Source organism: Cygnus atratus, chromosome 5 (assembly GCF_013377495.2).
Source record: "Cygnus atratus isolate AKBS03 ecotype Queensland, Australia chromosome 5, CAtr_DNAZoo_HiC_assembly, whole genome shotgun sequence".
NCBI classification, from domain to species: domain Eukaryota; kingdom Metazoa; phylum Chordata; class Aves; order Anseriformes; family Anatidae; genus Cygnus; species Cygnus atratus.
The window spans coordinates 34,291,286-34,350,557 of NC_066366.1; the positions used below are offsets into that span (position 1 = coordinate 34,291,286).

The 59,272-nt window shown below is 46.1% G+C and overlaps 5 protein-coding genes across 7 annotated transcripts; all 5 read left to right on the forward strand.

Annotated features, from left to right (window-relative positions):
* The first annotated feature begins 230 nt into the window (after positions 1–230).
* LOC118244476 (ras-related and estrogen-regulated growth inhibitor-like) lies at positions 231–9,251 on the forward strand. The gene is made up of 4 exons (XM_035539497.2): positions 231–404; positions 6,147–6,203; positions 6,978–7,051; positions 7,528–9,251. The coding sequence occupies exons 1-4, from the start codon at positions 308–310 to the stop codon at positions 8,011–8,013; spliced, it is 714 nt and encodes a 237-aa protein (XP_035395390.1). The 5' UTR covers positions 231–307; the 3' UTR covers positions 8,014–9,251.
* A 7,055-nt stretch (positions 9,252–16,306) lies between these two features.
* LOC118244809 (SITS-binding protein-like) lies at positions 16,307–29,391 on the forward strand. The gene is made up of 10 exons (XM_035540049.1): positions 16,307–16,765; positions 18,899–19,070; positions 20,081–20,276; positions 20,481–20,631; positions 20,894–21,088; positions 21,521–21,789; positions 23,458–23,594; positions 25,182–25,303; positions 25,985–26,164; positions 29,218–29,391. The coding sequence occupies exons 1-10, from the start codon at positions 16,307–16,309 to the stop codon at positions 29,389–29,391; spliced, it is 2,055 nt and encodes a 684-aa protein (XP_035395942.1).
* Positions 29,392–32,601: 3,210 nt separating this feature from the next.
* On the forward strand, positions 32,602–38,294 carry LOC118244421 (olfactory receptor 5AS1-like). 2 transcript variants are annotated; one of them, XM_035539395.2, is made up of 2 exons: positions 32,602–32,628; positions 36,956–38,294. In XM_035539395.2, the coding sequence occupies exons 1-2, from the start codon at positions 32,602–32,604 to the stop codon at positions 37,868–37,870; spliced, it is 942 nt and encodes a 313-aa protein (XP_035395288.1). In that variant the 3' UTR covers positions 37,871–38,294. The 2 variants fall into 2 exon arrangements, with proteins under 2 accessions (XP_035395288.1, XP_035395286.1); XM_035539393.2 differs by lacking the exon at positions 32,602–32,628 and having other exon boundaries at positions 36,923–38,294.
* Positions 38,295–41,395: 3,101 nt separating this feature from the next.
* Positions 41,396–48,093, forward strand: LOC118244367 (olfactory receptor 1052-like). 2 transcript variants are annotated; one of them, XM_035539280.1, is made up of 3 exons: positions 41,396–41,989; positions 45,495–45,501; positions 47,165–48,093. In XM_035539280.1, exons 1-3 carry the CDS (start codon positions 41,396–41,398, stop codon positions 48,091–48,093), a joined length of 1,530 nt encoding a protein of 509 aa, XP_035395173.1. The 2 variants fall into 2 exon arrangements, with proteins under 2 accessions (XP_035395173.1, XP_050566757.1); XM_050710800.1 differs by lacking the exons at positions 41,396–41,989; positions 45,495–45,501 and having other exon boundaries at positions 47,152–48,093.
* A 5,146-nt stretch (positions 48,094–53,239) lies between these two features.
* Positions 53,240–54,193, forward strand: LOC118244279 (olfactory receptor 1052-like). Its single transcript, XM_035539164.1, has one exon. It carries the CDS (start codon positions 53,240–53,242, stop codon positions 54,191–54,193), a length of 954 nt encoding a protein of 317 aa, XP_035395057.1.
* The last annotated feature ends 5,079 nt before the right edge of the window (positions 54,194–59,272 follow it).

The following is a 59,272-nucleotide window of genomic DNA, read 5'->3' on the forward strand; positions in this document are numbered from 1 at the left end:
GACACCTCTTCCTGCAGAGCTCCCTGTCCCTGTCCCTGTCCCTTCCCCTAGGACCGCTCGAGGCTACGGGCGCCCACTGCCCGCTCCCCCCCTGCAAAACGGGGCGCGGGGCAAAGCCGAGCTGATGGAGAGGTGCCAGGGGGCGAGGAGGGGAGGAAGAGGAGGAGGAGGAGGAGGAGGTGAGCATCCCCTCGCCAGCCTCCCAGCCCTGCCCGGCCCCCGGGGCGGAGCCGCCGGTGCGCGGCCGGCAGAGCGGGGAGCCCTGGAGCTTGGGATCCTCGGAGCTTGGGAGCCCCGGAGCCCCGGCATGAGCTTCCCGAGGCCCCTGCGGCGCTCGGTGAGCCTGAGCCCTGCCCGCACCCTGCGGCTGGTTGTGCTGGGGCAGAGCGCGGTGGGCAAGACAGGTAGGAGAGGGGGGGTCCCGGCCGGGGCGGTGGGATGGGGAACGTGTCCCCAGGGGAACCCCTCGTTCCTCGTCTCCCTTCTTTGATTTTTCGGAAGAGGATCGCCGCTCGGCTTTGGGGTTTGCAGCTGGGCAGCTCTACAAGCGGGGCGCTGGGTCGGGGTGTCCTGCTGGAGCTGCGGGGGCCGCTCGCCCAGCTGAGGTCTGGGGGGTCGCTGGGATGTCTGTGGGGAAATAGTGGGGTCTGCAGGGCCCCTCGCAGCAGAGAGCTTTTCCTCCCGGCGAGCTCTCCCTCCCTGCACTCTCCACCTGTAGCTGACAGGTGGGGAATTTTGGGGTGCGGAGCTAGGGGCACCCAACTCTCCCCTTCACCCTCCTGCAGGGCTGGCAGCTGCCCCCGAGCCCTTCCTGCAGCACCCAAGGGTGCCAGTCGCCGGCTGGGGAAGGCAGGGGAAGTCCTGGCAGCGCCGGGGCTGGGGACAGGGCTGCCACGTCCTTGGGGACAGGGCGACGCTCGCCACCCCACCAGAGGCACAACCTTGAACAGGGGCTGTGGCGGTGGCACCTCCGCCAGGCTCGCTGCCAGCAGCTTTAGCTGTCGGTGCCGTCCAAGTCGCGTTTCCATATACAGTAACCGTCCAGCCTCTTGCCTTCCTCTTTCCCGGGGTTAGGGAAAAAAATAAATTTGCTGTTTCCCTGCTTGCTAGAAAGGAGGTGCCGCTGAGGTCCCGGTTAGAGAGCAGGAACTCACGCTCCAGAAATCAAAGTGAATATTGAGGCTAAATGCCTAAATAAGGACTCCCTAGGCCCGGTGCTCTTGGCGGAGAATTAAAAGCAGAAGTCTACTGTGATAAAAACTGAGCAAAACTCAGCAGCAGCACACCTGCCTTTCTCCAGGCAGGTAAATTCGAGCTGCGGAAATATTTTCTGCCGAATTCACCTGCAGGAGCAGCCGTGTAGCCCAGCTGGGAGCAGGAACAGGGGGGTTGTTCGGCCTTGGCCGAAATCCTTGCCAGCAGGAGGAGTAGAGGGTGCCCTGGGTGCTGGTTGCAGGGACCAGGGCGGAGGGAGGTGATCGATGCCTGGCTTGTTCCAGGCAGGGAGGGACCGGGAGCATCTGCGGGGACGTGATGGCAGCATCCTGCCCTCGCTGCCGCATTTCCGAAGGGGGGATGTCACGGCACCCCAACGCAGGGATCTCCCCACCTCTGTCCCCACGGGTGCTGTGCTGCATGTTGGGGACAGCGTGGCACCGTCACATTGATGCCCTGGTAATGGGCCGTGAGCCTGAAAAGACCCTCTGTCGGGATGGAGCCGGGAGAGGGAGGAGTGAGAAGGGCAGGGGTGCCCCGTTTTGGGAAAGGGGATGAGGGGAATCAAAGTGGACTTTCAGCTGGCATTTTGTCCCACTTGCAGCCCAGGCGTTTGCTCTGGACTGACTTCAAGGCCGGATCTGCTTGCGGAAGGTTTGGTCCGGGCAAGAGGGATTTGTTGCTCGCGTGGGGTTGAAGGCCAGGTCTCGGGAGCCCGTCCTGCAGCCATGAAGCTGCCGGTGCTGGACAGACAGGAGGCCCTGGGCTGCAGCACCACGCGGGTGAGCTGCTTGCATCCCCCCTGGCAGCGGGACAGGGGGCACCAAGGACTGCCAGGGCTTTGAAGAAGGAGCCTCGTGTTTGGATACAGAAACCAGGTTTGGGGGCTGAAGGGGCCATGGCCTGTGACTTGTTTCTAATCTAAAGGGCAATTAAAATCTGGACAGCTACAAAAGGGGAGGAAAAAGCTCGCTTTGACTCTCTGGGCAGTTTGGAAAACTTCAAATCCAGCTTCCCAGGGAGATATCTGAGCAGCCCCACGTAAGCGGGACAAAGCGACCCGAGGTCCCGAATCCTCTGAGCGGGGATGAGCTTGGGGACAGGCCTGTGGCTGATCCCCATCAGTAGCCGTGAGATCCAGGCTGTGTAAATCACCTGCAGGGGGCTGTAAATCCAGCTCTTCTCCGGCGTTATCTCCTGCCTTCTGCTGCTGATCCTAGCCAGTGTAAACTTTGCTGCACTTCAGAGGGAAGCTCTGCTTACGAAATACGGCCCAAAGATGAATTGATGTTGTAAGCTGCTCCGCTCGCAAGAGGGATGTGCTATGCAGCAGCATAAACAGCTCAGCACGTGGGCGCACAGGGCACTGGGCAGCCGCCGAGGTGACCAGCCGGTCCCTGCAACGTGGCTTAGCCACGCATCACAACATCCCCTTAACCATGTATAGAGACCTAATTAACCTTATCTGCACCAGGGTTCTCCAAAGAGAGCCCTCTCCGAGGTTATTTATGTTCAAGATTGGGGGAAAAAAAAACTCCATATATGGCTGCTTGGACGTGCTCGCGCCTTGCTGCCTTCATCCCCTTCTCCTGACTGGCAGCTTCGCCTGAATGCTTGCACCCGAGCCAATTTTTAATCAATTTAATTGGCTCCTCTTCTCATACAACACCATGCACACCAGCTTCGGATGGCTGCTGAACATACGACATAGGATTAGGTGCTTTCTAGAAATCAGAACTGACTTGCCTCCCTCTCCCCCTGACAATTTGGGTCCCTCTTTAAGGATGCTGCTGCATGCCTCCTGCGGGGTCCTTGGTTATCTCTGCAGAGCAGTTTTGCTAAATGACATGTTTATGTCATCAAATCCCTTCTCTGACAGGCAGGGTTTGAAACTCAGAGGCTGCTTGAAAGATGGAAGGACGTTGAATCCCCAAAACAGGAGCCAGGCACGTGCATAAGATGTGGGGCAACATTCAACACGACAAACAGCTGGGCCAAACTCTCCCTGGGCTTGTGTGCAGAAAGCAAATGTCTCCTTGGCGTAGGAGCACACCAGTCCTGCTGGCTAGGAGCTTTTTTTCAGCTTCTTGTAACCAGGAGGGTTTGGTGCCATGTCCTGGGTTCGGAGTGTTTTGTTCTCCCTTTGCGCTCACGGCTCTGTTTCCTCCTCCTGCTGTGCTGGCACCCTGTGCACAGCCTCCTCATTCTGCCTTTCCTGGGGCTCCAAGCTCCTGCCTTGTTCTGTTTTCCTTTTTTTTTTTTCTTTGCCCTGCCCTCTATTCCTACTCATTTTCCACCAATTTCACTTTCCGCTCCTATTGCCTCTCTTTCCAAGCCATCTCTCAGCCTCTCCGCTGCCTTTTGCTCCCGTCTGTAACCATTACCATCACAACCACCTCGAAAGGGCTTAAGCGTCACTTACATTAGCCGTGCTCCATCCAGCCTCCAGACCCTTTCTCCGTCTGCACCAAAAATCACACTGAGGCACCAACAGTGCATTTTCACAGCAGCTGCACTGAAAAGATTTTGCCTACAAGATGCTGCGCGGACCTTTTTTCTTTGAACATCTGTGGCCGTGGGCACATGGATCGGCTCCTAAGGACTGAAAAGATGTCCAGAGAGCGAGCGTGGAAAGGAAGCCAAGTGCAAAAATAACACTTTGGGTTTTTTTGTTTGTTTGTTTGTTTGTTTTGCCAGCCAAAGGGCTCTCAGGAGATGCAGGAGCTCACCCATGGCTGGCTCTGTTTGAGACTGTCCGATGCTCCTGCTGATGGGAAGGCACCTCCAGCGTTTCCCCTGGTCAGAGCTGGAGCTGGAATCAGCCCTGCAGGCTGCAAAGCCTCTTGTGCCCATCCCAGCTCCATGATGATTTCTGAGCAGGGCACTGAAACATTGGGAACTCCCCTTGCTGGTTCAGCCCCATAGCCTTGTCGTATTGCTGTTAAAGACGATGCTCCCTAATTGCCCCCATCAGCCTGTGGGGTTTCTCATCAGTCCTGGCACACACACAAGTCCCCGGCCACCACCTTTGCATCGGTCTCCACCAAACCACCTACAGCCCTTGACCCTGGGGCCCTGGCACTTATCCCATCCTGGATTAGAGGGGCCAGTTTAATGAGTTAATGCCCCCTGGTGACGCTTGCTCTCTGCACTCACAGGCTCTGTGCAAGGGCTTTCCCCTGCTGGAGGAAGAAACTTTCTAGCCCTAGGGGCAAGTTCTCAGCTCCTGCTAAATGGACGCCAGCTGAGCATTGGGGCTTGCATGTCCTGCTTGTCCTTGGGTCTCTAGTGTCTCCCTGAGCATCACGACCTCCTCACAGCTTTTTGTGGGGTGGTGGAGGCTGTGGGTAAGAAGTGAGCATGGAAAATCCCCCCCAGAAGCCAGAGGTTGTCCCTTCCATTGGAGCTCTGTTAGCAGCGACAAGTTCTGGCTGCCTACCTGCCCCTTGCAGGCCAGTGGGGTGTTTGGCACCTCCAGCTTGTGCATGTGCTCAAAGAGCTGTTGCTTTTTTCCTGTTTCCCATTCCTGGCTGTTCACCAGTACTATCTGCTGTCCCCGCTGCTGGAAACATCCCAGCTAGAGGCTCTGCATGAAGGGAAAGCTTTTGCCATACCTTATTTCCCTTTCAGGAGTCTCTTCATTGAGGTGTTTTTTTTTGTTTGTTTGTTTTGTTTGTTTTTTTGTTTTTTTTTCAGAGCTCACCCTGAACAAGCACTTGCTTGGGCTTGAGCACCTGTGGGTGCTCTGGAGCTGAGCTCTGTCTCACCCAACCTGGCTAGATGGAGAGAGGTGCCAAGAGGCACGACTTTTGCCTGAATTTTCCATCCCTTGCCGTGTTTGGATGGTCAAGCCTGTAGCACCAGCAGACCTCCACCCTGGCCAGCCACTAGAGGATAATTTGGGCTTTGCATCTCCCCGTCTGTGTTGCAGGGAGGTCTGGTAATTGGATAAGAGCAGTTTAATTGCACGCACTGCCTTTCCAGGGCTTGTTTTGCTGCAGCACGTTGGTGCCGTAAGGAAGACCCCGCTCAGAGTTGCTCCACACATCCCTCCCGTCTTGCCATGCCCTGCAATGCCCCGTTTGAGATGAATTTCATGAGATTTGGTGCCAATGGCTTTAATTCCTCCCTGCAACATGCCTGGGTCAGGTTAAACAAACAGGGCTGAGATTCATGAGACCCAACCAGGCAGTCAGACCGCCAACGGTGGTGATGTAGAGGAGGAGCCTGGCCCTGCGGTGGCTCGCCAACGCGCTGAGCTCACATTTGGAAAGCACTTGGCTGGAGGCCACCGAGGGCATCACTCACCTGGCATAAAACTCAGCACATGCATAAATCTCTGCGGGATTCGGGGCCAGAAGGAGCAGTTTATCAAACCTGACTGTAAGCTGCACGCACGAGGCAGGGGTTGTGGGGTTGGGTTTCCCTGGCTTGCGCTTTGCTCCCGGCCACCAGGCAGGAGCCACTTTTCGTCCACGTGCCCCGGGGGGACATTTCTGACACCAGCAGTGTGGGAGAGGCTGCTGAGCTCTGGCCAGGCAAGAGATTGGATTAGCAGAGTCCCAGGGGGCTGCTGCTGCTTTCCAAGGCTGTGATGCTGAGTTGCATTGACGTGGAGGGCATTTTCACTGCTGATGTCTGATCTGGGCACAGACCTCGTCCTCTGCCTGGAGCATCTCAGCAGTATCCCCTCTGCTGGGGAGGGCACCAAATGTCCTGGGTCACCCCCACCTGCTCTGCGTTGGCCCTTGTATAAGGCAGATCCCATCGGCATGGTGCTGGGTCCTCTGGAAGTATTTTAGCTGGGATATCGCCTCCTGGTCCCCACCAGGGCAGGTCTTTGCTCCATCCCTTCTGCCTCCATCAGCCAATATTTCTCCACAGTTTGCTCTGACAATCATAACTAGATTTGTTGGTTTTTTTATTAACAGCACTGACTGTAAGATTCATCACCAGGAGGTTCATTGGAGACTATGACCCAACGCTAGGTAGGTGAAGTCCTTTTCCTCACTGCTGGTGCTGCTGCTACCCACTCAGCAGCACCACCCTCAAACCCACCACCTTTGCTTGCTGCTCCTCAACCTGACCAGCAGTGGCGAGAACCACTGGCCCTAGTGGCACCTCTTGTGTCCCTCCTCTTTTTTTGGTGTTTTCTTAAGGCAAAACCTGCTGGGGCAGGATGTCATCATCGCACAAGCATGCAGTTTGCTGGGAGGAGGCATCTCCTGGATCAGTGGCTGGTGCTTTCCTGTCCTCTAGTTGTGTTTTGTTTTGTTTTGTTTTGTTTTGCATTGGATTTGAGTTTTGGGGGATACTTAAGTCAGATCCCAGCAGAAATGTTCCAGAAAGAGTGGATATGTGTTATCGTGAACAATATTTTTCTCCAAAAAAGGTGAAATTTGTTTTTCCTCTCCGGAACTCCTCTCTGCCTGCTGCTCAGTCCCACCGTGGGGCTCAATGCACTCAGCCATGCACTGAAATAAAATTGGCACCAATCTGGGCTTTGCCAGGCTCAAACGGCAGCAGTTCGAGGGGAACAACACGATGAGGAATGTGAAGCTTGGGGTGTTTCACGGCATGTTTTGTGCTGGAAGAGACGGGGCCAGGGCAATAGCTGTGTTAGAGCTGGAGGCCATGTAGTCTGTGGGTTACAGTGGGTTAAAATGGACTTCTCCAGCAGAGTTTGCATTGAGGCTACCTTGGTTGTCATTTACCACCTGAAGGCTTCTCACACCTGTGCTTTCCTATCTGTCCTCCTCCAGAAATGATTTACAGGCACATGGCTGTCATCGATGGGGAGATGGTGCACTTCGAGATCCTCGACACGGCGGGGCAGGTGAGCTTACACGGCTAGCTGACCCTGGCAAACATTAACGGGGCAACCTCACTTGCCATCGGAGGACATCCTGCTCTTCCGCTAGCTTTAATCTGTCGTGTCTGAAATATCAATTGAGTTGTTCGTCTCAGAAAAATGACATTTTGGAGAGTTTACCTCCAAAATGATTGCAGGGAATGGAGAGTCCTGTGCTGACTTCCCATCTAGCCCTGCAACCGTGGTGGCCCTCATCCTCCCCTTGTCCACATCAGATGTGTTTGGTCGCAGCCTCCACCCATCGCTTCGCCCAGTCCAACAAATTCCTCTTCTGGTCTTGCTTGCAAGTCCCCGCCATGTGCAAGCCCAGCTCCAAAAACCCTTCAGGAATAACGGTGGTGGGCCCTAATGGGAGGTTTTAGTGGTTGCAGTTGGTGATGCATGTATTTAGAAGATGTTGGGGTCTTCTCGTGCTAATGGGAGCTTGTTTGCCACACCAGGAGGAAGACTCCCTGCAGATAGAGGAGAAGATCAAGTGGGGAGATGGCTTTGCAGTGGTCTACTCGGTGACAGACCGGTGCAGCTTCGACGAGGTCGTGCGGCTCTGCTTCCTCATCAACCACATCCACGCCAGCCCCAAGCGGAGCGGCGGGAGTGAGCAGCCCCCCGTGGTCATCGTGGGCAACAAGAAGGACTTGCAGTTCGACCGGATGGTGTCCACAGAGGATGGCGAAAACCTCTCCAAAACCTTGAAGCTTCCTTTCTATGAGATCTCCACCCGGGACAGCTATGAAGAGACCGTGGTGGTGTTCAACACCCTCTACCAGGAGCTCATGAGGCAGGGGCACTTCTCCCCGGGCTCCCTTAAGAGGAGGACAGTGTCAAAGGTGATGGAGAAGATCCCCAAGATGCAAGCCAGCTCCACCTTGAACACGGCGGGCCGGAGCCTCAGCTTTAACTCCTTCAGGGATTACATCCCCGAGTGAGCACCCCCAGGGCAGAGGCAGGAGCGATGGACAAGCCGGGACCGGGGGACGGGTCCTCCTGCTGCTGGGGCACCTGCTGGGGAGTGAGGAGCCACCTTCTCCAGGGGCTGGAGGGCAGCTTGTGGGCCAGGGCTGAGCTCCCGGGAGGGGAAAGTTAAGAGGTGGGGAGGGTGGGATTGGTGCTGAGCAGCCTCTGAAAGCCCGTAGGTTTCCACAAACAGGCTTTGCATCGGCAGGGAGGATGCTCTTCCTCTGTCCCACCCCTTCGCTCCTCCTCCTCCTCCTCTTCCTTCTCCTCTTCCTCCTCCACAGCTGAAGTCAGCAACGAAGGTCATCCCTGTTGGCTTCAGCGGTGCTGGGTCAACACTCGCAGGCTCCGATTTGCTTTGTTGGGTACCAGACCCATCTCCGACACCTCCCTGTGGATTCCCTGCTCCCCACCCGAGGCTCGCTGGGTTTGTTTGTATCCCTGCTGCACGGCCCTGGGCTCTGCTGGAGCCCTTCTCCTCGCTCATGGGCTGGCAGCACAGGCATGTTCCAAAGGAAAGCAGAGATCTGTTTACAGCAGGGGGAAAAAAGCCTGCTAACCCCTGGCTTTTCTCAAAACCCGTGTTTTTCAACATCTGAAGCTCCTTATCACTCTCTCCTTTAACACCACTGTAAATAAAAGCCTGGGCAATGGGCTTCTGGCTGAGGCTGCCCCTTGCTCTATGTCTCCGTCTCACTCGGGGCTGCCGGCCTCCGAGGGGAGGCACAGCAGGCTGCACTGCTGATGTACGCTGCAACCTCGGGCTGAGATCATGCTTCTCCATCCCAGGGGGATATTATTCCTGACGCAACTTCTAGTGATGCCCTCACCCTGCGGCTCAGCTCGGCATTTGCAGTGTGTCTCAGAGGGTCCCCCGGGTGCAAGCCATGGGACGTGGGTGCAGCGGAGCAGAGAGCGGGAGGTGCAAATGGTTCTCGGTCCCTCACCTGCTTATTAGTTGCCCCATCCCAAACGGGAAATTGCTGTGGCCAGAGAATTTGGGTGTGCTGCTGCATCGTCAGCACCAGGGCACATCCTCCCGCTGAGCTGCTCCTGCCCAATTTCTCTCCCTCCTACCCTCCCAGTGCAGAGTGCTGCTTTGCCATCCGAAAAGTGCATTTTTTGGGAGACCTGCGGCATGCCGTGTGTGTGTCCTCCAAGAAGTAACTGTGTGCTGCTGCGTCCTGTGACAATAAAAGCCCATACAGTGATTTTGTGCGGTGCTCTCTCACTCGGATGTGCCAGACATTTCCCTGCCAGGGAGAAAACAGCCTTAAGGGTGGGCAACAAAGCCTTTAAATTCGGGTCTCCAGGCTCCCTCCAGCTCTGCCAGGGTGCTGCAAGAGGGAAGGAGCAGGTGGAGATGCTTGCCAGGGGCCCTGCAGGGCATCACACACTGCACAGACACCCCTCACCCCCTTAAAGCTCCCCGAGGTGCTTCCTCGGGCTGCTTGCGTTCAACCAAGAGCTTACTCACCCAGAATTTAACTAAATCCCACTAAATCAGCACTTCTGGTATACACCTGCGTCCCTCCTGTGGGGTGAGGATGAACCCCGTCGAGGGTCTGGGACAATTTGGGACTGTTTGTTCCCAGCATTTTAAGTAATCTCTGAAGTGGCAGCAGTGGGAAATGTCACTGGGAGCTGCTGGTTTGCTCACAGCCAGGCCTCTGTGTTCGGCGAGAGCAAAATCTGGGGCTTAAAACCCTGGGGAGCTGGCTAAGGGGAAGCAAATGTTGGGATTTTTTTATTTTTTGTTTAAATTTTAGAGTTTGTTTTTTATTTATTTTTTATGGCATTCCCAAGTGAGCTGGGCTTGAGGCTTTGCGGTCTGGCAGCCCGAGAGGTTGTTTGCTGTTTGGGGCTGGCTGGTTTTCGGGAGATATCCGTGTCAGCTGAAAGCCGCCCGACCATGAAGCTGCCAGGATGGGGAGGGGAGAAGGAACCCGGGGCTGTGAGGATGCAGCCTTTGGCCTCGCTCACCGACGCCAAGCACCGGGGGCTGCAAACCCAGGCTGCCCCGAAACCCCTTTGTGATGTGGGCACACACCTGACCCTCACCCCATGCCCCTGAGGGCACGGCCCTTTTCTTCGCCAGCTTGTGCTCCAGGTCTGTGCGGATCCGGGTGGAGCAGAAATCCACATTTTTCAGCATGAATTATCCAAAGCGAGGGAAGGGAGAGGGGCAGGCATCTGGTGGAAAGCAGGGGCCGGCACACGCTTCTGCTCCCCGGGGGTGGAGAGCAGTGGGGATCGCTGTCCCGAGCCAACCCCAGTGATTTTCTACACCATCAGGAATTCAGAAAGGGTTTTTTAGCCAAAACCCTGGTGCATTTGCTGCCTGTGTTTCAGCCCCCTCTCACTTGGCCCTGCTCGCCTGCTATAATTAGCAAGAAACCTCATTTGTTCAGCTGCTCTCTGGGAGGCCAGGGGGAGCTCATCAGGGCTGCTAATTGCTGGAAGCCTTTAGTGGCTCTCCACGAGCTTGAGGCATCCTTGTGTGCTCCTGACTGCTGTTGGAGGAGTTTCCTTTCTTGGGTACAGCATCCTGAGGGTGCCACGCCAAGCAGGAGTGGGAAAAGCATTGGTGCGGAGGGTTTGAAGATGCTCTTGGGGGTAATGCAATGGGGTAGCCCCCAAAATCCTAAATCCCTCTGCAGGGGCTCAGGCAAGGGGAGGGAGAGGAAGGTCTCTGCCTTCCTTGGAGCAGGTTCTGCAGCTCGGGGGGGCTCAGGGAGGAGGATTAAACCCATGAACCCAGACAGGAGGTGCCCAGACCTCCATGTTGCAGCCCCTTGGAGGTCCCTGGCTGTGTAGGGATGCCCAGCCTACAGCCCCCTCCTTGCAGTAATGGGCAGTGCCATTGCAATAACATATAAGGCAATTTTGGGGGTGTAATCCTGCAGTGTGGGGTGTGAAGATTGCTATTGGGTTTGCTTTGGAGTCCCCCCCAAAAAGGGGTGGGGGCAGGCTTCAGGGCTGCTTGATAACATGAGGGGCAACACAGCTTAATGGAGCAGGCGCGTCCCGTGCTGATGCTCTGGACAAATGTTCCCGTGCTTTGCTGCTCTGCTGGAAAATGCTAGCCCTCAGGAGACATGTGGGGGCCTGGAGGGCTGTCCTGCACCTGGGGGCTGTCAGTCCTTCCAGCCTGATGGCAGGGCTGTGATGGGAAGCCGATGGCTGGGCCCCGTAGAGAAGAGCTGGAGAGTTTTGGCCTAATCATCGAAAAGGCATCTCCAGGGCAGTGATTCAATTTTGCAAGCGTGTAGGCTGCAAATCTGCTTACCAGATTTCTGGGAAGCTTGGAAGAGGCGAATAACACAGAAACATCCTTCCCAAAAGCTCCTCGCGTGCTGGTAACTGAAAGCACCTCCCAGGCATGCTGAGCCCCTTCAACATCCCCTTAGCACCCTTTGCAAATCCTTCCACTGAAAAAATAATGTGTGTGTGTGTACCACCTGGGCAGAGACCCTAAAGTATATTTTTTCTCCCTATGTTGTGCTTGGGTTGAGCAAGATGAGTTTTTTTTGCATCGATGCTCCCAATCTTGTGGTACCTGCTCCTCCACCCTCACACCCCGCATGGTTTGGGGGAGCTTTCTGAAACACTAAGGAAACCGAAGGCTCCGAGGCTCAGCTCCAGCAGCCAAAGCCTATAAAAGTAGCTCAGAAGGGTAAAACCATGCTTACATGGGGATATGAAGTCTGATTTCAGCAGGAGGTATGATCACCCTTTAGCAAGAGGCACGGAGTAAGCCCATGGAGGGGGGAGCTCCTTTCAGTTCATTGCACACTCTTCAACATCATCAACCTTGTGCTTTAAAAGAAAAGTTGGGAATTATTTTTTGAAGTCTTTGAGAAATTATGTGTTTGGCCACGTGGCTTTGCCTGGAGAAGAGCTGTGTGCATCTGGCCTCACGGCATCCCCAAACTGCACATAATGATGAAAGGGGGGTGTGAAGCTGCTGGTGGCATCTTCTGAGCAGGTGCTGGCTTTAGGCACCTGAAATAAATGCAGACTCTCTAATTGGTCACTTTGATTTAAGCTCAGAGCAAAACGCAGGAGGCTGGGTCTTACAAAGTTCCCTGGCTTTAAGAGGTTCAGTCTGGTTGCTTGGGGGCTGTTGGGTGCTGGAGCCTGGGGAGCAGGAAGATGAGCCCCCATAAGGGTGGTTTCTCTCCCAGTTCAGGCAGACAGGATGGAAAGGGGTAAGTAAAGAAATAAAACTGAAACAATAGTCCAGAGCCGTTGTTTCCAAACTCTGCTGCTATTTATATGCCCGCATACTCACTGTGGGTTCTGCTGCTTGTTTTATTGCCATTACGAGCTGCTGCCAAGTTGCCTGGGAGTTCGGGGAAATTCAGGACTGGTCTCCAGGGGGGAAATCAGGGGTCAAAACTTAGGGTTTCCAGTCATCAGAGGAGCTATATTAGCCTTTATTTCTTTTGTTTCCTTTACTCCTTTTAAATTGTTTGATAGTTCCAAGTACTTTCTCCAGCCGAGCACAAGCCTCTGCAAGATGTGGAGACGCTCAGCACAGCCGAAAGCTTTTGCTGGCACTGAAAGGAAGTGCTGGGAACTGCAAGGGGGAAGAAAAGCCAAAGGAAAACACCCAGCACAGAGCATCGGCTCACGTGTACCTGCCTGTGGTTTTACAGCATTTCTCCCAGGTTAGGAAGAGCAGATAAACCAGGGAGAGGTAGTGAGGGGAGGGCAAGAGGATAGCTACAGACATACTGTCCAGGTTTGCCTCCTTGTGCTCATCCCTATGCCTCCTGGCTTATGTATAACTTTGGGGGAAAACAGGTGGGTTTTGGGATGTAGGATTTCAGTAGGATACATCCCTACGATGAGAGCAAGGTTGGAGCCTGGGGTATGCAGCTGCTCTCGCCTCGGGAAAATCACAGAGACACACCGAGTCCTGGAGGTGCTCCGCTGCTCCCACCCCTCTTTTGTCCTAGGTAAACCCACACATCTACTTTTATAGTTTTTCTTTTTAAAAAAAAAATAAATAAAAATCTCCGGTATAGACTGGGCGTGCTCCTGGGAAGCTTTGGCTGTGATCACTGGCGCTCTAAAGCTGCAGGAAAATATTGATAGTAAGGGCTGGTCCTCACAAAGGACAAGCCTGTGCTCCTTACCCCATGAGCAAAGTCCCCACAGCTCCTCACACTCTGTTTTCTGAGCCTGAAACATAACCATAGGACTTTAGATTGCATACAGCACCCTTTTCTATGGGACACACTGCAAGAAAGCACTCTCTTAAGGGCCACTAATACAAAATTTGTTCAGTAGGAATAAATCTTATTCCCTGTTTGTTTTTTTTGTTGTTGTTGTGTTTTTTTTTCCCCATTTGTTTTCACCAGAAAGCATTGATTTTTTTTTTTTTTTTGAGCTGTCCTTATTGGTGCTGCTGCTGGGTTAAATATATTTCCTACCCCAACCCTTTCCTGGGCATCAGCAGCTGGAGGAGCCATGTTCCCACCCTAAAGGGGTTGTCAGTCAAAGCTCTCGAGGTGGCATGTATTAATTGGAGCCTTTGGGAAGCCCTCCATTAAAATAGCAAATTGGTGGTTTCCCAATATTTAAGTATCTTTTTTTTTTTTTTAACCACCATACACCTCCAGGCCTGTGCAAATTTGGTTGAGAGCAATAAGCAGCAACATGATGAACTGGGCATGGCCTCAGGTGTTCAGTCTCCTTGCCAGCCCCTGTGGATGCAAAATGGGAAACGTAAAACCTTTTTAAAATCTACAAAGTTGGGAAAGGTGGGGAAAAATACCTCATTCTACAGAGGAGACATAAAGCTTTGTAAAACCATACATCCCCCTAACAGCATCCCACAGGCTCGCTGTGCCTGAGTTTCTCTAATCCTCTCTTAGAGTGATTTGCCGTCCTGCAGCTACCAGGATTTAATCGTGTGCCATGTGAGAGAGCTTTTCCTGGAGCTCGTCTCACTGCCAACAGCATCATGGGTCGCCCCCAGCCCTTCGAGCACTGGGAAGCTGGAAATGGCTGATACCTGCCACGATTTTCTGAAATTTTGGGGTTCCTACTGTGTCCCCATCCTATAGGCTGGGGGATTCAGAGGCAAGAGCATCAGGGTTCGTGGCCCCTTCCTAAAGATAATTTTTATCTTCTCTGTCCTGTTTCTGTAATTTTTTTTTAGCCAAACAGCGCTTTCATTAGGGCAGATGGATTTATAAAGACCAATTAAAAAAAAAAGTGACAAGTCCCATCCTAATAATTCAGCCAGCCCTGGTTTAGATTGTGACTGAACAGCTCTGAATTGCCATCAGATTTTATTGACTTCCATTTGTTGCCTTTTTTCCAGCTTGTGGGGCAGCATGAGCAGTATAAGTCCAGTGATAATGTCTTAATGTCTTTGGTGGAAAAAAGAACCACTTCATCCTTTTTTTTTTTAATGCTTTTCCCTTTATTTAAACTAGCTTGGTCCATAACCTTGATTTATTTTATTTTATTTTTATTTTTATAAATAAAGTCCTAATTCTCCCCATCTCCTTCCAGAAATCCCAACAAACTCGAGCTGGGAGAGCTGTGCCCTCTTCCCATAGTGCTTGATACCCAGCCCCACATCCATCACCCATCGCTTTGTTCCCACCCTCCTAATCTCAGGACCAGAGAGAGCAGATCCAGACTCCTGTCGGGATGGATGCTGCTGCCTCGGATCTTCAGGTGAGCCCCGCTCCACCCTTCCTCCTCATCCTGGATCTGAACCTCCTTCCACCCTCAGGAGCCCAAGCCAGCAGCAGGGAGATGCTCATCCTGGTGTCATCGACCCATTTTTCCCCACCTCCCACAGTGGCATTGCCCAAAAATAATTTTGGAGTCTGCGTGTTGGGAGATGCACCTCCAAAGGCTTTTTCTGGGTCACAATGAAGGATTTTCCCAGGGGATTTGGCCACCTTGAGACCCTCCGTAAGAGCAACATTTCCTGGGGTAAGTAGTGCTGTTGTCTTTGGACCCAGTGCTTGGTGCTGGGTTTTTGGTGGTTTTTCTTTTTTTCCTGGGAGACCTGAGAGGACCTAAAGGGACGCGAAGCACCTCATTTAGCACAAGAAATGGGGAGGAAACCCCAATAATAATAATAATAATAACAGTAAAACCTGAATCAGCAGAATGAGCAGCCTTAGCACTGGCATAGTTCATGTACGCATGGATTCGCAGGTGTGTACTAAGGGCTCATCCAGAGCCACCTCAATAACTGCTAAAAAGGAAAAAGAGGGGGAAAAAAGTTATTGCTGTATAAGTAAATGCTTGTTGAAAATACTTGTAAAACTTTCCCAGCTCCGTTTCTAATGTAAAAAACCTGCAGGGGCCCGGGGTGGGAAGCAGAGCGACATCTCGTCTTAGATAACATGCTGGCTTTGCTTGGATCAAGTTGCCGGGGCTATAAAGGTCTCTGACGTGGCTGCAGGGCTGGGAGGAAAATACCCCCTCGGGAAAGAGGAGCAAACCCTACAGAACCACAGAGAAATATCCAGGTGAAGCACTCGGTCAGAGGCGGTTGCCTCTGGGTACCGCCGGAGCATCCTTTAACCTGCCATTAGGTAAAATAAAAACCCGTGCTTTTCCGTGGGGGGGTTGGCAGGGGGATGCAGAGGGTGGGTGTGCAGAGCCAGGGGAGGCAGCATGTGGTCCCCTGATGGGGGCAGCAGCACCAAAATCTGCATTATTGGCCCTAAAACAGAGTGTAACAGACGGGAGAGGCAGACAATGGGGACAAGCTGGTGCCACCCCACCAGGTTGTCACTGCTGGTGTCCCCATGCCCGCTTTGAGCATCGGGTGCCAGGTCCCTGAGCAAGGGCTCAGCCAGCGCACCCAGACCGTGCCCCTTTAGGCTGTGCATTAACCAAATACTTTTCTAGAGGAGGGTGAAGGAGAATGGAAAACCGGTGTCCTGTTACGGGGTCACTTTTCCAGTCCTCCCCCCCGGCTCCAAGCACCCCTGCAATATTTTTTCAGCACCCCCTGGATATTTACAGCAGCTTTGTGAGACAAGGGGAGCTGCGTGGCAAGGCAGAACCCCGAGCCCTGCGGAGCCCCGTCCCCCTCCCCTCCGGCTGCTGAATTTCGGCGCTGCAGAGCACTGGAAGGCTGCAGGAGGGATTTCTCTTACCTTCGGGGTCACTGCAAAGCCTTGCAGCTTAATTTTAACTCTTCGCATTCGTTCGGAGCCATCCGAGAGGATTTTTCTTCTTACAAGGGAGAGGAAGAGGAGCAGCAGCATCCCTCGCACCATGCCCATCGCTCGCTCCACCGGCCGAATCCCCGACGCCGCCTGGACCTCGGGCTTGAGGGAGATGACGGAGCCCTGGAAAGGTGCCTTGGGCTGCCTTGGCGTGGCCGTCTTCTTCACCATGACCATCGGCATCATCTCCTGGCAGGCGCTGGAGCAGTCACCAGAGGAGTGGGTGCTGCGGGGCCAGGCGGGAGGGGTGCTGTGGGAGCGCCGTCGGGGTGCCCTGCTCCTACGGGCACTGCCCGAGGGGCAGCCGGTGGCCGTGATCACTGTGGGTGGCGTGCCCGCAGCTGAGCCACCCCCGCCACGGGACCGGTGCTGGCAGGACAGAGGCCAGTTCTGCTACGCATGGGAGGAGGCAGCTGAGCTCCGGCTCTCCCTCGAGCCCCCGCCGGCCCCCGGCACCGAGTGCTACGGCGTCCGCTGGACCCCGCTGCGCCCCGACGTGATGCTGAAGGTACTGGGGATCCCCTGCTCCGTGCCCTCTTTCTTCACTAAACTAGCCCAAACATCAAGGATTTGGCCCAAATGTAATATTTCCCCAGCGTGGTTTATTAGGGGGTCACCCCCGATCTTGCAAAGCATCCCATGGCTGGAGAGTGCCGGGTGGGAAAAAATCCCCCTCCAGAAACCTCGTGCCCCGATGCCGAGCACCCAAAATATCAAAGAGGCTGCCACCACCTCCTCTCAGTGCTGTGTTTGTATGGAGACCAGATAAATAACTGCTGGAGTGAGAAGTGGCGAGGGGACATGGGGAAAGCTCGGGAAGGTCCCTGCCAACCCCAGGAACAATGCGGCATCTCGCGACGCCCGTGCTCCTGCTGGAATGACAATTTATGGAGAGTTTTCATTCACATATTTTTTCCTCTTCGGCGCTAAATGGCCTTATTTCATGCTGGCAGAGGGTGCCTGAGCACAACCAATTGTCCTGTGCTAACATCAGCTTGTGTTCGTTTGGGAGGTCTCGAGGGGATGAGCAAGAATAGATTTTCTTCCCCCATTAAAAAATAAAAAAATAATAACAAACAACTATTGGAAAATATGATGTGGGGAAAGTTAAGTGTTAAGAACAGCTTTTTTTTTTTTTTTTTTTTTTTTTCCCCTCTCCCAGCTGGCGTAACTGGTTCAGCTGACACCCGTGCAGCTATTCTGGGCCTCCAGGTTTCCACTTTAATAATTTACATCTCCCCTACCTGCCCCTTGTCGAGACTTTAACCTCTCTCTGCCCCCGCAGCAGGAGCAAGCTCTGGGATCATCCTCGGTGGTGGGGTGGGAAGCGGCACCAGGGCCAGGTCGGGCATGGGGGCCATCTCTGCTCAGCCCAAACCCCTCCGGGTTTCGGGGGGGCCCATCCCCGCATGCGGAGTCACACGGGAAGCTAAGTCCTGCTGATCCCCTGCTCTGGCGGAGAAGGGAAACCCTCAGGGGCTTAGGAGCATTGGGCAGCACACAACAGCAAATGTGGGGGAAGTTTTCCTTCCCTCCCTCCACAAGCTTGAGAATCGGGCCCCTGTGAGCCTAACGAGGTTCAACAAGTCCAAGTGCAAGGTGCTGCACCTGGGTCGGGGCAATCCCAGGCAGGAGCACAGGCTGGGAGAAGACCTCACTGAGAGCAGCCCTGCAGAGAAGGACCTGGGGGTTCTGGTGGACAAAAAGCTCGGCAGGACCCAGCAGTGTGTGCCTGCAGCCCAGGCAGCCACCTGCATCCTGGGCTGCATCACCAGAGGGGTGGCAGCAGGGCAGGGAGGGGATTGTCCCCCTCTGCTCTGGCCACAAAGATGCTCAGGGGGCTGGAGCACCTCTCCTATGGAGAAAGGCTGAGAGAGCTGGGGATCTTCAGCCTGGAGAAGAGAGGGCTCCAGAGTGACCTCATTGCAGCTTTTCAATACTTAAAGGGAGCTTATAGAAAAGATGGAGAGCAATATTTTGCTCATACAAATAATGATAGGACAAAGGGGAATGGTCTTAAACTAAAAGAGGGGAGATTTATATTAGAGGTTAGGAGGAAGTTCTTCACTCAGAGGGTGGTGAGGCACTGGCACAGGCTGCCCAGAGAAGCTGTGGATGCCCCGTCCCTGGAGGTGTTAAAGGCAGGTTGGACGGGGCCCTGGGCAACCAGGGAAAGGAGGAAAACCCCACTACCTTTGGCTTTAAATGAGCAAGTTAAAACTTTTGTCGTCTACAAAGTAAATGAAATGCGTAACTTGTACTCTTGATTTTTGTTTTGTAATTTCTTTTCTCTTCCTGCTCTCACACTATTCAATAACTAATCAACCTGCAGGTTGCAAAAAAGTATTCATACAGAATTTCAGCATTTTTTTTTCATACCTAAAAGCCCAGCTCTTTTTCTTGTGGAGGAAAAGCTTAAAGCCAAATATCTTCTAGCAGGTCAGATGCAGAAAGCAAAAAAAAAAAACAAGCACCCACCGCTTTGTGCAGAAAACCCCTAAATCTCAGGGTTCGGGGATTTTTCTTCCTGGAAGAAGACACTGTGCCAATGCTGCAATAGCAGGCAGGGGTTTGCATCTTACAATGAAACATGGTCGTGTATTTGTCCCCAGCCTGAGACATCTCTCTCTCCCTGCTGCAGGATTGCTTCTCCATGGCCAATATCTCCTGGTACGGAGGGGCGAGCATCCGTGCCCAGCGCTGGCCATTCAACAGTGCTGACAGCCCAGCACAGCCCTTCGTCAGCGGAGATTTTGGCAAAAACCCCACTGGATACGGACCTGTGCTAGAAAGATACTTCTTAGGATCAACAGGTATCCGCCTCCTTTCCCATTTTTCCCAATCTCCTATGGCTTTAATCACTGCCTCTCCCTATCCCTCCCCTCATTTACAAGGCAATTAAAGAGCAGGGTAGATAGCTTGGAGATTAAAATATTTTATAAATGGGATAACAACTGGCATGAGTAGATGAGGGATGGATCCCAAACCACCCTATCTCTGTGGGAAAAGCCAGGGTGTTGAACCTAGGCTGCCTTTACAACTCAGTGCCTTCCTCTCTGGAAAATGGGGTTTTACCCAGGTTACCTCAGGGAAATCCTTTGCTCTTGGCATGCATTTTCTGGGCAAATTCATCTCCTCCTTCTAGCCAGGTGAGACAGAGCAGGATGGGCGCAGCTCCCTCACTGCCTGTTCCCCTGGCGGGCACCGTATAAAGCACGCAAAATCTTTGGCATCCAAATTTCCAGCCTAGAAGTAGGAAGCTGAGGGGTGGTGTAGTTCAGAATAATTTTGTCAATCACATCCCAAACTCAAGCAGGATTTTACACACCTGTCTGTCATGGATGTAAATTCCTCTTGGGTGGCTTCACACTGAGCTCACAGGTCCCCAGTACTGCTGTGGGATGCTGGAATGAATCAAGCTGCCATTGATTGCCACTCTTGGGTGGATATTTGGATTATTTTCCAGCATGCCAAACTCCGGATATTCCCCCCCAAATCATCAATCGTCCTGAAAATCCCCTGAGGCTATGTTTTTGGAAAGAAGCTGAAGCTGCTGCCTGAGCTGAATACAGAGCAAAAGGCAAGAAATGGTGCAAATCAGAAGGGCTTTTAAGGGCTGGAGGCTAAAAAGGAGTAGTGGAAGTGAAGAGTTGGATATTCTTGCATGGCCAGGGGCAATCCAGGGGGATTTTTCTTTCCAGGGAGTGGAAAAAAATCCAGGGAGTGGCTGGACTCTGCCTGCACGTCCTCGTGGCCACTAGCACGAGGACATGGAGGCATCAGGAGCCGGCCATTTGCTTTTTCCCTTCTTTTCACCGCAAAGGAGTGACAGTAACGGTGGCACCCGACGTGCCCTTCGTCCTCTCACTGGAGAGCAACCGGCATTTCTGCCTGGGTGGTGCCGGGGGCCCCCTGCACTACCTCCTCTGCATCAGCTCCGACGTGGCCACCGCACACCGGCACGTGGGCACCCAGCTGGTGGGGCCAGCACGGGTGCTGCCGGACACGGCCCTCCTGGGGTAAGCTGCTCCCTCCATTCCTGGTGCCAGATTGCTTTCCAAGCCCTAATTAGAAAAAAAAAAAATCTATCTTGCTGCTATATCTCACCTGCTGCCATAGGTAGGGCAGCAATGCTTTTTGCTTGTCCATCTCCATCCTCTTGTGCTGAGTATCTTGTGTCAGAGCGAGGTGCAACCCCATTCCCCATTTTCTCCATCACACAGGTCTCCCATCTGGCAGTATTATGGCCCGGTGGGCTCAGCTGCCAAAATTAAGCGAGGTTTGAGATCGTTCGCCAGGAGACTGAAGCGGCACCGGCTTCAGGAGGGGGTCCTGGCCCTGGGGGAGCACAGCACTGCCACTCTTGCTGCCGCGGTACGTCCCCTCTTGCCAGCCCCTGTGCTCAAAATGCAATCCAAGAGCACCCTTAAACCCCTCTAAAAGGGGGGTTAATTAGATCTCTCGAAAGTGCAAATGCACCTGTTTTGTGGGGTGGGGAGTTTATTGGTGCGCCGCGAGCATCCCTTCCCTGGGACAGGATGCTTGGTTTGGGGTTTTACCTGTGGATCTGGTGACACTGAGCTCAGAGGCTTTGCCACTCCCATTAAACACATTTTTCCACCTTCCTTCCTCGCAGGAATACATGTCCATGGAGCAGAGGAGGAGGCGCAGTTCGGCCCGTGCCTGGGACCCCGCGCTGATCAACCCCCTGCGGCTCTCCATCACGCTGTCCCCCTACACCAGCATCGCCTCCCCACTCTTCCTGCGCTCGCTGAGGGACAACGAGGCCGGCTACTGGCTGAGCCTGCAGCCCCGCTTCGGGGGCTGCTTGGTATGGGACATGGCCCCCCATCTGCATGTTAACCCTGTTTGTGAAATTAAGGCTGAATAAATACTCCCCACCCTCAGCTCGGGACAGTCCCATCCCATGCTTGGGGCAAACCCCGCGGCTGCAGGGCAAAGTGTAGGGGAGCAGCTTTCCTCCTGCTTCGCAAAGAAGCAGCTTTTGAATTTCCACTGCTGAAAGACATTTCAAAAAGTCACCAGCATACAGAAAGTAGCTCAATGTTTTATGTTTCCCTCCCCCTTTTTTTTTTTTTATAGTCATTTGATGATCCACCAGTTTGCCACCCACTGGGGGTATTGGGGAGCAGAGTGTTTTCGCCTTTACGCATTGCAAACTGCGGCGCCATCCACCCCCCAGCCTAGGGGGTCAGCAGGATATTTTAAGGGTCTGACCCATGTTTTCCACCCTTTGCTGCAGGTCCCGCTGCTGACCACGTGGAAGGGACGGCTCTGCGCCCGCCTGAATGTCACCAGCGAGGCAGCGCTGAGCTGGTACCTGGCCCGCGCCCGGGCTCTGCGGCGGGCACTGGGGGCTGCGTACGTGGTCTTTGAGGGTGCAGAGGGCAATGCCTTCCTGGAGCAAGCCATGTCCCCTCCTGCTGAGCTGGCCGGTGACCAATATGCTGGGGCACTGGCAGCAGCGCTGGCCACACTGGGGAACGCCACGGTCATCAGCGCCGGTGCCAGGTGGGTCACGGTGAGAAGATGCTCGGGATGATGCTTTAAATGTGCCCTCGGGATGCTGCATGCGTGTGGAGAGGCTGCTCTCGTGTCTCCTCTTCTGGCATGTTATTTTTTTTTAATGTTCTAGAGCATAAAAATGCTGAAATGAAATAATGTTTAACTGTATTAATGCCAGATGCAATAAAAATGCATCTCGTGGTTTGTGGGCATTCAAGCTTCAGGTTGCTACCTCTCCTGCAGGATGGAAGTGAGCCCTGCAGTTATGACCAAATCCCCATGTTGGCAGTGGCTTATGGTGCCAAATGGCTGCAAAATTTCTGACTTTTCATGCTTGCATAGCCCATAGCAGGGTTAACTTATTAATAGTTGAAATTATGCCTTGAGACTTTTTTTTTCCCCCCACTATTGTGATGGTTATCAGATGGGAAGGCTAATTTTGCAAAAGACTTTTTGCAAAATGGAAAGGAAGGCTAATAGGAAATGGCTAATTCCATGTTTTGTGCAAGGAATTGATGGTGAACTGCATGAGAAAGCAACTTCAAGCTAGTTAATTTCAAAGAGAAAGAGGGGTTTCACCTGCCCAGGCGCTGACAGGCCAGCAGCTGCTGGGGATGTGGATGGCTCCTGCTCAACCATCTGTGACTCAGTGGTGCAAAGAGCCACTTCTCTAAGCATTTTTAGCCCATCTGGGAACCGTACCTTTCCTGGTGGGCAGTTTTCATACCAGAAGTGTTTCATAAACCCTCGTGTCAGCCTTACTGTCTCCTAAGATGAAAGCGGAGACTTTTGGGGAGTCAGCAAATGGGCGTGAGGTCAATGAAGAATCCAAGCTGTGGGAGTGGATGGACTCAGGGCTAAACTCTTCCTGGCTAGACGAGCTCCAGACCATTTTTAAGCCAAGGCGTGTCATGAAAGTTTGGACGTGACCCTTTTTGGCTGCCAGAAATGCAGTGGTGGGGGGTTGCTTCCAATACTGGGCTGCTCAGGGGCATGACCCACCGCACCTCCAAGGAAACCCTAGGCATAGAAATGCTATTGGGAAAAAAAATAATAAAATAATAATAAAAAAAATTGAGGGAAAAAAAATGAGGAAAATAATGTTTTCCTATGGCAGATGGACAAAAGCGGTCAGAAATGACAGCCGCTCAATGCAAAACAGATGAGCACGAGTGAAAGCCAAGAGGAGAAATCCTCCCTGCAGGATGCATCTCAGTGGGGTTCATGCCTTGGATTTGGGGCCCCACATGGGCCAAGGCTGAGGGTGCTGTTGGGATACCTTGGTTGATGTCTCAGGTATGTTTTTGGGGAGTGTTTTCCCATCACGATTGGCATAGCCACATGTAGAGTAGGAAGAGAAAGCTTACAGCCCATGGCTGCGAGGTGGGCCACCAAAAATGGACTGCATGGGTCAAGCCAGGAGAAGGAAATCTTTGAATCTGGGGATCTGGGGAAAGGTTCCAGAGGAAGGAGGTGGACTGGGGTGGCCAAATGAGACAGGGCAGGCTCAGTGGGTGGGAGTCTCAGTGGGGAGCACTGACCTCCCTTCCACGGAGGTCCCCAGTGGCCGAGGAACCCACATCTGACCACAGCAACTGCCAAGACAGCCAGAAATCTTAACATTTCCACTCCGATCCTTCTATAAACACCAGTTTTGTGCTTGTTTCCCTGCAGATCTAGTCATCTACCGCTCTTTGTCCAGATGAGCCCACGGCACTCAGACTGGAGCCACGCGGGCCTGAAGGGGGTTATCCCCTCTGCGCTGCACTACAGCCTGCTGGGCTACAACTTCTTCATCCCCGACGCAGTGGGTGAGGACTTCTTTCCTTCTTTGCTACCTGTTGCTGTCTTTTCTGTTTTTTTTTGTTTGTTTTGTTTTGTTTTTTTTGTTTTGTTTTTGTTTTGTTTTGTTTTGTTTTCCAGCACTTTTTCAGGCAAGAGGAGCACAGGCCTTAGGGTGCTATAGGGAGGCTTCAAGCGTTTTGTTCCCAGGACCCGGTTTTGATTGGATTGAGGGTTACTAGGGGAATCGACCGAGGAACTGAAAACAAAAAACCACGTTGTAAATCTTAACAGGCAGCCAGCTCTCTGGGGATCCCCTTCGTGGAGCTCCTTGACCACGTGCAGAGGGCAGCCCGCTGCCTCTTGCAGCTTTTCTTGGACTAAAAGTGTGACAAAAGCAAGGAGGGAGCCAACCACTGGCAAACAGCTTGCCTGGGCTCTCAGATGGGGACATAAATATTCCTAAAATGCCAGCAGCCACGGTCAAAGTTTGTATTTCTGCTCCAGAGTATGATGGCATGAGACATCCTTCAACAACAACAACAGGAAAAATAATTATAAAAATTGAGAAACACTCATGTAATGAGGGCTGATGAGCGGCTCGTTTCACCTCTCTTCTTGGAGGTGGCCATGTTATTTGTTTGAACCTTGCCACAAGCACACGAGTCATCGCGGAGGCTGCACATGGAGATGATCAGAGCCAGCAGAGCTGCAAACAGCCCTGAAAAAAAAAAAAAAGTGGTGTTGAGCAATTATCAATTTGTCTGCTATTTTTAGCTGGTTTTCCTTAGAAAACAAGGCTTGGGCAATCACGGCATGTCACTGCTGCTCTGAGGAGATGTTGAGTCTGTTGGCTTTTGTCAATGGGACAAAGGATGAGAGAGCAGGGCTCCATCCCTGCAAGGGATGTCTTTGGGCCTTGTTTCATGGGGTACGAACAGCATCGTCTCTTTCTTCCCATTTGGGGACAAATCCACTTTGTGCCTTTCTGAGGACTGTTGGATTTTTCAAACATGCCCTTCCCTGTTGGTACTGGCTGTGTTCTGGTGAAGCAAATTTTTAGGGTTTCTTACTGTCTCCCCTCTACCTGTCTCGTTCATTTAGGTGATCCTATCAAGTCTTACCTGACTAGCATCCTTTGCTTGGATATAATGGCATCACCTATGCTTTAGTGATCCCAATTTAATCCTAGCACAGGATCTGGGTGCAATATTGTACCGTCTGCTTTTCCCCTTGAATATCATATTGTGACAGCCTTGAGAGACTGGAGTATTTTTCCATGATGCTTCCACTCTGCACATCAAAGTGGCAGGAAAATCCATTATTTTCCCAACACTTTCCTTTGCAGGAGGAGAAATCCCTTTTTATGATGTTCTGCTAAAATTTAGAAACTGTCTCCTGGCAGCTCATTCCCAGCATGAGCCTCATCAGACATCCATCTCTAGCTATTTTAGGATGTTTGATGGGGGACAAAGGAAGAAAAAACACGTGGGTGGGGATCCAGCTTCTCTTGCAGTGGGGTTGTGTGTCCTGCTTGCATCAAGAGCAGATGGCTTTGAGCCATCCTGTGATGGGATGTCCCCAAGAGGCTTTTCTCTGCTCCTTGTCCCTGGCAGGAGGCAGCCTGGCTGGTGATGCCCCGGGGGACCAGGAGCTGTATGTGAGGTGGCTGCAGATCGTGACCTTCCTCCCCGTGATGGCCTTCAGCACCCCGCCCTGGCTCTGCTGCGACACCTGGGTACGTAAACCTCTGTCCTGCGGAGGAGGGCACATCCATTCTTTAAGGGATAACCACCCTCCCAAAGCCATTAAAAGTTTCCAGCGACCTGATTGCTGCCCACTCTCGACATTATTTTTGCTACAAAATTCTTGTGAGTTGACGCAGCTTTGTGCTTGGGCTATGTACAATGGCATGGGTGGTACCTACAGCGCCTCTGGGTATGACAGTGATCGTCACGTGCCCCTCCTTCCCTTTTGCTGATGGAATTGCTTAATTATAGTTTGATCAAATAGTTTATATTATACAAGAATGAAGCCTGTAGATTTGCCATAAAGACCTATTTCAATGGTTGAAAGCATTTTCCTGGGGATGTCTCCTTTAGGGCATTAAAGCAAGAAGGCAATTCCTTAAAAAATCACGAGGGAGGATGTGGGGAATGCCATCATATCTCTTTACTAGCAGCAAAAGAGTTGTTTGCTTTGGTTAAGGACATCAGCACCCTGGAGGATATTGCCCACCAGCCGATGTCCTCAGCTTTTATATCGAACTGAGTAAAAATCCATCATATCAACCATCATATCAACCATCTTTGGCTGCCGTCAGGATCTTGCAGTTCAGCAATTTCTCTGCCTAAGGAAATGCATGTATTGTTTTTCCTTATTTTTTGGGTGAAGGGCTTGCCACGTGTCTCTCATGCAGGTCCTGAACCTTACCCGGCAGTGCATACAGAGGCACCGGGACTTGGTGGTGCCACTCATCATAAAATACAGCGAGGAGTGGCTGCGTTTGGGGTACCCCATCTTCCGCCCGGCGTGGTGGCTCAGCCCAACGGACCCAACCGCTTTCACCATCGAGGATGAATTTCTCATTGGAGATGAGGTGGGGAATGTGGAAACAATTCCCTCAAAGGAATGCTCCTAAGGGTGGCATAATCCTCTGTGAATTGCAGCAACACTTTGTGCTGCCTTTGTATAGGGATGCGGCCAAGGAGGGGACACAGTCTCCCTAAAAAATATCCAAGACTCAAAAGCAAAGTTCATCAGCAGTGAGTTTGTAGTTTTAACATCAGGGCAGCTTGTGTTGCAGAGTTATCTTCTCAGGTCCTGCTTGCAACCTCTGGCAGATACTGTGATATAGGATTTCCAAGCTTGAGTTTCTTACCACAGATTCTTCAGGTTCATTGTATAGGTTGTTTTGTGGATTGTTTTTTTTTAAGGAAACTTTCCCTCACTGCAGGAAATTGCTAAAATATCTTCCTGCTTCTCTTTAAAGTAAAAATCAAAAAATCAGGTAGGATGTTTTAAAACATATAAATCCTTAGCACAAATGAATTTGAGTGGCATTGTGCAGGAGAAGAGACACTTCTGTCCTGATGCCCTGTAGGGTGCATATCCAGGTTATAACTGCAAGCAAGCTAAAGCTTAGCTCCTTCCCCCGAAATCACTCAAACTGAAGAATCCCTGATGTAATCAAAATGGCCTGGTCTGTGTTAGCAGGGTGAGATTTCCAGTAAAATACTGCAAAATCATCTCTCCCTGGAGATGTGAAACTATGGTTTGGCTGAGAGCTCCCGAAATACGGTAAAACATCAGGTCTGCTCCATCAGTATTGCAGGGCCAAGCACTTCTGATAAAGTGTCGTGTGAGGCCAGCAAAATCTTGTCTGATTTCACTTCAAAAGGAGCCTGAGCTGGCAGGGGAAGAATCCAGATGGGGATGTTTTGACTTTCAGGATGACTTGGGAAGCTGGAAGAATAGAAATGTGCTCAAAAACCCGCCTGGTGCCATTTGGAGTGCCACTAATAACTAATTACTGGAAGATACATAAAGTGGTTCTCTCCTGGCGTGGTTTGAGGCAAGGCTAAGCATTAGGATGCTGGAATAAACATTTTGAGCATTGCTCTGGATGTAAGCATCCACTGCAGGGTGCTCATGAACATGACTTTGTGCTACCACCACCATCTTCTGGTGTCTGAGCTGTCTCCCACGCCTTTTTGGGGAGTAACTCTGGGCTGTGAGGATAGCCCTGCTTTGAAATCCACTTGTGTTGTTTTTTTCAGGTGGATTTGTACATTTATTATGGCCAGATCGCTGTAGTCCACATGTCTTGGCAGCACACTTACAACCTGTTGAATGCTTCCAGCACAGCATGTTGAAATGTAATGGCAAAGAGACAAGTGGCACTTGGTCAGCAAAAAATTATCAGCACATGCAGCATCACTTCCCATCAGTGCTGTCTGCCTGGCAAAATTGGATGCTGCAAGAGGCTGGGAAGCCAGGTCATGCTCCAAACACATCTATAAATGCCACCAGGGTCCAAAAGTGTCCCCCAAAGGGAGCCAAACACCACATTGCCTCCTTTTGGATAATGCTGCCCAAGGAGCATTGATGTAGAGTGCGGGGATTGACCAAGACCTCAAAAAGTGGATTTAAGAATGAATGATGCATAAATTTCCTACACTATTTCTGCTTTTTATCCTTTATTTTTTCCTTTACTGGCTTTCTTGGAGTTTTATTTTTATCCTTTCATCCTCTCTTTCTTCACCATGTGCATTCAGTACGGCACCAATGCAAATCAAAGCCTCCATGTTTAAACAGCTTTAAATTTAAGCCAAAGTGGTTGATTTTTTTCCTTTTTTTTTTTTTGTTCATTTTTCCTTTTCAGAAAGCCTGTGCTTTCCTTGAAAAAGGCTTAATTTAGGGCTCTGAAACCTCTTTCGGTTTCTGAAGTGAAATAATTTGTCAAGTATAAATATCCTCAGAATACTGAGAACTGTTTTGTTTTGTTTTGTTTTTTCTCTTTCAATAAAGGGTGAAAAAGCCCTCAGGAACCCCTTCCTCCTATATAGAGAACTCCAGCAATGGAACAGTCTTTCCCATAATTCGAAGAAAAAAAAATAACCTGTAAAGTTCATTGGGGACTGTATTACCCTGACTAAGCCACTGGAGAGGAGCAAGCAGAACACATTTCTCCTTATGCCACATCTCCAAATGGGACTCACTGATTTGTGACACAAAAGGACATTTTAAATGCTTTTACTTTTTTTTAAAATGCTTTTTATGCAATTACCCATGTACCAAGGCCACCAGCCAGGATTTTCATGAGCATTTGAGGGCACTGAGCAGCTACATCTCTTGCATCTCCAAAGGAGCCTCGAGTCCACAGAATGATGACTCAAAAGTGAACATGTTGCTTGAGAATCAATAACTTGTGTTATGTATATTGAGCACAAGTTGTTCCTAGAGTTTATCTAACCTGGATCCAGACCAGGTCTCCTGGAGAGGAGCCCTGGGCAGAGGGCTTTTGAAGCCCACCTTTATGGCAGCCCACATCTAAAGCTCCCGTAGTGTGATCATTTCTAATTAAAATACAAGTTTCTGCTTGGCTCGCTGCCAGGTAATGTTTGACTTCATTGATTAACTCACAATGAAGGGTTTCTTCAAACCAGATTCCTCCAAGCAAAGGGTGACAGGAGAAAAGAGAAATTCATGCCTCGGTCACAAATCTATGTGGCATGGGGATGTCTCTCCCCTGACTCTGTGCCACCAATTCCCACCACAGCTCCATAAAACCTCTTCAAAAGCTGCTTCATGTGAGCCTGAGCCCACACGCAGCCTCCCTGCATCCATCCTGTCCTGCTCAACCTGGAAGCAGGAGCTTTGTTTTAAGCAAACACCCTATTTCTGATGTGTTTGGGTTTTTTTTGTTCGTTTGTTTGTTTTTTTCAGTTCGGGTCTTTTAAAAAATATGAGCTGGGTGGATCCTGGAGGTTTTTCTTGCAAAATATGCATTAGATGGACTCCAGAGGTGCTTTTTCTCACAAAATACAGGTTGGACGGACTCTCAAGGACAGTCCAATGAAGGCCATTGCAATGACCCAGCTAACCCTCCATCTGCAAAATTATTTTTTCTTTTTCTCTTTTTCACCACAGGTCTTGGTGGCCCCAATAACAGAAAAAGGGCAAACGTGGCGAGATATCTACCTGCCCGGAGAAGGGCACCAGTGGATGGATACCAACACTGCCCGTGTGTTTGATGGAGGCACCATCCTCAGGAATTACTCTGCCAGCCTTGAAGAGGTGCCAGTTTTTGTAAAGACTTCCTAAATATGGATTGTTGTGGCTTTTAGGCAGTTGCCCTCCTTCAGAGCAGCATTGGCCAAATGTGGTCACTTTTCCTTAAGATAATTTCTTGCACTTTTCTAAGAATATGTTTTTTTATTATTATTATTTCAGCAGAAATTGTTTAAATCTTCTATTATTTGCTGCTATTCTAAAATAGCGACAGTACAGCTTGGGCACAAACACATATCCACACCACGTTGACCTCCATCTTTTTGGGGTTTCTCGGGGAGGTGTTTGCGTGCCCATGTTGGGTTTTGGTGGGCACATCCGACACTCCCAGGTCCCTGCCACCCTGGTCAAAGATGCTGCCTTGGCCGGAGAGTGGATTTTCCAGAATCTGATATAAACAAACATCACCTGTCAGGATTGGATTTATGCATTTAAAGAATAAGATGAATATACAGGGAAATGTAAATACAATAGCTCTATACATGTGCCTGGACATCACGTGCTAAATGCTACATGCTTCTCTCATCTGATGCTGCGTCTGGTCCACCAGGAGAGAGGACTCGGGGAAAATGAAGCACAGGTCTCTGTACAGAGATTAAATCACTGCATAGCCCAGATGGTGCCAGCATCTTCCTCCAGATCTTGCCCAAAGTCAAACTGAAGATAGTATCAGTTTTTGCTATTCTTCACCTATCGGAAAGTCACCAACTTTTTAGTTAGGTTTAGTGCCTGGCTGAAGAAAAAAGTAATAATAACCACCATGTTCATGCATGGTGCATCTCTAAAAAAATAAAATAACACCATGTGCTGTAAAAGTTCTCAAGCAGCCAATTTCTTTGTGTCTGTTAATAGGATATGCCTCATTTCTACAGTGAATTTGCTTTAAATTGAGTTTCCTGCTCTTTGTTGCTGCTGTGTCAGGGTTTGTGCTGGTGTCACTGGGCAGTTTCTGGATTATAAAGGGTAACGTCGCATCACTGCCAGTTAAAAGAATATTGCTAATGCAGTTTCTATCTTGTGAGCATTTGGATATTAAAGACTGCATTTGGAGTCACCGTAATGTTAATGAAGTGTTTGTTAATGTAAACTGGATTTAAAGAATTGGCCGTCCTTGTCATTTGTGTCTCTGGGTGCTGGCTGATCCGTTCTCTGCCTTGTGTCTTCCTCTTGGCAATCCATGTGGAAGAGGCACAAATGTTTCCCTTATTCTTTTTCTATCTTAAAATCTTTCTATATTTCTATCTATCTTATTCTTTTCACTATCTTAAGCTAATGCTCATGTTTTTCTGAAAGGAAGACTTAGGCATGTTTGAGATGTATGGACGTGGACTGGACTTCAATGGATGCTTAAGAGATTTCCTGAAATGGGGGCTCTGTGACTATAAACTGGTAAATGCTTGCAATTTTAACTAATTGCAATAACGTAGTAAAAACAAAAATACAATAAGCACAAGCTCTTCTTTTAACATTTTTTTTTTGCTTTAAGCACTTTATTTTACTCCACTCTGTGTTTTTTTTCTTTTACCTATGTAGCAGATGTGCATGCCTGCCTATTTTCTGGATGTATTTCTAAATCTTCCTGATTGGTAGGGCAGGAACGAGTGGTTTGGGTAGATTTTCTTATAAGGAAGTGATTTTGACAATGTTTATGGATGATGCACTCTTATCAACACTTGGATTAACAGTTCTTTTTTTTCCTCTGCCAGAGACTTTTAAAACCTTTTGCATACCTGAGAGCTGGGCTCATCAACCTTTTGGCTTTTTCACTATATTTTTGCTGCTGCGTTGTTCTGTGCGAAAACTTTGTCCTTTGTTAACAGTTTTGAGGGTTAACATCCAAGATGTGGTGCTGAATTAGTTAAAGCACTGCTGAGGTGGTGTTACAGGCAGCATATCTGCATAGGGATCACCAAAATGCCCAACAAGTACAGAGAGGATAGTTGAGGAAAGACATCAGGCCACAGGCTGTCCTGGAAAGGCAGAGACTTCTTTGTACATTTTGTGTGTTACCTATAAATATGTATAACTGTGTATAAATGTATAGTGTTCTTAAAGTTGACTTTAAGACTACCTTTGGAGTCTCATGCAGACCTTCCTAACTCATATTCAAGACTTTCCTAAAGCCAACTTGATGCATTCCTTGAAGTCTCTAGCAGACTTAAGGATTTTCCTAAAGTCAACTTTAAGACTTAGTCCCCAGCAGACATAGGCACATCTCTGGAGATACTCAAAACCAGCCTGGATGTAGGTGACCCTGCTTGAACAGGGGGCTTGGACTAGATGATCTCCAGAGGTCCCTTCCAACTTCAACCATTCTGTGATTCTGGGATTTCTGAAAGCCATCTTTCTTAGTCTCCAGCCTACTTCCGCATTTCCAAAAGTAATCTTTCCAAATATAGTAGTCTCCAGCAGACTTCAAGAGTTTCTTAAAGTTATCTTTAAAACTTTAAACTCTTAAAAGTCACTCAGAGATTCTCTTTCACTACAACAGTGCACAATGGGCAATCCCAAACCAACCATGCCCCTTGGCCTGAGTTGTGTGGGGACAGAAATGCCCTGCAGCATTTCTACCCCATCCAGTGGTTTGAGCTGAAACAACTGCTGGCAGCAAAAGCTCAGGCATCAACCTGCAACTCTGCAGACCCTGAAACCCAAATCCCCCCAGAGGGACAGTGCAGCTTTAACTGCTGGGCAAGGACATGGTGAAACCTGGGACTAAATTAAGGAGCAAGTTTCAGCCCACCACCAGTGTCGATGGGCTTGGGTGCACCTGGCATCCAGAGACCAAAGTCAGCAGCCAGCACCTTGTTTGTGCTGAGAAGTGGGGTTCAGTGGGGTACCTGCTTCTCCAAGCAAATTCTCCCTGAAAATAACTGCAGAGAAAGCAAAGCAAAGGGAATAACATGGTTTGGGCTGAGGAGTACTGAGAGGTCAAGAGCTGAGGTCGGGATCTGAGAAGCACTTCCAGTCCTTGCCTGGTCCAGAGGTGCACAATGGGATCTGAGGGCACTCAGAGGAACACCCAGGGTTCTAATACAAACCACCAATGAAGGTTTCTGAGACACCTCCAAACGCATGCGGAGAGGCCTGGGGCAGCACCAAGGGCTCCCCAAGGGACCTGTACAGCATGTGATGATTCACAGATGAACTCAGGGAGCAGAAGAAGGGACATGGAGCTGAGGAACACAGAAGGCTCTGCAGAGGCTCCTGGGGACCTCTGAAAGGCTCATGGAGGACTCTGGGATGCTCATGGAGGACTCTGGGACGACCGTTTGCAGGTAGTTTTCCTTGTAGGTCAACTCTGGTGAGGGTAATTTCTGCAGCCCCAAAAGGGGCTGTTTTTAGTTTGTTGCTTTAATGTTTTTGGCCTTGTCAAATCCAGCTTCACAGTAAATCAATAAATACAGAGTGGAAAAACTCATACTTGAAAGAACAGCCTAGAAAAAACATGTGTTTTTGTTGATTATTGGACTTTCATTAGGAACAAGGGGAGGTTGTATGACATCTATCAATTATGGTTCACTTGACTTTTATGGGTTTTCGTGTCTTTCAGCTCCATCAATATCTTGTTCTCTTACTTCAGAAGAGATGGTATCACATCTCATCAGGTGTGTTTCATTTCTCTGTTTACAAAAGGGAAATGCTACACGTAGTATCCTCAGAAAGATTTCTCTTTCTCTTGCAGATCAGCACTCTGCCCTCCTTTCCTGAGATGGTGAGTAACCACCCTTTTTTCATTTTTTTTCCCTTCCAATATCAGTATTTCACATGTACATGCTCTTCCAGCAGTTGCTTCTTTCCTAAATGTGTCCACATTAATGTTACCATTCCCCCTTTCTGTCTCACATTCAAGATCCGCTTCAAATGTCTATCTTCATTCTGTTCTCTTCCATCTGTAACAAGGACACTTTTTGGTCATTACAAGGCAGGGCTCAATTTGCCCAGCTTCAGGTTTTTCCATTAGTTGCAACAAGTGATTTCTGAGGGTGGATTGCTCTCACTTGAATTCAGGGGGCTATGGTTTGGTATCCTGGCTGCCTTTTAAGTCAGTAAGCAGAAACGAGTACCTTTCAAAATCAGAAACAAGCATCTTCGGAGAGCCTTCTCCCACGTGGACAGAATAAATATCCCACTAATCATGCCCCATGGACTACAGAAAGTGTGTAAACAGCTACATAAGACTTAGACAAGTGACTTGGACGTGGATGAATAGTATCTCTGGTTTAATAGTATAGTATCTCAGGTTTAATAGTATCTCTGGTTAATTCTACCCTGGTGACAATTTCAGTTGTGTCATTAAAGTTATAACATGACAAAACCCCTTCAAACCTAGGAATTCATGGGGGAAAACCTTAATATAGATCATCTGTGGCTCACAAATGAGGAGACAATTAAAATTCCTCCTAAAAACAAACCCAAACCATTCAAAACTCAGTTTCAAGCAGCTGGACTTCCACATTATGACTGTCACCCTTTTCACCAAAATCAGGAACAGCTGTGCAGTAAATTGCACTGTACAGATGTCAGTTCAGTGCCCAAGAAAGGAGAAAATAGCAGGAGCTTAGCTGTCCTTTCTCCATGAGGTAATCCAGCTGAAGATGCAACAGGGACCATGTCCCTGGTGCCTCACTGGTGCTGTGATAAATCCTTCCCATCGCCTACAAAACCAGCTTTTGTGTGAGGAGGTCCTCATACCATCCACAGGTAGGTCTGATTTGGGGCTGGTGTTAAACGGGGAAGAACGAATATCAGTGTTTGACTGGTACATCACTTCAGCCTTCTGTGGCTGGTTCCTTCAGCTACTGGCAAAAATAGCAATTATTGCCAATTCTGAATACCATTAAGGTCCCTTTCCATGAAAAAGCTTAATATATTTTGCAGAGTGTAGATGAAGTTTCCATTATATTTCTGTTCAAATGATTAACCAAGATGATGCTACAGGTGGTGGAAAAGGGGATGGAGAAGAGGACCACACACTTCTCCTGACTCGTGACCTCCTTTTTTCCTCTTCTTCCCCCAGCCAAAACTGGAACTGAGAGAGTATTTCCTTCGCTAAGAACTGCTAATTATTATTTCTGATATGGTGGTGGTTGTTCTTATTATTGCTCCTAAGAAACCTCACCAAAGACTCAGGAAAACATGGGGTTAGAGACTTGTAGGTGTACACTCTTTGCTGAGTGTTTAACGTGATGGAAGTGACAATATTAACAGCCAGGAAACAGAGTGCTTTTCAATAGCATATCTCAAATCCCTGTACAGAGCTGGCGTATCACTCTCTGTATCTGAATGGTTGGACAAAAGAAGAATGAATTTTCCTGTGCTGAAAGTGAAAGAAGCAGACAACTGTCTGAGGTAGGCTGGATGAACTGGTGTCTAGGAATGCCTCTTTTCCCTGACTTTGGGTGACGAGGTGGACCCAGGGTTGTAGCATGGCCAGCATGTTACTCACCAGTGGCAGGTGCTTGGAAGAGAACCTCCTGCAGAAATGACTGGTACCACAGGCATGCTGGTAGAAGACTTCCAAAGAAAGTGACTATTTCCTGTATATTTTAAAAGGTTTGTTTTGAGGTGAAGCAGTATGAAAAGATTCAGCCCATCAAGGGCTGTGAATAAAAACCCCACATTCTCACATATCCAGTGTAGCTGAATGAACCGTATTTCACGCATAGACAGCCTCAAGGGAGGTAAGATGTGAACAACACGTGTATAAATTGTCACATTTGGAAAAAAAAAAAATGGGACTATTGCTGTGGTCCCCTCAACATCCTTGTTTTGTACCATCCATCCAGCAAGGCTGGCAACTAAGTCTGTTTCATTTTAAGGCGAAGGCTGCCTGGCTCGTGAAAGGGATTACACACACACTGTGGTTAGCCATAAGGCATGGGGATAGTGCTTATTTGTTCCTTGCTATCTAGGTTTCTGCTTTGGGGAAATAATCTCTGCTTTCTTTCAGCATTTTTAACTTCTTCTAAAACTCCAGGGATGGCTGTGTGTCACCCCTCATCAGGACCAGAAATCAGGAGTATAAATGACAACCTTAGACGCTCTAGATCCTTACAAAATGAAGGGAGGCACAAGTGCAGAAGGTGATTCAGATGCTAGATAAGATGATTCAGAGGTAACTTTTAATTTGTCCTCTTTCCCCTGACAGTAGAAGAGTCTTGGAAGAGGAGATCCCACCGACAAGCTCAGGGTGAGATTCAGCTTACTCTGGTTTGCTTATCAAAAAGCCTGGCAATGAATTTGTGCTGGTCACCCAGGCTTCCTTCCTTGGCAGTAAACCAAGGAAAAAAAAGTGATTATAAATGATCTCGTGATTACACACAGACTTGAGATGACTCAAGCTGACATTTAGGCAGCTAAATGGGTGTGCAAATTCTTCCATCTGCAGGATCTGGAAACACAACTGGGAAGAGAATCCGCTTTTCTGTATGCCCACATTAAGCCTAACTTATTGCCTAATTTATTTACTATATATAGTAAAAGATTTATTTTTGAAGTGCATTTGGTTGCTTATCCTGAAGGGTTCATAGATTTTCCTTGTTGTTGTTTTGGTTTTGGGGTTTTTGGAGGGATGTTGACATTTCTGTTTTCATGGTATTTTTTTTGTCTGCACAGCATTGAAATCTGCAGTTATTTCAGTGACTTATGCCAGCATGTCTTTTATTACATCTCCTTTTGTAAGTAAAAATGTGAACAAAAAAAATCTATCCTTAAGTTTATGATGATAGAAGCAGAAATCAGTCTTCACGTTTGCACGGTAAAGTTAAACTCATCATTTCTATTCCAAAGGTGAAACTGGCACCCAAACCTGATTATTTGGAGAATGTATTTGGAAGAATGTGTTCTGAGGGATGCCTTTGACAGAATAATTTAAATTCAGTTCATAGCTTCAACAACAACATTAACAACAACATCAAAGTATGTGAGATTTTTTTTTAAAAAAAAAAAAGGTTCCATATTTAAAATATATATATCTTTTTCTGATGACTTAATGTAGTTCTAAACTTGACCTCTGTCAAAGAAGAGGCTCTGTCCCCCAAATCCCTTATTTATGTTAAGCATTTAAGAAGAAAGAAAAGATGAGGAACAACATGCATCAGGAAAGCAAAAATGACCATTACTAACCCGAAATTGTGCCTGAACCCTATGCTTCACTCACCTGAATATCTAATACTTATTTCATGGGAAGTAATGTGTGTTTTTTTCAGCAATGCAACAAATAAAACACTCATTGATATACTACTTTGGCTTTAAATATTTCAAAATATCTGTCTAAGAACCTATGTCATGCACATGTCATTAAATCTATCTGCTATATGAGGAAGAACTCATGGAATTAATGTTTCCTAATTTCTCTTTCAGTGTCCTCCTCAGTTTTTATATCTGAGTATGCTTTACATTACCACTTTCTCCTTTTGATATTGTGTGTAAAATAATTGTGTTACCTTTAAGTCTCTTGAGAAGACAGGGACGAACCCTGCTTGATTGTGGCTCAACCATTAGGACCAACCAATGGTCCCTCGGACAACGCTTACCGAAAACGCAAATATGAAGAAAGGAAATGCCTGAAAAAAACCACACTGCAGTGACCGAGTTCATTCTCTTGGGTTTCACTGACCGTCTGGAGGTGGAGTTACCTTTGTTTGGGCTCTTCCTGCTCATCTATATCACCACGCTGGTGGGCAACGCTGGCATCATTGTGCTTGTCTGGCTCAACACCTGCCTTCATAGCCCCATGTACTATTTCCTAAGCAATTTATCTTTCTTAGACCTCAGCTATTCATCTGCCATTGCTCCCAAGATGCTGCTGAATCTGTTAGCACAGCGGAAGACCATTTCTGTCTTCGGTTGTGCAACACAGATGTTTCTCTTCGCTGCCCTCGCTGATGCCGAGTGCCTCATTTTGGCTGTGATGGCCTATGACCGCTACGTGGCCATATGTCGTCCTCTTCTCTACACCGTCACCATGTCCCGCCGGGTCTGTGCCTTCATGGTAGCCGGGGCTTATCTCAGTGGGGTTCTGACCTCACTGCTCCACACGAGTTTCGTGTTCACCCTGTCGTTCTGTGGCTCCAACACCATCAACCACTTTTTCTGTGACATTCCCCCGCTGCTGGAGCTCTCCTGCTCCAAAACACAGGTCAACGAGGTCCTCCTCTTCACCTTGTGTGGCTTTATACAAACCAGCACCTTCCTGATCATCGTCGTCTCCTATGCCTGCATCCTTGGCACCATCCTTCAGTTTCATGCTGCAGAGAGCAGGCACAAGGCCTTCTCCACCTGCACCTCTCACCTGATGGCTGTTGGCTTATTCTACGGCTCCCTCCTCTTCACCTATTTACGGCCTAGCTCTAGCTACTCACCAGACACAGACAAAATAATTGCTGTATTTTACACTGTGGTCTTTCCCATGCTGAACCCCATGATCTACAGCCTGAGGAACAAGGAGGTTATGGAAGCCCTAAGAAGATCAATAGAGAGGAAAGTGTTTTCTCAGACACTTACTTAGCAGGAGAAAAGGCAATGAATAGGCTGTAGGGTAGGACTGGTGCAGTACAGCACAAAAACATTCAACCTGTCTTTCTAAATGCAGATATCCGTGTTTACTAACATCTCCATCTAAACTAGTTTCCCCAGTTTCACTTTGTTGTTAATGAAGAAAAACAGGTTTTGGTGCTTGCATTTAGTGAGCTTACCCTCAAGCAGCAAATTTTATGGAAGAGACCACTTCATACACCTAAGAGAGATTTGCTGGTTTTTAAAAACTGAGTATTGGTATCCTGGAGAAACCTTCCATTCATGTAGTAAGCAGCTTTCCTGTACGTTTTGCGGGATTGTTTTGTGGCACTGCGTCAGAAGCATGAGTGACATGTCTCATCTCTTTCTCTTTCATTAGGCTGTGTTACTGATTATACACTGTAATAGATGTGTGCACAAGTTAGCCCTTCAACAAGTGCTGATGAGGGCCAATGGAACATGTCCTGTTAGGGACTAGCCCACAGGGAAGACCTTCTGGAATATGAATGATGTATATTTTTGACTGCACATGTCTAACGTAAATAAAATTAATGAAAACTTGCAGGTTATGGTTTTCGTTCTCTGATTGAGTGAGTGCCTTCTGTTTGTTTGTTTGTTTGTTTCACAGTCTGGAGAGTGAAGCCTGGTTTTTTTTGTAGCTTGTGATGGAGCATGTGGTAAAACACCTGTGGGGGTCTCTCTTGTGCTAACACTAAATGAAAAGGCTTTGTTTTGAGATGATTGCTCCTTATCACTGCTTACAGGTTTCCAATGTGAATCAGCACAAATGTTTGGGATTGTATCAAGATTCAGTGATGATATTATTGTGTGGTTATTTGAGACAATGCATCTTGCACTGTTCTACAAATGGAAGTGGCATGGAACTCCAAAACAAGGAGGTGAAGTATATGCAAGGCAGGTGAAAGACACGTACATTAAAGTCCATAATCATGACAGAAGCATTGCCTAACTGTATTTAGCAGTCTGTGATTTGTCTTGCTTAAACCTAGCAAAGTTTTCACTGACAAATGGGAAATCTAAACAGCAGACATCTACATGTGAAATGATTTTCCAAGGGTACCTTTAAAGACAGTGGAGAAAAATCTTTTTTTTTTTTTTTAGGGTTGCGACACACCTTTACCTGGTATGGGCACGTAGTACCTACATATATTACCCTTTAAAGTGCTTATTTTTCTCCATCACCTCAAAAGATCGTGTAGGCAGATAGCAATATCATAGACCTATAAAGAGACATTTAAAATTAGGTAATGACTCTGAAAGAGCCTCATAGTCTCTCTGTGTCTATACAGAGTGTCTATACAGATCTATAGGTATCTGAGAAGCTTTTGCTGAATCATCTCTGAAAATGGTCATCATCAATTAGGCAGTTGGAATAACGAATCTATGCCATTTGAGTAGTGATAGGCAAGGTGGGACCTTAGACTGCTATACACCAATGAAGAATCCTAGTAGAAGAATCCTAGTAGAATTTAGGCAGTGAGATTTAGGTGCTAATTACACATTAAACCCTCTTAGAGTAAGAGGCTTTAAAAGAATACTTCTTGTTTCTTTTTCTCTCCAGATATATCTGCCTGTCCTGGCTTTATATGGTAGAGATAAGGGGATGGTTAACGCTATCCTTTATTTCAGTGGGACCAGGATTTTCCCTTTGAATCTCCATAAAAAGCCTTTATGCTTTTTATTGTTTTCATGCAAAGACCTCCGTAAATGTCTGAAAAGAACATGTTCTTTGATGGTGACATGTCCCAGGCAAAGGACAGTGACCTCAGGCAGACTCATGTGGACTAAAGGAGAAAGGAGACATGATGCTTGCATACACTGCTTGTCTCAATTATTTAAAGGCACCAAGTTCTCCGTTCATGGTAGAAAAGTGAGACTAGTAGTTTAAAGTGTCCCTGACTTTTATGATTTGGGCATGGCAGTGGTACTACCTCTCCTTTATAAATAGAGAGTTGAGGGAGAATAAAGCTAACTTTGACCTCTACAGAATACTTATGTAAATTATTTCTACAGAGCTCTCAGAATCCTGTTGAAGTTACTGAGTTTTGCAAGCAATAATCATTGCACTGAGCATAGTGTCCAGCACTCACTTAACTCAAACACAGACAACAAACTTTGATCGCACCTAACAAGTTGTTGCAAAGACCACTTCAAAATAGAAACCCAAGAGAGATTTGAGTCAATGGACCTCTGCCATTATGCTTTTCTCTTCCAAATATTGATATTATCTAAACTAGCATCCATTACTAAGACTAAAGAACAATATCACAGATGATCTTCATTTAATCAAATCTGCTTTCCACAGATAGCAATCATTTATGGCACCAACTCCATCAGGTAGATGTACAGAACAGGGAAAATCTTAAAACATCTGAGATATTGCTCATCTTCTCAAGATGATGTTGTGATGTGATTATCTCCTGTCCCTCAGGAGACATAAAGTATGGTATAATTGCCATGCTAGTGCGGTCTGGCTTGTCAAAGATATAATTGCTTCAATTTTTTTCTGAGTGTATGAAAACACAACTTCATATAAAAAGCCTGCCTCCTGGAAGTATGAAGTAAAAATGAGGTGAAGTTGGCAAGCCATAAAGAAGCTGGATAATGCTTGTCAGTTCTTGTAAAAATTAGTTCTTATTCTTGAATGTTCACTTTGAAAAGTAAGTGTATGCTGCAAGTTGCATGTTGATTGTTCGATTCTGCAAAGCTATCATATCTGTGCCTGAATTAAGTCTTAGTTACAAAGGTATGCCTCTGCACTAAGTGGGCAAAGACAGTGTAGAAGAGAATAAAGGGGATTTGTCTGATTTTATTTTTTACATATTTTTTGTCTGTAACCGTGGACCTTCTGTTTTGTATTTTTTTCATTTCCAGCTTGGATTTTGTGAATGCTTCTCATGTGCAGCTATGAGGAATAAGCAAAGCACAGCTACTGGAAAGCATGTTTGCACTAAGATTTAGGATTTATCTCTCCTGTCTTAGGTTGGGGTTCATAGCCAACTATTTTAGGTTTAAGGCCTTTATGTTCTCATCCTCAGGTATATATCTTAGGAGTGCATGGAATAGATCTAATGCATGCCACCCTACCAGTGCCTTATTTCTCCCTGATAAATATAGACTCTAAAAGTCTCTGTAGATATTTAAAATTCAGTTGCCGTTTACAGAGAGGGGTTTATATTGACTTGATTGCATTTAAGATTATACCTGGTCCACTCACAGCAGGTAAAGAGAGCCTATGCAACTACCTCCTAGTGGACATCTAGCTTTTTTTTTTTGATGGAAAAATGAATGGATAATTAGATTTTAGTATCTAGGCAGTACTATTTCACATAGCTACAGGCATCTTAGGAACTCGGGGTTTTCTGAAGTCTCTGTTACGTGATCATGGATAACAGATGTGAGCAATACATGTTTTCTTATCCCATTAATTTCTAAGCACTAACAAACCCTTTGTCACCCTTCCTCCTGATGGCAGATAACATACCAGTCAAGCCCGATGGCTTCAGGAAACTGCACAACACCAACCACATTCATTCTGTCTGGATTGACAGATGATCCAAGGCTGCAAGTGCCTCTCTTCGTGGTGTTTTTAGCCATCTACTTCACCACTGTGCTAATGAATCTGGGTATGATTGCATTAATCAGGATAGATCTCCGGCTTCACACCCCTATGTATTTTTTTCTCCGAAATCTGTCTTTCATGGATGCCACTTATTGCACAGTTATCACTCCTAGAATGTTGATGACCTTTTCAGTAGGAATGAAAACAATTTCATACATAGGTTGCATTATGCAGTATTTCAGCTTTGTTTTGTTGATAATCTCAGAGTGCTTGCTGCTAGCTGTGATGGCATACGACCGGTATGTGGCCATTTGTAAACCTCTGCTCTATACCATCATCATGTCCAATACAGTCTGCTGGAATCTGGTGAAAGCTTCATACTTCTGGGGGTTCCTGAACTCTGTGATACACACCAGTGGCTTGCTAAGACTAAACTTTTGTTCTTCAAATGTGGTAAACCATTTTTTTTGTGATAACAGCCCGCTCTTCCAGATTTCTTCCTCCAGTACTGCTGTCAATGAGCTGCTGGTTTTTGCTTTTGGCAGCTTGGTTGAGATAAGCAGCATCACCACCACCTTCATCTCATATATTTTAATTATTCAGGCTGTGCTGAGGAGCCGTTCTAAGGAAAGAAAGTACAAAGCCTACTCCACTTGTGCCTCTCACCTGATGACTGTCATCTTGTTCCATGGAACAATAATCTTCATGTATTTCCGACCAGCCACCAGCTACTCACTCAACACAGACAAAATCGCATCTTTGTTCTACACCGTGGTGATCCCTATGCTGAACCCCATCATTTACAGCTGGAGGAACACGGAGGTAAAGGATGCCCTACGGAGAACTATAGCCACCAAAGTTTTGCTTCGCTGACCCTTTGGCTGTACAGAGAGATCCCAAACTGAATTTTAAGGGATGACCCACAAATAAGTCCAAAAAAGAAAACACTTAAGCACATGTTTAGTCTTAAATTTCCATTGCTTTTGCATATTAAATATTTTTCCTGTGTATTTAAGCACTATTTTGAACAGAACCTGACATGAAATTTATTGCAGATGGAGCAGCATTCATCTTCCTGAACCTGTGCCACAGTATGAAGGCAATTTCAGCGTGCATTGGAAGAGGGTCTGTAAAATGTTACCAATGTTTAAATGATGCCTAAAAGTTCTGAGAAGAATGCAGGAAAGTCATGCTGCAATCAGGTATAAGCATCAGAAAGAAACAACTGATTATGTCAAAAGGAAATATAGGTTTTCTGTTCTTCGTTTTTAGTAAGATGCCTGGTCATTTATTTCAAAGATGAAAATATGATGGGTTGATAAATTTTGAGTCATGCTGGTAGAAAGGTAAATGCAAAGAGTGAAGGAGCTGGGATTTCAGTTCTGTTGCTGTACTTGCTGTACTTCTAGCATTAGCAGAGATGGTTTTTTTTTGTTGTTTTTTTTTTTTTTAATCTTTGCATTTTTTCCCATGTAGTAAATGCAGTAATTATAAATAAATGAATTAAGAAAGCAACAACACAGTTTAGCTATTTATTTAATGTAGAGTTGGGAAACAGTGCTTGCCAGTTTGCCCACGTAGATCTTAGACTTGCAATGACTTTTAATTCTGAAACCGCATCCTCAGAACAAATAGCTATTGGAACAAAAGCTTTTGCAGACTTTTACATATATCTCCAAAGATATGGACTAATAGGGATGGTGAAAGATACCTCAGATGCCAACTTTTACCAAATCAAGTGATTCAATTGGCAGGAATAAAAGCAGACAGTTGAAGAATGAACATCTGCCTGACTTAAGGGGAAAAAAAACAAACAGCTCAGGACCACACGAACAATCCTGCAAGCAGTCTCATTTGGGCTGGTTCCATCACATGGGATTTCAGAGGCATTGCAAATACTTTCCTTTTGCAGAAGCATGAAATAATAGGAAAATAATAAAAGTCTGTTTTGAAAAGAAGTAAGGATGTTCTAAGCCATGTATAAGCCAGGGATTTCCAGCCAGAATAACTAAATTATAAACGCTTTAGAGTTTTGAAATCTTAAGGTATTTCTTACCAGAGCTTTTCCACACCTCTGTGTTTGCTTTTGTCCATGCAGTTACCCTCAAACTAGATTAATATCACAGCCCTACATAAGGTTGCCTTGAAGATCAGCCAGGAGCATTATCTATCATGAAATGAATATTCCTCACCATCATACCATGCTTGCCTTCAGACACAACTTGAGGCATTCTTTTTATTTTAAAGCTTCAGGTTGACTGTTATCTTAAGCAGGTAGAAGAGCATGTGCCCACCTCTCTGCTGGAGTACCAGGTAACAATTTTCTGCTACCAGTTCCCTACTTTGTCCAAAGTAAGTAAGTGTTGGTGGAGATACTCTTATTGGTGAGTCCACTTTCCTGCTTAATGCAACACAAATAAAAACAGACTCTACCCTTTGTACATCCCTAGTGCGAAGACAATTAGGGGCAGTCAGATCTGAAACAAATATCTCAGCACTGCATTGCAGAAGAGAGGTGAGTATATTCACAAAACCAAAACAAAAAATAGCTTGTCTATAATTAGAGATGAGAAGCGGAGATGTCATGCTTGAGATACAGAGCAAAGCAAGAAAAGAAGGGGAATAGACTTGCATAGATGTCATATTAATGTATTTCTGCTAAAATGGTGTTGCACTTGCAATGCCAGAATATCAGACTAGATGCCTGTTCAGGATACAGTCATGCCTTTTGTTATGACTCAGCTCACAGAATAAAGAGGGATTTAGAGAGGGATATATAGAGATATATAGGGATATATCATTTAGAGAGGGATATATAGGTGTCTATAGGTGACCAGGATGTATAGGATCTCAGTGTACTCACCAGACACCTAGCCAACATAATGATGGTAGCTCATATATGAGTGGTATCAATCTCTGAGTGGCTTTGGCTGCATTGATTAGTTCCAGCCTGTAGAAAGAGACTCTTAAGTCACTTGATAATAATGGAAGCAGTTGTAAACATAATTTGCTTTTCTCATGGGACAATTCAACCGAGAGCAATTACTCTACACTGAAAGCTTGTTTTAAAATAGTAGTATTCATTTGTACTGGCCAGTTGTTCCAGGTATCTGGATGGAAAAATATAAATGCAGGTATGAGTTCATTTCCATCTCAACAATTTTTTCATCTGAGGGATTCTCTACATGCACAATGGGGCTGGTTCCTTTCTCACAGCAGGAAGGTATTATAACAGTAAGTATAAATTGCAGATGACCATGGAATTAAATAATTTGGAGTTTACTGATACTTCTTAGCCTGAACTAGAGTGAAGAGAAGCAAGAGGTATTATCTTTGCAAAATCAAAATAAGCATCAAACTTCAACTCTATCAGTCATGTCTCTCTCCCTGTCTCTCAAAATTGTTTTCTTCCTATTCGTGCTGTCTCCACAGAAAAATTACACCAAACTCTTCTAATACACGTAGTTTTTCCACAGAACTTTTCTCTAACACAGATATAGAACCAGTCCTAGAATGAAATGAAACAGGTATAAGAAAATACAATTATTTTCTGTGTTGTTTTTTTTTCTGCAACAATATGCCAATGTTGGTTTCTAACATGAAATACGTTTACCTTACAGGATATTTTGATTTAAGAAAAGCATTTGGAAGATCAATCTTCTCTTGAACCTTTAACGAGAGGAACGGAGTGGTAAGCCTTCCTTAGGAAATTATAAAATATTTTGTGGTCTTCTTTCTGTTTTCCATCATGTAAGACTGGTAACATGGCAGATAATGACGTAATGAATCAAAGGCAGGAAGTGAATGGTTCTCAGGACTGAATTTGTCAATATCCAAATGATGAAAATGCACCACATGGTAAATGCATCTCAATGGTAAATCACACCATGATTCTTTCAACATAAACACTGGTACTTTTCAGATATGCAAATAAAACATTTAAGATCTGCTCTTTATTAATAATGCTAATTAAGGATGTCTAGATGGTGTCAAACTCCCGATGTAAGATTATTTTTCCTACGCATTAATCTAGCTCAATGGTTGGAAGAACATCTTAGTCTTCCAGGTGCATAAAGTGAGGTCTGTATCTCCTAACATTTAATGATCTAAGCTAATCTGGCTGGGCACTCTCCCTTTGCCTTGGTCTCCTCTACTCTGCTACAGTGGTACTCCATGAGAAGAAATTATCATCTTCAAGTTTGTTTCATGTCACCTGTCCTAGGCAACTATCTTACAACAGAAGTGACCATTGTATCCTAACCCAGAAAAGAGCTGACACTAGAAGCTTTCCTTTGAGATAGCTGCAGTCAGGAGAGAGGCATCTCACCCACATGTAAGTATCTTCCCAAACTGGAATCTCTCAGAACAGCATTACCAATTTGGAAATGACTGCTTAAGGAGTAAAGCACATGTAAACAACATGGATGAGGTTTCTTCATCTGTTGCTTTGTAAATAAGAAAAAATATGACTCTATAGCTTTTAAGAACATTTTTAAAAGATATTATGATTTATTAAGATTTTTAAAAGATGTTTTGACTTAGATAATGATGTCTCAAAAGTACTGAGCAAACACGAAAGAGACTTAATGGATTTAAAGCTGTGGATTTTGCCCTGCAAAGTTTTGGATGTCCCATCCCTGGAGGTGTTCGAGACCAGGTTGGATGAGGCCGTGGGCAACCTGATCTAGTGGGTGGCATCCCTGCCCATGGCAGGGGGTTGGAACTAGGTGGTCTTTAAGGCTCTTTCCAAACCAAGCTATTCTATGATTGTATGAAAGCTATGTTGCCAGCTTACAGCCTTATTTATTGATGAATGCTTGGTTTTGGCTCTTTATGAGGACAATATTCTCCACCCTGAGCCTTATAAGAAGTACCTAGGAGTTTTCACCGTCTCTCAGAGTTTTTTCTGCTTTGCTAGTGAAAATGGTTTAGGTCTTACTGCTTGTTTTAATCTTCTTTTCCCATACGTTTGCTCCTGGGTGTACGCTACTGCAGCTTATACAAATGAGATAGAGGCACATGCGTCAAATGTTTGTGATGAAAACAGTGTGCTTGCAAGCCCCTAATTTGGAACCATTTATTCAAAGTTATTCCAAGAAATGGGCAACAGTGAGTGCTTGATGCTTTCTAAAATTTAGTCCTCCAATAGACTGTTAGTTATTTCACATACCGGTAAAATCACCTCAAAATATCAACCACTTTAGAAAATGTTAGTCATTATATTTTGAAATACTCATTCAAAAGTGCATTACGGGAAAAGGCATGAAAGAAGCTGTGAATTCTCCATTGGTATGGGGCATCAAGGACTGCTTCAAATTCAGGAACACCACTGGCATAGTGGAACTCTGCCATGGAGTGTGGAGGTAGGCTAGATAATTTCTTGAGCTCCCTTCACTTCCTCCAAAATTCAGCTCCATGGATTTTGATGGGTCTGCTCTCTATGTCTTCTTGAATAGCAGGGATTGTTCCATCTTATATCAGAGAAAGGTAATTATGGAAAATAAAAGAGAAGAAAGCGGACCAATGGAACCTGGAAAGAAATTAAATAACTGGTTATCATTTTAGGTGTAAAAGCCAAAACTGGAGGGGATGAGTGGCATAGGGACTGTGGTGAGGGACACTGACAATCCATCCCATGCTCTGATATGTGGCTTTCCTTCTCTACTCCAGCAGGCAACAATTAAATGAAAATGATGGTGCAAGAGAATCATACCACTGTGGCTAGCTTCATATTCACAGGATTAACTGACAGACCAGACCTGCAGCTTCCACTGTTTGCTGTCTTTTCTTTGATTTATGGGATGACCTTGCTGGGCAATCTAGGAATGATACTGATCATTAGGTTTGACCCATACCTGCATACCCCTATGTACTTTTTCCTCAGCAACTTGTCCTTCTTAGATGTCTGTTATTCTTCCACTATTACTCCCAATATGCTGCTCAACTTTTTAACAATGTCAAGGGGAGTGTCATATAGCGGATGCCTTATACAGTATGGCTTCTTTGCACTTTTTGCCACCACAGAAATGTTTCTCTTGGCTGCAATGGCATATGACCGCTATGTGGCCATTTGTAACCCACTGCTCTACACTGTCATTGTGACCAAAAAGGTTTGTTTACTGTTAATAGCTGGATCCTATTTTGGGGGTATTGTAAATTCACTGATACACACCCATGGCTTGCTAAAATTGTCCTTTTGCGGCTCAAATGTCATTGATCACTTTTTCTGTGACCTCCTCCCTCTCCTAAAACTCTCCTGCAGTGACACCCATCTCAACAAGGTCCTTGTTACTATATTTGGCTCCTTGTTTGAGGCAACCACTTTTACAATCACCATCATTTCTTACTTTTTCATCGTTGTCACAGTGCTGAAGATCTGTTCTGCCAAGGGCAGGCAAAAAACTTTCTCCACATGTGCCTCCCACCTTACAGCTGTTTTCACATTTCATGGCACAATCCTGTTCATGTATTTCTTCCCCAGCTCCAGCCACTTGCTGAGCACTGATAAAACTGTTTCTGTGTTCTACACGGTAGTTATTCCTCTGCTCAACCCCTTAATATACAGCTTGAGAAATAATGATGTGAAATGTGCTGCAAGGAAACTGCTGAAGAGGAAAGTCTTTATGTGCTGAAAGCCTTCCACAGTGGCATCTAGGGTGAATCTGTACAAAACCCCGTTGTTTTGGATGTGGATTATGAGGTCACAGTTGACTGGAGGCTAGCAAATGTGACACTCATCTGCAAGAAGGGCCAGAAGGAGGACCCAAGGAACTACAGGCCTGTCGGTCTGACTTTGGTGCCAGGGAAGGTTATGGAGCATAGTGACATCTTCTTAAGTGCCACCATGCAACATATACAGGACACCCAGGTGATCAGGCCCACTTAGCATGGGTTTATGAAAGGTAGGTCCTGCCTGACTAACCTGATCACCTTCTATGTCAAGGTGATGCACTTAGTGTATGAAGCAAAGGCTGTTGATGTTGTCTGCCTAGACTTTGGTAAAGCTTTTGACACTGTTTCCCACAGCCCTCTCCTGGAGAAACTGGCTGCTCGTGGTTTAGACAGGTGTACGCTTTGCTGGGTAAAAAACTGGCTGAGTGGCCAGGCCCAAAGAGTTGTGGTGTTAAATCCAGATTTAACGGAGCTAAATCCAGCTGGAGGCCAGTCACATCAAGGTGCTAGAGTGTGTCCGAAGAAAGACAACAAGGCTGGTGAAGGGTCTAGAGAACAAGTCCTATGAGGAGCGGCTGAGGGGGGTGGGGTAATTTAACCCAGAGAAAAGGAGGCTCAGGGGAGACCTTATTGCTCTCTACAACTACCTCAGAGGAGATTGTAGTGAGGTGGGGGTTGGTCTCCTCTCCCAAACAAGAAGTGATAGAACAAGAGAAAATGGCCTCAAGTTGTGCCAAGGGAGGGTTAGGTTGGATGTTAGGAAAATTTTCTTTACTGAAAGTATTGTAAAGCACTGGAAAAAGCTGCCCAGGAAAGTGGTTGAGTCACCCATGGAGAGGAGCCCGCGCAGGAGCAGGAGGCCAGGGGGGAGCTGCTGCCCATAGGAGACCTGTGTTGGTGCAGTTTGCTCCTGACGGATGGACCCCGTGGTACGGAGCCATGTGGGAGCAGTTCCTGAAGAGCTGCTGCCTGTGGGCAGCCCCCACAGGCTCAGTTCGGGAAGGACGGCATCCCGTGGGAGGGACCCCACGTGGAGCAGGGTCAGAGAGTGACTGTGAAGGAGCAGCGGAGACGAAGTGTTAGGACTGACCACAGTCCCCATTCCCCTGCTCTACTCAGGGGGAGGATGTAGAAGAGGGTGGATGGGGGGAAAGTGTTTTCAGGGTTTTTCTTTTTTTTTTTTTTTTTTGTTCTCACGGCTCTAGCTTGTTAGTAATAGGTAATAAATTTCATTAATTTCCCTATGCTGAGTCTGTTTTGCCCATGAATATAATTGTTGAGTGATCTCCCTGTCCTTACCTCAACACTTGAGCCCTTTCCATCATATTTTCTCACTCTTTCCCTTTGAGGAGGGGAAGTGAGAGAGAGCGGTTGTAGTGGAGTTCAGCTGCCCAGCTGGGTAAAACCACCAAAGTTGCCTGTTTTCTCTGTGGACTATGGAAAGATCTAACATGACCAGCCAAGGTCAAAATTTTGAATTTTCATCTGCCCAAATTTAGGTACCTAAATCTCACCTCAAGGCTTTAACTATTCCTTGTGATTACTGTTATTATCACCTGTCGCCCCTAGGATTAATGCAAAGGAAGAGTTAATAGTGGCACTGTAAGACTCAAAATATTTGTGCATGTTCTGAAAAACATAGCAACTAGGCAATCTGAAAGGTGACTTTGAAGTTGTCTAGGAAGAAAATAAAGAAGGAGTGGAAACTTGTCTTGTAAGCATGTGGCATTGGTAATAATATCAATAGAAATCCTCCAGGAAGTGGCTTGTACAATTGTGTGTCATTTTGCTCCAAGTGTGCATGCTTTGAGAACCACTGTTATCATTTCTTTCTCAAATACACGTCAGATCTTCAGTGAGGAAAATAAACAGCCTTGGACTGGTGAAAGTCTCAAAGACTGGATCTTAACCAGCTCAGTTCACAGAAGCAGGACTAAAGCTGTTGCAGGAGTTGCTCTAGGTCAGATGGCATCTACACATAAGAGCGGTAAACTGTTTGAGAAATGTATCTGCCTTTTGCCTGCAGTGTCTTCCAACACAACAGGGTTTGTATAAAAGTTTAATCCTTGGTGTACTTTCTAGGTACAGAATAAACCAAGCTTTCCAGCACATATCCATGAGGTCTCACAGACACCTGACAGTGAGAGCCCTCGTGACTACCCTGCCACTGGAACCCTACAAATTAAAAGACATTTCCATAAGACATTCCCTCCTCCTTCTCAAACACTGCATGTAGCAATTTCATGCACAACCAAGCAGAACAAAATTTTTGTGATCATTCATAAGTGATTAAGAAAAAACAGAAAGATAATTACTGAAATATTTTATAAATCCTTTTTCTTGGTCTTTCACACAATCCCTTTCTTTTCAACTAGATAAAGAGCCATCATTACAATATTCTTAGTCTCCTATTTGTTATTTTCCAAAAGAGGACACCTTTTCTGTTATGTGGTCAGCCAGGAAAACAGGGACTACTAAAATTTTACTTTGTTTTATTTTGTTTCATCAGCATGTGTAAACAACCAAATATAATCTTCTGCTTCAATTCTGATAGATTCTCCATCAGTTGAAGACTTTAAGATGGGTGGAGTTTCATGACTGGGTATTAAAAAGTCGTGCATTCTCTTTCAGCCACCCAACCATGAAACAACTTCTGAAAAACAACTAACCAGAGCAATGAGCCCCTGCATTTCAGGGTATCTAACATGGGTTGCTGGTATCAGTGAACTTTGTGTCCACCCAATGGACGTCAGCCAGAAAGACCAGGACTTTGTCTGCCCTGCCCATGCCCTACAAGATATACAACTGCATGAATGATGGGATGAGAGAGGAGACTGACTCAAAAATGACCGCAAGCAGTTTAATGTCTGTGTTCCTTTTAGATTGAAGTTCAACAATGATTTTTCCAGTGTCCTACAGATACAGAATATCCCCAAGTCTCCTTTCTCTTTTCCTTTGTCTTAATAAAGCAGACAGGCTTTGCCATAAATGGGGCCATAAAGGACTGTAAGCATACTCATTTCATGCATGTTGCTGTGGGAGACCAGACCTCTGTTTGCCTATTTAAAGCCTCCCACGAGGACACTTTAATTATGTCCTTTGTGTTCAATCTGAAAAATATTAGCTGAAGACTCAGCTGTTTGTTCAGTTCCTAATAGTCAAAGTAGCAAATGTTTGCAGTAGCAGGTCCTGACATGACCTCTCAGGTCTGTGGGATGAGTGGCTTTTCTGTGCCACATGCAATTATGGAACGATATTTTTTCTTTTCTGTGGAGGGATGAGGGTTATTTTTTCTCTTCCCAGATGTCTGCAGACACCTCTCACTGTCATGTCAATGCGGTGAGCTGGTCACATACATTTCCTTTGGTTACATATCTTCTCTAAGGAGAAATTATATATTGCAGGCGTCACTTAGAGAAGATCATGAAAGAACTGAAAGCTAGACATGAAGATATCTTTATATGGACAAACCTAGGTTGTGATGGCATCCTTGAGAGTGAAATCCAGACTTCTGCAGTGCTAGACTGTTTGGAAGTTCAGGATTTGAGAAGTGTGTCTGAGCCTCAAAATCCAGGTATGTCCTTGACAGTTTTAGCACTGACCTGCCAGATGGACCTTGACAGGTCCCATTCTCTGAGTATTTGACAAACACATGGCAAGAGACTCCTTTAAAAATTCAGCATCTGGATGCACAAGAAAGACTGGGAAAAGCAATATTGCTTTCTTTATTTCACATCCAGAGAACTCAAAAAAACTTTTCTTGTTTGTTTGCATCGTGTAAATTGTGAATTATAATGTCAGCAGGATGGTCAGGTAGTTTCAACTGTAAGACCAAATGTTGCACAAAAAATGGTACAGTCTCTGTGGGATAGATTTCACTGAGCTTTAGATTTCTCCACTAATCACTTACATCACTTACATTCAGAGTTAAACACCTCAGCTGCTTTTTTGATTAATGGAAAAAGACAGGATACCCCAGAGGGCAATTCACCCTGTTGATAGGCTTTCAGGCTGCTCACTCCCTTCAGAGAAGGAGGTGAAATAAGTAGGATGAGTAGCTGACTACACCATAGTTTGATCATACACTGATCACAGCGGTAGCCTAGTTGACTTAGAAGTCTAGATTAAATTTAGACATGTAAATGGTAATTGCATGATTGCCTGAAAAGTCTCCTCTGGATCTCAAGTCAAAATCTAACGAGACCCAGATACCTAAAAATTAGGCTACGATCCCCCCTCATGTATTTTATGTGGTTTGCTTGTGGATAAAATATGGGATTGGTCATGAGAGGAGGGACCAGATCTCGTCTCCCACCCTATCATGGACTCTCTTTTACAAAGTAGGTTTGGATCTCATTAATTTAGTCATAAAATAGACCCAATGTGTAACTCTCTCTCTTCCAATGTTGGTGTTTTAAAAAGTTGACTACTGTTACATGTCATCTCATCTTCCATTGACATAAGGAAGGAAAGAAGCTGCTGAGAGTGTCTACTGAAGAAAGTCTCGTGCTGCCCAAGGCACAACGCTGAGCAAGTCATGCAGGCTCCCTCTACTAGTGACTGAGGAGGAAAAGGCACATTCATAGAGCAAAGAGAGAACTAAGGATTTAGGTGAGATGCCTTCTCTCTGGACAATACAAACTCTGGTGAGTTTCAATCTTTCCTGGTGAGTAAATAATGTGAAATACCTAGCTGAAAAGATGAAGAAAGTTGCAGAATTCATTCAGTGTTTATCATACATGTTTCAAAAGCCATGAGTTATACCTGCATGTCAAACTTTACATCACCTAAAAATATGAATCAGTAGCTGTGTTGTTGCAGATGTGCACTGCTGTCCACAAGCAAGACCACTAGGCAGCTTGCTACTATTAGCTTGTGCACGATGGGCACAGAGGATCCCCCTGTGAGGCTGGTCTGATTGATGAAAATCGGCATTTTTGAGCATGCTCAAAAATTGCTGCTGCACAAAAGGGAATCAAGATCCAGGTATTTAATCTCAGCCCTTGTTCTTCTTTACAGGAGGTTACTCCTCAACCTTTCTTTCTCTTTTAACTGTATAGTCAACACATACCTTATCTCAGCAGGTAAACTGTTACAGAGGTAAGGATGGCAGGAAGCAATCACACCACAGTAACTTACTTCATCCTCTTGGGACTGACAGATCGCCCAGAACTACAGTCCCTGCTCTTTGTGATGATCCTACTAATCTATGTTGTCACCCTTGCGAGTAATCTTGGTATGATTGGCTTGATCACAACTGACTTCCAGCTGCAAACACCCATGTATTTCTTCCTCATTAACTTGTCAATTGTGGATCTCTGTTATTCTTCAGTTTTTGTTCCAAGGATGTTGGTAAACTTCTTAGTGGAGAATAAGACTATTTCTTACTCAGCGTGTGTCACCCAGCACTTCTTATTTGTTGTGTTTGTGACCACAGAGGGATTTCTGCTGGCTGTAATGGCTTATGACCGCTACATAGCTATTTGCAGCCCACTACTTTACACCACTCTTATGCCCAGGAAAGTCTGTATTTGCCTCGTGGTTGGATCGTATTTAGGGGGACTCTTTAACTCATTGGTACATACCTGTGGCTTACTGAAATTGTCATTCTGTGGCCCTAATACCATCAACCATTATTTCTGTGACACAAACCCACTGCTACAACTCACTTGCTCTGACAACCGTGTGAACGAACTAATGCTTGTAACCCTCTCAGGGATCATAGCTATGTCAACTCTCCTTATTGTCATCGTCTCCTACATCTACATCCTCTTCTCCGTTCTGAGCATGGGCTCTGCAACCAGGTACAAAGCCTTTTCCACCTGCGCCTCCCATCTGACAGCCGTAACCTTATTCTACGGGCCTGTGAGTTTGAGCCACGTGCAGCCCAGTTCAAGATACTCGCTGGATCGTGAGAAAATCTCTGCAGTATTTTACACGCTGGCAGTTCCTATGCTGAATCCCCTGATTTACAGCCTCAGGAACAAGGAGGTGAAAAATGCTCTAAGAAGGGTGATGGAAAGGAAAAAATGCTGCTCATCAACTTGCTTGTCAGAATAATAGCCAATTCCCTAGGAAAGCTGAAAAGAGAATGATGTATCAGTTTGGTAGCAATGTTTGTATTTATACCAATTATAAACATGTATGAATCAAACGTAACTGAAAAGTTAGAGAAACTTTGGCAGAAACTTTTTAGTACCTCAGAGAACCAATGAGATCTAGAGTGATCTTTTTTTTCTAGTCTGTCTGCTATAATTTAAACATTGAACTTAGATTTGGATGTTAGAGCTAAAGGTACAGTAGGAGAAACAAACAAACAAACTTTTTTTCTTTTTTTTTTCTTTTTTGTCTTTTTTGTCTTTTTTTTCTTTTTTTTTTCTTTTTTTTTCCTGCAATTGTATTTCTTCATGTTCGTAACACATTACTAACTTCCTGGACGAGAAGGTAAAAATTGCCTCCTTCTACTGTTTGGTTCTCATAACATATATCATGTTTTTGGTGGGAGCTTCTAGGAAAATGTTTTAACTCTCAAAAGACAAGAGACTCAAAAAGACCTCAAAAAGACAGAGACTCACAAATGCATGCTCACAGTGTTAGTTTCCAGAGTTGAATCCTGCCTAACTTGTTTTTATTGCTTCTGTGGTATTTTGTTTTTGTGTGTGTTTGTTTGTTTTTGTTTTGTTTCATTGATTGTTTGTTTTTGTTTGTTTTCAATGGCATAGCTGTATCTGATGAGGCCCAGCCCACAGAAAGGAGCCCAGGATGACTTTGGGCTAGCATTATCTATATTAAAAGTCCTGTAAGGTCTCAGCTGTATAAATCACTATTTCTTGGTAAATTAAGAAAAAAGTTAATTGCCAAAATGCCCAATCCAGTTTGGGAAACAACTCACTTTTCTACCACTCCACATCATTCCATTGCCACCATGAATTGTCAGCTGAGCAGGCTGTCTGTCCTCTTCACTTCTATGGAGTTTTGTAAATCAAGTGTCTTCCAGAGAAGAGGTACCCAAAATTACTGGACCTGTATATAAATTATAAGGAGATGCTCTTCAGTAGCAACTATCATGATGAGAAACGTGCAAGAGAGGTTATCCAGTGTCCTATGGTTTTACCTGGGTAAAACTAGAGTGCAAAACCTGATATTCAGCAATGTCAAGTTACATTCAGACCCACCTGGATTTGGTGGGTATGAAATTGGGGTTTTGTGAGTACTTTCACACATTACTTGTCCCAGTCAAACTTGTAAAAGGAAAGAAACACAGAACTGAAAAATGCTACTTTTAAGTCCTTCCATCCACTGCCTATGAGAAACAGATTCATAAGTGTTTGCTTGGCTGATTTTTGCATGAAAACACTTGACCAAGAGCTAATAAAAATACCCAGCTTTCATGCAGTGCATTAACTGTGCTTTTAGATGGTGCTAGTATTAAAGTCTTAGGTAAAGAAGGATCAACTCTCAATCTCACTTGTTCATGTGCAAATTAGGCAGATGGACATTGTTAGTTTAGATTTCACAGTACATTAGCTTGGTAATCAATTCTATCTGCTCCTGTCCCCTCTTCTGCAACAACAGGAGAGAGAAGAAGCTGCCACTAGCCCTCCACTTGCTCTGGAGCTCAGAACTGTGTTAATTACCCTCTAAAGAAGTTGCCTGCAAAAAGTGCATACAGTGTCTGCTAAAGCACTTTCACATCACTTCATTTTCTAGCTTCATTTTCACTGCTTGGTCACAGTCATCTAACTGGTTTTAGACACCCACTCACGTCAGCAGGGGAAGAACAAGCCCCAAAAATGCATTTTTGTTTGCTTTGTTTGATTTTTCTCTTGACTGAATATGAAGTCCAAGACAAGAACTTGTGTAGATATCTCTATTGGACAAAGAAGTTTAAGTTTTGGAAGAGAAGGTTACATTTTCGTGTTTGTGGTAGCCACTGTAGATGTCTATATCTAAAAAGGTGAGCTCCCCTCACTGTTTCTAAGCATAATGAAATACTCTGTTTATATTTAATACTTCTACACATGAAAAAGATAAAACTAAAAAATCAGCAAAATATCCCAGAAAAGAGACAAATAAACAACACCAGAAAGGTTTGCCAGCAGCTTGTTGGTTATATGTTGATAACACCTGGTCTAAATAGAAATAGTGCTTTCCAAATCCTTCAATTAATAAAGAAAGAAGCATGACACAAAACTTACTAGAAGGCTGATCATGCTTTGTGCATCTGCACCTGGACTTTAAATTGGGAAAAACTGGAGCCTGGGATACTGAAGAAGAAGAGCTGGTGCCTGAAAGAAGACTTTCTGAATAACAAGCAGTCTTGGAAAGAAGCAGCCGAAGTTCTTGGCTGGAGGAAAGACCCTGGAAGTGAGAGAAGAGAAGATCTTGGAGAGCAAAAAGTGGCATGGAAATGATTGATGGGGATGTTGGTCAGTAATGTCCCAACCAGCAGGATTTTCTGCCTGGCCTTCACAGACCAGCAGCCACCTCCCTGCTGGGAAGACAAGTATTGTAAATACAATGCTGGAGGGCGGAGGGGACGAGTGAGTCAGTGTATGAAATAGTCAAGTAAGGTAAAAGCTCAGATCCTGGGGTTTCTTTAAACTCCAGTATCCAGATCCAACACCAGTTGTCATTTTTTCTCTCGTGTGACAGTGGGATAAGTAGGATTTATTTCTCTTTAAAACAACAGTACAAGAACGTTCATGTCAAAGCAAGGAACTTTATCTTTTAGAGCAGTTAATGGAAGATGTCTATAGAAAAAAATAAGATCACATCTTACACACAGTTATGTCCCCAGAATACTTGCCCGTTTTGCAGAGATGAGGTCAGTCAGAACATTTGTGGCTCCAACCCTATGCCACTAACAGGCAGATTCAGTTCACCTCACTTGAACAGTCGTCGTGGTTGTTTAAGCTCCCACTACAGCCAAAGGACAGCTGGGTAATAAACCAATGGCATTAGAATAATTAATGTTTTGTATCAGTGATGGGTTATAGGCACCACAAGAACAATCATCCTATCCAAAAATACTTCATTAAGAAGTATGATTCCATAAAGGTTTACTTCTCTCCATAGGCTTAGAAAGAGTTTGGTGTAGTTGTTTCTTCTCAGATTAATACTTCCAAGACTTAAGCAATGAATCTGACTTAATTAGTCTCTGGATCTTGATATGTCTGAGTTCTGGTTTCCTATCCATAATGTCACACATTAGCCACATTAAAGGCAGCAGCTGGCAGAATATTTGATAGAGTGAGGCAGCCAGAGACTATATCTATAGACACACTGTTTTGAGCATATTTGTGAAGTATGGCAATCACAAAATATTTCTCTGGAAGGTTTTTCTCTACTATTTGCTCACAGAGCCCTCGGATACCATTCTTTCTGTTTCCTCATTTTACCCATCAGGAAGTGGACAGTCTTGTCTAGAGTTCCCTCCAATGTGTTGCTTCAACCAAAGACCAAGGGTGAGGGGTCTGGAGGACTGCCATTGCTATCCTGGCAGTCGAAGTAAGTAGAAAAGTTTTTATATATAACATCTGAATGATTTAAGTCAGGGTTAGCATTCTCCGAAGAATTCTGTTCTGTATTTAAACTGTTTATAAGGAGAACTTCCAATTGTTGGTTTACATTTCATTTATCAGTCAGGTTGAAATAGAACCACTGATACGGAAGTTAACTCCTTGTGCTTTTCTTCTGCTCAAGTTTCGGGCCATTAGACTCAGGAGAGCATTCTGTAAACACTGAAAGAACAGCATCAAGGGAAATCACTGGGCCCTTTGAGCCTGATGTAAAAAACATAAAGCTCCAGCTCCCAGAGCACACAGCGGGTCTCTCCTTTAAAAGGAAAACTCTTCCTAGAACACTGACTTTACTGAATTCCTAAAAGCAATGGAAGAATCACATGTTCTGAAGACAGTTTAAGGCTGAGCAACCATTACTCACCTGAAGCAATTATACCCCACGTTTCTGGTACATCGACAGCTAGACTTTTGAATTGCAAAACCTGACACAGATTTCAATGCCCAACAACTTGCTATGCTTTCTTAGAGTAACGAGCCTAGAAAAATGCACCAGATCACTCTAGCTTGTCATTAAGAAGAAAAGCAGGAAGAAAAAGAAAATACTTCCAGACTACAGGCTCAAATTGTTTGAGGTCTAACCTCGGACTAAAAGATATGCTTCAGGTCTATGGCTACCTAATTCTACCAGTCTGAATTTGGGCTGTATAGAAGTCAATCCAAGGTAAGAAACTGCAATGTGCATTAAAACAGCACATTGTTCAATAAAACAGCACGTTGCTGTGTGCATTGGCTGCAAAGTTCTTGATGCACTGGTAAGAAGATGATTCCCTCCTAAATTGCTACACTGTGCAAAGCTCTCTCTACTTTTCCCTTTCTTTCTCTCTACTTCTTTGCTTCATTGTGGCTCCCTCTTCACTACACAGATACTTCCTATTTCCTTCAGTTTCCTGGGTTATGTCAGCCCCGAGCTGTGGTTCTCCCTTAGTGTGTACGATGCTCTTTGGTCACAAAGAAGTATAAAGGTAGCTATACACAAGCATAGGCAGACAGAATTATTTTTTCTGATTTTAAGAATATGAGAAATCACCTTTGGATATATAGCTAACCCTTCAGTAGTTAAATAATGATAGGAAATGACCGTTAACTTCTCATCGTTTTCTGTGAAAATCGTGTTCTAAAACCCTGTTTCTCCAAATCTTCCCCTAAGCTATACCTGTGCAGGCTTCCGTTTGGATTGTATGTCAGGATTCAAACATCTGGCATCTGATATCGAGGAGTTTCATCAACTGTATTGATAAGGATGAGGAAGAAGTAACTAGCTAAAATTAGTAATCCTAGCTGTGATAGAAACAGTTGTAGAGCTGAAGAAGATCCCTATAAGAGCTTTCTGATGTTCTAGTGTATCCTCTCCTCTCCTCTCCTCTCCTCTTCAGAAGAAATCTAGACAATCAATATATGGACAACATAACATTTTAGTAAGTGAGGCAAAGGGACAAGAATCACAGATTAAAGTCATCTAGGTGGAAAAGAAGCCATGCACTCACTTTTAGAGTTCACCCCATTATGCATAAGCTTGTAGAGATTCAAGCTCAGGAATATGTTGCTTGCTGCTGTA

Excerpts from the sequence above, each read along its gene's own strand:
- LOC118244421 (XM_035539393.2), top strand. The coding sequence starts at position 36,923 with ATGCCTGAAAAAAACCACACTGCAGTGACCGAGTTCATTCTCTTGGGT.
- LOC118244809 (XM_035540049.1), top strand. The coding sequence starts at position 16,307 with ATGCCCATCGCTCGCTCCACCGGCCGAATCCCCGACGCCGCCTGGACC. Across the intron at positions 21,790-23,457 it reads GTCATCAGCGCCGGTGCCAG|ATCTAGTCATCTACCGCTCT; the intron begins GTGGGTCACGGT and ends GTTTCCCTGCAG. Across the intron at positions 26,165-29,217 it reads AATTTCTCATTGGAGATGAG|GTCTTGGTGGCCCCAATAAC; the intron begins GTGGGGAATGTG and ends TTTTCACCACAG.
- LOC118244367 (XM_035539280.1), top strand. The coding sequence starts at position 41,396 with ATGGCTTCAGGAAACTGCACAACACCAACCACATTCATTCTGTCTGGA.
- LOC118244279 (XM_035539164.1), top strand. The coding sequence starts at position 53,240 with ATGGCAGGAAGCAATCACACCACAGTAACTTACTTCATCCTCTTGGGA.
- LOC118244476 (XM_035539497.2), top strand. The coding sequence starts at position 308 with ATGAGCTTCCCGAGGCCCCTGCGGCGCTCGGTGAGCCTGAGCCCTGCC. Across the intron at positions 405-6,146 it reads GAGCGCGGTGGGCAAGACAG|CACTGACTGTAAGATTCATC; the intron begins GTAGGAGAGGGG and ends TTTTATTAACAG. Across the intron at positions 6,204-6,977 it reads AGACTATGACCCAACGCTAG|AAATGATTTACAGGCACATG; the intron begins GTAGGTGAAGTC and ends GTCCTCCTCCAG.